The 72089-nt window shown below is 39.2% G+C and overlaps 1 protein-coding gene across 3 annotated transcripts; it reads left to right on the top strand.

The window, feature by feature from the left end:
- The first annotated feature begins 15783 nt into the window (after positions 1 to 15783).
- On the top strand, positions 15784 to 57011 carry TMX3 (thioredoxin related transmembrane protein 3). 3 transcript variants are annotated; one of them, XM_019729345.3, is made up of 16 exons: positions 15784 to 15999; positions 17041 to 17095; positions 23399 to 23438; positions 24659 to 24782; positions 32613 to 32658; positions 33997 to 34077; positions 36756 to 36855; positions 37500 to 37577; positions 41505 to 41571; positions 42574 to 42672; positions 45412 to 45469; positions 45654 to 45707; positions 46478 to 46534; positions 50358 to 50487; positions 51831 to 51899; positions 53368 to 57011. In XM_019729345.3, exons 1-16 carry the CDS (start codon positions 15954 to 15956, stop codon positions 53626 to 53628), a joined length of 1365 nt encoding a protein of 454 aa, XP_019584904.3. In that variant the 5' UTR covers positions 15784 to 15953; the 3' UTR covers positions 53629 to 57011. The 3 variants fall into 3 exon arrangements, with proteins under 3 accessions (XP_019584904.3, XP_074195963.2, XP_088654161.1); XM_074339862.2 differs by lacking the exon at positions 46478 to 46534 and having other exon boundaries at positions 15787 to 15999; XM_088798035.1 differs by lacking the exons at positions 15784 to 15999; positions 17041 to 17095; positions 23399 to 23438; positions 32613 to 32658.
- Positions 57012 to 72089: the final 15078 nt, after the last annotated feature.

The following is a 72089-nucleotide window of genomic DNA, read 5'->3' as shown; positions in this document are numbered from 1 at the left end:
TCTGAGGGACCAGCCTGAATCTAGTCTCCAGATGAGACCACATTCTTGCTGGGCTGGAAGCCCTTGTCTCGTCCTGATTCCCCCAGAGCTCTTCTACGGAGAACACAACTCACGGAATCTCCGAAACAGAACTGCACCTCAGAACCAAACCTAAACACCTGATGTTCTGTATAAGTTAGGTCGTCAGGGCTCTGTCAATAAGTACATACAATATGAATCATCAAGTTAAAAGTATATGAAGAAAACCTCGTGCGTATATAAGAACTAGCAGTATGGTGTCACAAACAGATTCCATCAGAACGACGTGTTTCATTCACAGGAGAAGTGACACACCTGCACAGTGACCTAAATAATGACTTGGGTCAGAATGCTAGAAAACCACAATTTAAAGCACATAGGTCTTATGCTGGCTCCTACTCAGTCAACGTAATTCACTCTCTAGTCAGGAAGAGATCTCGTGTTTTACAGATGCCACCCGTGGGCGCAATATTTAAGACGATCACCGCTGCTTTTGACATGCAAGTAAAAACCCACACATCATTCAGACTGTGGGAACCCACAGGATGTGATTAGGATTCAAATTTTAAATGACCTTAAATCTGACCTTCTCAAAAGCGACATCCACTGGGAGTGCTGTTCTTTTGATCTAGGGCAAAACTGTTACACCAAATCCTTATTTCAAAAACATGTGTTTTTAAAATTCTGAAAATTCTTGTCCAATTTAAGTTCAGCATACAGTGATAAAATATTGTTTTGGTATAAAAGGTATAGTATATGGTTTAAAAGTGCTACTGAAAAAAAAGTGTATCCGGTCACTGAAGAAAAGTAATTAAAAGGAATATTGCTAACAAGCCAGTCTGCATAACCTCACACTACCACACGATGTCACTGTAACCCAAGGTTTAAGGATGGAGTATATCTTGGGAAGAGATTGTCAAAAGGAATATAGCCAATAACATTGTGATAACTTTGTACGTTGACAGATGATTACAGACTTAGTGTGGTGATCACATCACAAGGTATGTAAATATTGAATCACTATAGTGTATACCTGAAACTAATACACTATGGTATACCAACTGTACTTAAATAAACCAATAATTAAATAAATACTTTGCAGATAAAAATGTTCAGCTAGAACTATTGTGAGCAGCACGAATCTTACGTTTGATGTTTCTAATGGGTGGGTTTATATTGAATCTCATGTCTCAATTATCAAAAAACAAAGCAAACGAACAAACTTCCTGTTAGAAAGTTCTAGACATAGAACTGCAGCGTGGTGAGGACACCTAGCAAGGAGTTTCAGTGGTTCAGGAAAAATGGGGGGCTGTACTTGAGTTTCCTCACCAGATCTGCCTTCCTGCCAAACAGCATGCATAAAAACCATACACCTGGAAATGTTAGAGTAAAATTTAAAAACATCAAAGTCACAGGTTATAAAATTCATAGATTATAATATAATCTCTCTATATACTATACAGTATAGTATATGTATGTGATATATAATACACAGTATATATACTACTCCCCATATTATACAGTATATATAGAGATTATAATATATTATATTACATATTGTGTTACATTATCTTGTTATTATATTGTATATTATATTGTTATCATTTCTATATAACAGATATTATAATCATATATCATTCATCTATGACATAGATCATACGTTTATAAAGCTTAACGTGAGTTAGAGCAGGTCAGCTGCAAAGATACAAGGGTCAGGATATCAGGAAGCACAGGAAAAACAGATACAAGAAAACGAGGACTAGTATGATTTTAAGTATTTAAGGAAATAATTTAAGATATGAAATTATATACCCAAGCAAACGTCCTTTTAAATACATTGTTATAACACAAGTGTATGTCAACAGTATAAAGCGTCAGACATTTTTCTACACAAACAAGTCCTGCAGAAACGTTCGTGAAGGCAATACTGGCAAGAGTTGCTGCAAGAGACAAGGTCACATGTCATCAAGTGTCATGTGGTGTAAATAACCAAATTCCACAGAGATTCAAAAGAAGAGCTGTCCACGCAGACTCAGTTCTACATCCTATTACACAAAGAATCAATGGGTGGAGGAGGAAGAAGATACAGTAGCCACATGGACCTTTCACATACTGTCTTTGTCCCGCTGAGTTGTGGGAAGTAAGATGGAAAATGTCTAGAGAATGGTAACTAAAATGACCAAGTATTTCTTTCAGGAAATGCAATTAAATGGTTATGATCTCTAGCTTGAAAAAATGTCTGACAGTGCTGACATTTATAAAAGTCTGAGAAGAAATGAGTGTGGGGGACTCATTTTCAGAAAACTGAATTAGGAGGCATTGCTTTAAGTCTGAAATAGACTTAAAACTATGATACACAAAAAACCCTTGGCATGTATGGATTCCCATTCATGGTTTAAATATGTGTGACGCATAACATTTCTCCCTAAGGCAGGTGATCTCTTGCTACTGTCATCCAGTGGCATTCAAAACACACCACCATGCTGACTGTAAAATGCAGCTTGGACCTTAAAACAATGTGACACATACCGGTACCCTGCTGTTTAGGTTAACCTCTACAGCCCTGATGCAGCTGCCTCCGGTAACAAATGCACTCCCAGACACTTCTCTATAATGTTTTCAGAGCTGTGCATCTCCTATCACCCTGGGACTCTGAATGAGCCCTGAAACCAATACCTTGGGGGCAGCTAACTATTCTTTTCTAGTCTCCCCAGAGGACAGGTTTCCTTTCGCTACTATAGCAACCACTGCAAACTGCTTCCTGACTTTTTAAGCTTCTTTAGTAGCATGGGTTTCTTCGCCAAGATATTCTAGACGTTTTCAGCTCTTTGAAACTCTTGCCTCAAAGAGCTGGGCTTTGTTCATAGTAAACCTTTATTATAAATAAAGTGTGGGCTTTGTTATTTCTCCATTTGCATGTGTATCTGTAACCTCTCCTGGGAAAGCCAGGCAGGATGTGGGTCAAATCTGTCAGCTACTGTTTGATGCTGAAACACATGGTTCCAGCAGAGGTCACCATTCTTATAACTAACAAAAATTCAAACCTAAAGGTCCTTCCAGGCTGATAGAAAGGATCTTAGCTCTTACGAGGAAAATATCCTCACAAAATGGAAGGAGTAAATACATGCAATCCGGTATCAATTTCCTTTTTAATAACTGAATTTACAGAGGATGTCAGTTGGGAGGACTCTTAGGTAAGATCTCATTTTAGGCCAAGTTATTGGTAGCTTATTTCCTAAATCTCGGTGTCCTCATCGATAAAGGTTATCAACTCCTAACAGTTGAAGTTGTTATAAATGAGTTATATGCTAATATAAGTGCTGTGCCTGGCATGCCATATGCCTTCAATGAATGCAAACTGACTTTGCTTTGAGAGTATAAAGTTTGATTTGGCAAAGCCAAATTCTGAAGGACTTGGCCCCTAGGTGGTCAGCAGTGTGAGCAAGACAGTGTCAACAAAATGACAGACTCTTAATATTTGATTGGAAAAGCAGGACAGTCTCATTGGAATCTGTATGTCAGGGCCTCTTCAGGTTTCCTGCCTCAGGACGGAAGGTCAGCCTCCCTCTCCCTTGGACAGTTAGCATCACAAGGCCTTCTCTTCCTGCCAGGTTGGTGACCACAGGGACTGTGATTCTCAGAGGTACTTAACCAGATTTGTAATTGTGATGTATTAAGGAACCAATATGTGACGTGTATTTCTCTCCTCTCCTTATTATTTTCCCATGTGTTTCTTAATGAATAACACATTTTAAACTCTGAGTCTGTGGTTTTATCTTCTAGGACAGACAGACTATATGAGAGGTCTGTCACGGATGTCTTACTTTCGGACCCATATTAGTATCTCCCTTCACTGTCTGAGGCTGGCCTGGCTGGCTTTGGCTCCACATCTGAGCTGAGTTCAGAAGGCTTGTGAATTCACGTAATGATCACAAACTAAGTCTGTTCAGCCCCTGCATAACCTTTTCCCCCGCTCTTACATCTCTACAGAGTTCTCATAAATTGGATGTCTTCCTTTTGTCCCTAGGCTAGATCATTCTATGGGAAGTTCTTGGTCCAAAAATCGGGAGGGGGGCGGGGTGTCCTGCCCTTGTTCCACTGCTGTTAAACCATCACGGTGCCTGGTCTGGAAACTTGTAATAGGCATAGCAGGAGTGACTCAAAATTACAGTCTTCTATTGAAGGGGTTCAGCATAGGGTTCCCCAAGATGCGCTACCCTGGCACGTGGATTATTTTGAGCTGAAAGCAATTGAGACCCTGTGGTCTCACGAGAAACTTTTACCTCTCCCTTAAAGATTTTAAATTGGGGTGTTGTCCATAAGAGTTATTACCAGAAATAACTTTTTATGACCTATCTATACGGCAGGACAAACATCTAATTACTAAACATCTGCTCTTCTTATTGCCCTGCAAATGAACCTCTTCCCCCTCTGAAGCCCCAATGCCGTATACACCCCATTTCAACTTTCTGTCTTTGACTCTCCTGTATGTGGGGTTCCCATATGTACATATGTAATTAAATTTGGTCATTTTCTCTTGTTAATCTATCTCATGCTAATTTAATTATTAGGCCAGCCAGAAAAAAAAAACCTAGAAGGGTAGAGGAAAATTTATTCCTCCCCGAAACTATCCATAGTTCTGTGAGCCAAAACATCCTGATATATTTATGACAAGGCTGGAAAACTTTAACCCTGAATAGATGAAATCATGTTATCTGTGGTCAGGTGGGAGTTACAAAAGAAAGATAACCGGGAGACATTTCTATGAAAAGCCCTCAAGAAATGTCAAACACTGACTTAGAGGAATGAGACCTCTAGGTATGATTACTATTTCATAAGCCCTTTGTGGGGTCTATCCTAGAAATACTAGAAGTACTTAAACGACAAAGGGTACTTACACAAAAGCCTTGTATGCCAATAAACTCTGGCCCCATAAAAGAGGTTCAAGATTCCTTCCCCAAAGCAGAATTTTACTGATATTAACTCTTCTATTCTCTGAACTTTAACATTTGAGTACCTGAACAGTTACCAAAATAGAGAAAGTTCCTCAGAGTGATCTTAGAATGCTTAAGTCAGAGGACTGATAAGTTATTTTTATTTCAAAGAAAAATAGGAAGTATTTGATAGATTCTAAAACTTAAATCTGGAAAAGTGTAAACTATTCTTCTTTGACCTGAGAAGTAATCATAGTTTTATTAAAAAAAAAAAAAAAAAAAAAATTGTTTCCTTCAAAAGTAGCTTGAAAAAAAAGAGCTCAGACAACACTGACTCATATAGTTTTCTAAACTTTTATTAAAGGAGAAATGGTGCTCAGAGATTTCAGAGTCTTAAGAATAACTGCCTCTTTGAAGAGCTTCCCTCCAAATGAATTTGACAAATGACATATATGTGAATGAACATTAATGTGTAGCAAATAATGTAACAGGTATGTATTTCCATATATATAATATATATGCCATTATTAATAAAATTAATTGTCCCTCCCTCTGTCCCCTGAAATGGCCCAGAGGCAATGGCATCTCTAATAATGTAAATGTAAAGCCCACTTTCTAAAATCAATTTTCTGTGAAAAGAAACCAGGGTTTTTTGGAAGGATACTTGATTCCACGTCCAGGGAGAAGATACAAGAGAATATAGATCTTTATCAGAAGCCAAGGTTTAGTGAAATCAGATCAAAAGGATCCAGGAACCAAATTCTAGAGGTTTGATTGTGACCATATTAGCATCAAAAATGGAATAATGTTTGTGGTTTATTAAAATACAATAAATCTACCAAAGGCTTGAGTCTATGATACACAAAAAGATAAACATGGATTTAAATATACCAAAGAAGGTCAAGAGATCAGAATATATTCCCACTGGACCTTATTTCCCAGTCCTTTGGCATTGCTGGCATACTCATAATATTCATTGACACATTCATCATCGTGATGAATGATACAGAATCTAGTGGGTATTAAATATATCATTTTAAAAATATTTTCTGACTCAGGGGAATAGCCTCCTAAGTGTAGCATCCAGTCAGCTGAAGATATGTGACATCCAAATTCAATCTGCTATCATTAAAATCAGAAAGATTTGCATGGTTTTAAGTATATGAATGAGTACAATATTGTATTAATGTTTAAAAGTCTTTAAAGTTCAGGCGAAAGACATTTACGGATCTAAGTGTTCTAACCAGCTTATCCTCGGGGGAGCTGCAGACTTCTACAAGCAGACAGAATTATCACGAGTGAGTCACTCCTCTGTTGAAATTATGAACAAACTGGCATAATAACTAAGAGGAAGGTTCAAAGTGTTTCTTCAGGGTCACAGACAAGAATCTAAGTTACTCTCCTGGTCTAACTCTCTGGAAGTGAATAACCTAATTAACTAGAATATTAACTGACTTCCATAACTGGTTTTGCACCTTTCAACCTTAGGGAGACTTAGAAGTAAATACATTTTTATGAAAAGGAAAATAGAGCATTAACATTTTTATATTGTTATGTTTGTAATGGGTAAGAGAATCTGACCTGTTATAATGACAGCCATGCATCTCATGTGAAATACATAATTAAGGAATTTTCTAAGATGAAATCTTAGGTTTTATATTTAGTATTAAAACATCTGAGAGAAACTTAGGTGAACTGTATTCATACACATAAATTTTACTCATATCAACAGTGAGAATTGCAATGTTTCACAACCATGTACAAAATGAAAGGAGAATGGTACGTCAGTGAGGTCTTCCCGGTTTGCAGACAACTCCTTCTGGCTGTATTCTTACATGGGGGAGGAAAGAGAGCTATCCTGTCTCTTCCCCTTCTAATAAGGACACTAATCTCATTGTGGGGGTCCCCACTCCACCGCATGACCTCTAAGCCTAATTACTTTCCCAAAGGCCTCACCTCCAAATACCATCACATTAGGAGTTAGGTCTTCGAATATGGATTTGGAGGGGCCCAATTCAGTCCGTAACTGCAACATATCATCCAAATGGGATAGCTTGGGCTACAGCCTCTGAGTTCCAAGAAGGCTCGTTCAGGCTTCCATTCAAGTATGACCTTTTCCAGGTTGTTTGAATGGATTGGGCCCAATAGTATCCTTAAACAGAGGATATGATTTCTCCAAAGGCCAAACAGGCCTATTACTCATTAGGACTCTTTCGTCTGAGGGGTAGGGAGCAAGAACATTTTATTCCTGGTGGTCTGCAGTGTATCACAAGACACACCAGCCCACACAACCCTCCCAAATGTTATAGTCAATGCAAGGTCCTGGATTTTTTCAGGGTTCATTAACCATCCTCAATCAGTCATATGATTTATGATCACAGTACACTCATTTTTAGCTTGATTCTCAGCTTCAGAAATAATCACAATGCCATCAATACAATGCACTAGAATGCTGTACAGCTGCTTTACACTGGTTCTGCCTCAGTAACTTGTGACAACACCCAGGCAAGTTCAAATATCCTTGAGGCAAATGTACATCAGGAGCCATTCCACATGAATGCACATTGCTGTTGACTCTCCCTAGCAACACTTATTGAAAAAAAAGGCACTAGTTAGGTCAGCTAAAGAAAACCAGTCAGCTTTAGCTCGTGGAAGTAATCTATTCAGCAGCTGAAAAATCTGGACAAGCATTAGGGTTACTGTTTAATGGCGCCCACTGCACCCCAGGGTCAGCCCCCATCATCCATCAGCCTGCTCACTGGCTTTGGGTTATTGATGAGCATATGGGCACTCACACATCTGCATCCAACACATCCTTAATTAGGGCAGTAGTTTTGTGTGGCCCTAAGCAAGCGATAGTGCTTCATATTAACTCTTCCAGTAGGCTTGGGTAACTCCCGTTATTCATATCCAATTAGTACTGGCTTTTGGACAGACCTACAAGTAATTTTTCTCATTTTACTCAGTAGAGGGGGAAATTTTTAACCAATCATTACATCCACTCCAATTATACATTCAGGTAAAGGAGACATCCCCACAGTATCCTTTTTTAAATCATATATTTCAACTTTTAAGGAGAAGTCCATTTTTATTTCTTTAACAGTAGTATCTCTTAGTTCCCCTAAACTAATTCTATCACCCCTAAGGGGCCCATTAGCAATGCTCTTGTATTGAGGTGACTAAAATTTGCAGGCCGTTACACCTGCACATTTGTAAAAGGCCTTGGTTCTCCTACAGGGATTTGGTCAGGAGACCCTGTCCTTCACATAACACTCTTCCTCCATGACCACGTGTGGTCAGTGGAAGTCTAAAGATGTAAAATAATAGATTTCTGTTGTTTGAAGCTACAGTAAGTAGAAAACTGGTATCGTTCTCCAGTATTAAAAGTGGCAGTTTGGAACTCTATGCGGTGGGCTCCTAAGAGACTTTCTCTATCTGAAATTCCTCTAATCTCAGACAAGACAACCATATCTGCTTTGATATTTTAATATCTTGGAAAGTCTAAGGAGAGGCAGTATATTTCCTTAGCCTTCCATAACATTCTATCAAGGTTTCTGCCAATTTCCCCTTTTTAATGCCATTTTAAATTGGTCATTTAAAGGCTTCCACACAGGTAGGTCCTGTTGTTTTCTTGTTTTGATTTCCTTTCTTTTGTAAAACCCTCATCTTTGTATTATCTTGAAGTCTCACAGGAGGAAGCTGGGATAAAAGATCCCAAACTGCCTCTTTTTACATCCTTTGAGGTCCTGTGAGCAAAATCACAGTGGTGTCCATGGTGGTGGGGCTCCTTTTATCATAACCGGGGTGAGGGCCATCCCATCCCATCCCATCCCATAGGAGCTCACTTCATGGTCATCTAAGCCAGTCCAGTCCTGTCAGCATCAGCAGTATTTCTGCAGCTTCAGGAGATACCGACATTTAAATGACAAGGGAGGAGCAGACCAATCACCCTTCCCTAGTATGAATGTCCATCTTAATCCATTCCAGTGAGCAAGGATTTTTCCTTGAACTATCCCCACAAAAATGGCAGCCAACAGAGTATCCGGTCTGAGTGCAAACATCTCCCTTAATTCAATGGTGTTCAAACCCAGAGATCCTGCTACTTGATCTAAAATTCTCAGGAGCCTTTTTAACAGGCGTCATCAGGAAATGACTGTGACAATCTGCAAAATGGCTATTTCATCGCTGAGTGATCCCTTGCTGATTCCAGCCCTTTATCATCGAGCTGTCCCACTTGAATTTCTTCTTTGTTAGAGTGGGGCTCAGAGGCTAGGCTGACCCATCAAAAGTTATGAGTGCCCATGTTCCTTTGGTTGGAGCTCCGTTTGCCAGCCAGAAAGGATGAAGTTCCAAAGCACATTCTGAATTTTCACTTTTGCTAACGCTGAAAGCAGCAATTAAGAAACTGATTTAGCCAACCGGCCATGAGTTTGCACTTGTTTTCTAATGTTGCTAGTTCCTGGTGTTCAGGTTCTATCATTTCTAGATTGCAATAGAAAGTCTTATTAGTAACTGCTTTCAAAGCCTATGTTACTTCAAATCAAGTGTAGCTTAACAATTGTGTCTGCATCAACAGTTCATTTTCATCCCCTTTATCAGAATCATCCTTTTTCTTTCTCAATAAATAATGCCTAAGCTGTATTTTTAGCAAAACATGAGTCAGAAAGTCTTCTTAGCAATCTCATCTCTAATGCCAACCTACTAAAACAGGGTTCAACTGCTAAGGAAAGAAGGCTGTTGGGACCCCAAATAACAATACAGATCTCCAGCTTATTGGGGAAAAAGGAAACCATATGACAACAGTGATAAAGTAGGATTTGGATCGCTGTCAATAGATGGCTCACAGCAAGGGGCCTAGGGGAGACCTGGTACGAGCTCCTACCTGTACCTTCTATGCAGGTCACGGGTCATGCGTGCACGCACTGTCTCTTTTGGATCAGGAACCACGTACATGTGCATAGAACACCTTAGAGCTAGGTAGTTCAAGAATCTCGCTGGGTTTTTTAATATTTTGCTAGTCACATATGCATATTACTGCTACAAAATCAGTAAAAGCTACCCCAAATCTTCCCGGATCCATGGTTGTTACAAAAGTAATGTTATTAACCAGCATGTTTCAGGTGTTGGGACCAGAGCTTAGTGAAATGCAGAAGCTTTAGCAAAACAGCTCAGGCTAATTCCAGAACTTCTGGAAATTAACCTGCTCAGCACACCATGAGGAATTGTCCTTCCATTCCTAGTTTACTGTTATGATTGATAGGGAGTTGACATGGATCAAATTCTTTTATCACGTTTATCTAAATGATTACATATTTTTCATCTCTTATCCTTTGCTGTGGAAAATTTACATCAATTTTCTTCTTCCTAATGTTAAACCATTCTTGCTTTTCTGGAAAAAAACCAATTTTATCTTTTTTTGGTGCATTGCTACGGTATATCTGATTTGGTATTTGGAATTGTTCCTACTTTTGTTCATGAATGAACTGACCTGTATAATTTCTTTCTCACACGTGCCTCCTCTGGTTTTGTTCCCAGGTTTACACTAGCCTTATTGAACAAATTGGAGAGTGTTTCCTGTTTTTATATTCTCTGAAGACTGTAACATTTTTTTCAATAAAAGATAGATAGCACAATTTCTTTATGAAACAATGTCAATCTTCTGATTCAACTTTTTTAATGACTATCCAATTATCTTTCTAGTCCTTGAACCAATCTTGGTAAGCTATGTTTTTTTAACTTGTTGGTTTTAATTTTTCATGTATGTTGTGATAATGTTATTTATTTATTTTTTTAACCTCTGTTGTCTATACCTGTGTCCTTCTTTTGGTCCTAGCATTATTAATGTGACTAATATACTGAATAGGTAATAATGTCAACATAATCAAAATATAACCAATTGTCCTCCCATCATTCATTAAATTTTATTTTTCAGAGTGGATTTTTTTTCCCCCAACCCAATATGAAATTCTAATAAGCCCAATTTGAGTGATAGATAGTTCTAACTAACTTCAAGTTGTAAACACAGTCTAATTAATAATTGGCACATCTGGTCCTAGCATTAATCAAAACTCTGAACTAGATTTACCATCGAAAAATTTTCTCCTTCCCCTCCTAGAGACTGTTTTAGGCTGGAATCCCGCAGTGGGGTAGGGGTGTTGATTTACCTTCTCTCTTTTTGGCCTTCCCAGCTAGCTAACCGGGGCTGGCCTCGTCAAGGGTTGGTGTTTGGTAGAGAGGGAGAATGGGGGAGGTGCGGGAGCTGTCTTACCTGAACTGGCCCAACAATAAACTGGCTTCCGCACCACCGGTGCTGAAAGGTGATTCAGCCTGCATCTCAGAAGGTGTCCTGGTGATTTCTGGATGCTTCAGATGTTTCCTTGCTTCTTCATTATCTCTCACATGCTCTCACTCTATTTCTGAATTCACTATAACAAAAAATTTGTCCATTTTATTAGTGGGTTCAAAAAACACACTTTGAGACTTGTTTGAATCTCTCTATTTTATCTTCTTTTACTCTCTCTCTCTCTCTCTCAATGAGTTCATGTATGTAAAGCATTTAGAACACGGCCTGACTATACATATGCCACATACGTGATAACTCTAATAAACCACTAGGGTCAATTTTGTCCAATGTTATCTTCTCAATGCATAGAACAGTTTCTGGCACAATAAAATAAAATGAATGTCCCTGTTAACCTTTTATGCCTTCCTTTCTTCTTTGTTGTTTCTCTTCTTAAGGATAAAATTTAGCTCTATTATTTATTCTAAAATAAAAAAGCATTTATGTCTATAAATTTCTCTGAATGAACAGATTTTGCTGCATGCTACAATTTTAATGGGCATATTTTCTTTCTCGTTTAGTTCTATGTATATTTTAGTTTCAATTATTATTTTTATACAAAGATGTAATTTATAAGTGTTTTTAAATTTCCTGATTTGGGTCATATTTTTATCTTTTGTTATAGATTTATTGTGTTGTGGTCAGAGAATATATTGATAATACTACATTTTTTCAATCTGTTGAGATTTACTTTATGATATCCTATGTATATGATATTCTTTTACCTTTTCCACGAGTGCTAGAGAAGATATACATTCCCTGCTTGTTGAGTTCTGTAAGTGTCCACTTTGTTTACAAACTTTTTGTCTCTGGACCGCTGTACATTCTCAAAAATATATTGAGGACTTCAGTGACCTTTCTTTTTTCTTTTTTTTCTTTTTTTTTGATGTGGGTTATACCTAACAATATTGAGCATGTTACAAATTGAAACTGAGACATTTAAAAATGTGTATTGTCATTTAAAATTAACAATAAAACCATTACATATCATTAAGAAATAACTGTAAAAACTTGAGTCTTTTTTCTAGATTTTTTTTTTAACCTCATGTATTTTATGCATAGCAATCTAAAAATGACTGGTATTTTCTGGATTTATTTTCCCTCAGCACCACTAAATGAGGCCTGCAGGCCAGAAGTAGCAGCATCGCCTGGGCACTTCTGAGAAATGCAAAATCAGACCTACTGGCTCAGATTCTGCAAGGAGTGGTCAGAAACTGTTCTACCAGGTTCTCCAGGTAACTGATGCTTAGTACAATTTGAGAAGCACTGCTTAACACTGTATAATGATCATCCTTCCTTAAAGAAAAAAACAAAAACAAAAAACAAAAACGTACATTGCTTTAGTCCTACTTTTAAAGTTTTGTTAGAATCTATACACAGAAAAATACACAAAGTGTAAGGGCAGAGCTCAGTGCATTTTCACAAATGTGTAACTAACACTTAGCTCAAAAAATAAACATTACCAGTATCCTTGACTTTATACTATTAATTAATTAGCCTGTTTTTGAGCATAGAACATACAGTGAGTGACTTTCTTTGGTTTCTCACTTCTTTTGCTCAACATTTTGTTCCTGATATGCATCCATGTAGTTCCCTATATGGAAGTTCATTCATTCTCGCTGCCATATAATATTCTGCTATATACTATGCAGTATACAGTATTCTGTAGGAATGCAGCACAACTTATCCATTTTACTATTACACATTTGAGTTGTTTAGCTTTTCACAATTACAAACACACATGCTCATACATATCTTTTGGTAAGTATGTGTATTATATATAAGGCATATATATATATATATATATATATATATTTAATATGTAGCTAATTGAAAGGTTTTTTTTTTTAAAAAAAATGCTTGTCACATTTAATACAGAACATTATAAATCTCAAGGAAATTCATCACTGCTGTAGACAAATGAGCAGGAAAAACACAAATGTTTCATCAGTTAAAAATATTCTATATTGTAATATGAACTTACTAAATACACATTTTAGCATACACAAATTTAGCCTGTTTTCTGTACAAAACCTTTGAAAAGCTTGTTTTGTTTGATCATTTTCCGACTGCCTAGGTCAGTAGCGTGCAATGGAAATATAATGCAAGCCATATAGTATTTAAGTTTTCTAGTAGTCCCATTGAAAAAAAAAGTTGAAATTAATGTTAATATATTTTATGAACTCATAGCTAAAATACTATAGTTTCTACATAATCAATATAAAATATTGAGTAATTTTACATTCTTTTTTATACTGTCTTCAAAATCCAATATATATTTTACATTTATAGTACATATCATTTCATACTCTAAAATTTTTTATTATTCGGTATTTAGATTTCATAAAATTTACAGTTGAAAAAGTAGATTCACATAACCAGGTTTTTCCAGCCATACTTAAAAGTTTTCCAATAACTGAATCAAGTATCAGTTTTAAACTTATTAAAATTAAGCACTAAATGTAGATATTGAGTTACTCCATCACACTTGCCACGTTTCAAGAGTGCAACAGCCATGAGTGGCTTAGTGGTTACACTATTCAAAAGCACAGATCCAGATCAAGAGTAGTTTCTGTTTTCCTCCACAGGCTACTTGAAGCTGCGATGCAAATGCTAAACATATATATATAATTTTAAATGTGGAAGACAGAGAATTTTCAAATTAGATGAGAATGAATATTTTTTTAGTCTACTTCTTTTTCGGGGGATATCTTTGTACTTTCCTTTCAATTTTGCTGTGAACCTAAAACAGCAAAGTAAAGCCTTTTTAAAAGAAAGTGCAACATAGAAGTTTTTGCTAACAAGATTCAATTTAACTTATGATGAAGATTATGTTACACAAGGTACGTGGGATGAAAACTGCATGGCTGCTTCAGCAGGGAACTGTCACTCGTGTGCATAGTTTGGGGAAGGTGGGACTAATGGGAGAGAAGTTGGAGAAAACAGAGTATGAAAGTACTTGCACATAGTACAAATCTATGATTTTATTCTGTATTCCAGGGAGCACTGTTAATGTTTGAAGCCATCATCTATTTGGATACAAAAATACAAATACCTATCTAGCAATCAATGCACAGGATGACTGGGAGGAAGGTGAAAGTAGAGGCTAGGGGCCCAAATTAGGAGGTTAGTTCAATTATCGAAGCAAGAAAAAACTAGAACCTGACCTTGGGATAATGGAGATGGAGAAACGAGGGAAGATGCAAGAGATATTTAAGTGACAAAAGTAGCAAGATGTGGTGACCAGTTGGATACGGGAAATATTAAGTTGGGAAGTACCCAGCATAACTCCCAGGAAAGTGACTGGTCAAACCTTTGCACCATTAGCCAAAATAGGATGACTGACAAAGACAGGTTAGAGGGATGGAGATCATTCTAGGGCAGAAAGAAATCCTGAGAGGCAGTGTAGTCTGAGACTTTGTTTCAAATAGCAACTCCATCATGTTTAGTTATTAAGCAAATTATCTTCTCTGAGCTCCTGGATCCTCATTTATAATATTTCCTACTTTGAGAACTTTTAAGAGGACCAACTATTAATATTTATGAATGTCAAACTCAGAATAAACTAGATACTCGATTTGAAATATATATTTGAATCTGAAGGTCTGCATTGGATACTATGCCGTATATGCATGAAAGGGATGAACCCTAGGGCTTACCCTCAATCAGGTAATTTAATCTTACAGTCTTTGGAAATAGCAGTGTTTATGAGATTTTTGCCTGTTGGAATTTTGAACCTAAGGTGACTGAGGCTGACATCACAATCTATTTCTGTTCTCATAACACACATTCAATGACTGACTTAACTGGCATTTTATGTTCTATAAAAATGTGATATAAATTAAATGTAGTGACTGCTGCAGGAACCATCAAATTAAACTACATTACTTTTATAAATCATCTTTGTTATGTAGAAAAAGATAGCAATATAAATATCTTATAGTATTTTATCTCAAAAAGAAAAGAGGAACAAATCATCAAAAAGTATATCCTATGATCAAATTCATTTTCTTCAGGTTTTAAAGATAATTTTTAAAAAGGGACTCCTTTAGTTGCCAATAACGTATTAACAGAGCTTTCTACTATGAGATAGGTCTCCCATTTTGCAAACTAATTCAAAGAAGATTCCACAGTCATTTTTGAAATACATGGAGGGTCACACAGCACAGCCGTTGTATTCTTTCTAACCACGGCTAACTTCCACCTGTACAGGAATTTCATTGCACACTGGACGTGAGCAAGGGAAATATCCGGCAGAATTCAACCCCCAACTGTGCTGTCGGAGTGGACTTCATTTTTCAAGTTTAGCGGGTATTTAACTTCCTGGAAACGCCCCCAAGCCACACACGCCGTTCCGCTCTCACGTGACAGCGACCTCACGCTAGATTTCCCACGCTCCCGGAGGCCGCCGAGAAAGCAAATGCTTTGTTTTAGAAGGCGACTGAGCATGCGCTGCAGTTCTGCGCACGCGCTGTAGTTCCGCGCATGCTCAGAGGCTGAGGCCGGCGGGCGCTGGGAGCGTAGAGGAGCCCGGCCTGCCCCGCCCCCGCCCTCAGCGCCAGGCTTCCTAGGCGCCCCGGCTTCCCTTTCCGTGAGTGGAGCGGCGGCCGTTGGTGTGTTTCTGCCCCGCAGAGTCCGCTTGCAGCTCGCCTGCGGCGACCATGGCACCTCGGAAACGCGGGGCCGCCCTGCGGCTCTGCGCCACAGGTAAAGCCCGCGCGGGGCCGGTGTGGGTGGGCGCGGGAGCCTTCCCCCGGGTGGGGTCGGGCCTGGTTTCGGGTCTCCGGCCGAAAGTGGAGGGAGGCTGCGGGGTCGCGGAGATACATCCTCGCGGTCAGGGCCCCTCTTGACTGAGCCGATGGCTTGGGGTCCTTCCCCCGACGCGTCTTTGCCAGAGACCGTTGCCAGGGGCGGAAAAGATGCGGCTGCCTTCTGTGTGAGTCTAATTCTCAGGGTTGCAGGAAGTTTCAGTAGCACTGACTTCACTGATGGGCGTGCAAGATGCCATCTTTCAGTTCAACTTGTAGCCAAACCATGCTTTGGCTTTGGGTTCCCAGCCTTGTCACGTCTGAAGGACTGTTACCCACCCAGGGGCTCAGGGAGGGATGGCCAAGGACAGAAGGTGGTTAGGGCGTCGGGACTATGCAGCGTGAAAAGTGGCCTGTGGGTGTGTGGGCCTTTCTCGGCCTCCCCACGCCGGACCAGGGGCTCTGGTCCTCACTGTGGTGTGTTTACTTCCTCGGTGACCGTTTAGTTCCCACTGGGTGCCAGACACTGTTCCGCAATGAGCATTACAGGTGTGGCTTCTGTACATTTTGGGGCAAAAAACTAATAGTATTTTCAGTGGCATTTGGAGTTTATACCGAAGAGGTAATTGCTGCTAGAGGAAAGGGAGAAATACAGAAGAATGAGTTCTATCTATGCTCCAAAAATAAAAATGGAATGGTAAAAAGGAAAAATACCATGAGAATAAAAGTGTATTTTAAAACAACCTCTGTGCTTAGATTGACTAGCTTCACTTGCTTGTCACACACAGTATGGCTGCATGAAGAGTACGTATTTGTTAAACACATGATCTGTCTGTTTTTGTATCACTTTGCCCTGGGATGGCTCAATGCTGAATTTTTTCGTAGGTTGTAAAAACAAAACAAAAAAACACAAAAATAAAAGCATTTTATAGGTGACTAAGCATATAGTATAAGTCAAATGGTAACTCAGCATTTATCATACGCATTTTGTCTTTTTCAGTTTTTTTACTTGATGTGGCTTTCTGTAAAGGATTTGTGGAAGATTTAGATGAATCGTGAGTATATACATTTGTAAATAGTATCCTGTTCCAACTCTGAGTATTTGCGTGATTCTAAGCTTTTAACACAGATCGTAATGACCAGTGCTTATACAGCACCAATTTTGTCCTAGGAGTCGTCCTAAGTGCTGTATATGTACAGAATGGGGTTGTGCTCAAAATAATTTTACTAAGTTATGAGATCAAAAAAACTGCTAAACTTTTCTATATTCTATTGTTTTACCTTGTGTTTGTTGCTTTTTTTTTTTTCCCCTGCATTAATCACCACTAAGTGGATGCTGGACTTTGGGAACTATGCTAGAAACTTCTTTCATAGCATCACAGCGTTAATCACAAGGTGTTCTTATAGCATGCGAGGACTCCTGTTCCAGCCCCAGACCCTGTATGTGATCTTTTAGGCAGTTACAAGGCTTTTCCTGGCAGCCCTCACGGGGCAAGCTAGCCTCCCACACCAGGCTCGGTACACAGGGAGTTGTAGTCATAGACTCCGGCCTCCTGGGCCGGCCATGCTCATACACGTGTCTGTATCCCTAGCCCAGTTGCCTTGTGGGGTTTTGGGGGACTCACCCAAGGCATTTCCCAGGCACCTCTGCTGAGACCTCCTTGCTGAGGGTCTTGGCTGAAACACTTTACTCCACTTGGACTCCATGCCTTTCCACTCCTGTCCTTTTGTCCTGGGCAGATACAGTGTCTCTGCCCACGGGTCCACAGAGAGGCCGAGGCAGAAGCCTTTGGCCTAGAGCTCCTCAGCAGTGAGATGAGCTCCTCTGTGCTGACCCGCCTCTTGCTTGCTGCTGTTCCACTTGGAAAAATGGACGCTGAGGAGCTGGCACCTGTTTTGCGTCTTGGCGTGGCTTGGCGCAGTAAGTGAATAAAGCCTGGGTCATCACTTTTAGTTTGGCTTGTGGTCCTAGGTAGTTGACCACGTCTCCACCACAGGACTGGGGTAGCAGCCGGGTGGTTGGTGGAAAACAGCATGGCTGTGGAGAGCAGAAAGCCTCGGGGCCCATGGGCCTTTCACCAGCCATGCTGTGGGGGTTACGGAGTACTGGCAGGTTGTTTCCAGCAATGTTCCGGTTCCCAGAGGAGCCGTTGTTACCAGGGCAGTAATCTCCTTAAACTGCATCACTGTAGACCGCCTCCATGAGAATGCCCTATGAGCAGTGAGTTTGGGGAGGAGGGAGGAGAGATGAGCAGGTGCGGACACCAAAGACCCTCCCCCTTGTCAGCTTGGGGCTCTGGAGACGGACAGATTTGGCTCCCCACCATGTGTCTCCCATCACCGAAAAGCAGGCCTGGCCCGCGTTCCCAGAGGCTGTAGAGAGAGGCCCTGCAAACCATCCTAGTGATCCCTTGGGTCTGCAGTGAGGGATTAAGAACAGTGGATAATGAGATTGGTAACCAGACTCCAATTTCTAGGTGTGTCCTTGCTCTGCTTTTACCAGACCCAGTTAAGTTCTCTGGAAATCGGTTCAGTTGGTCTGTGACACAGCCCAAGTCTTAACAGACAAATTTCCAGTCCTGGAAAAAGCAGCCACCACAAGGTAGCAAAGATGGAGCAGCACAAAGAGTGACAGAAGAGTTGGAACCGGCACCCTCTTCTGGGTGACCCAGGTGAAAGCCTTTCAGAAAAGATCTCCAGGTCTGGTTCCTCAGTAACAGAGTCTCAAAGGAGGAGATTGGGAGCCTCCTCACTGCGGATCTCACGGCCAGATTCCAGGCCATGAGGGGAGTGATGGCTGGTCCCACAAGGGTCAGCATGATGACAGCACCTGTGACTATTACAGGTAGTGTCCCACCATCCTGCCCAGTGAGTCTGGAGATGAGTCAAAGAGCCCTGCAATAATTGCCCAGACCTTGGCAGTTGTTAGGGTGAGGCCCCTCTGTCCCGGTGGGGCTAGAGAGCCTCCGCCAAGGTCAGAGTTCACTGGGGCGGTGGAGAGAATTGCACTTCTTGAGCCTTGTGGCCATCAGTGCACAGATGAGTGTGATTCCTACAACCGGTGCTACCGGGAAGAGGCGGATACACAAAATGCTCTTCGGGTCGTGAGTCTGTGGTGACCATTCCCAGCACCCTTGCCCCTGCCTGGTCCTGGGTGAGTACTTTCAGGCCCCCCCTGCTGAATGTATTATTGGGGTACATGCATTATCTGTGTGCACTCCCACTTATCTCTGTCCCCAAGCCCCAGTGGGAAGTGCTGCACTGAGGGCCATCTTAGTGGAGCGTATGGAAGACTGAACGTACCCAACTGCCAGCCCTTCTGACATTGTCTCCCAAAAATAATACTGGCTGCCTGGCGAGTAAAGAAATAACTCCTGATCGCTGAGCTGGAGGAAGCCAGAGAGCTCTGGAGACTCTCCATTCATCAGCCCCGGGCTCGTGCATAAACCTTAGGTGCTGGGAGACCCGCTGTTGATGATAAGTGCCTCAGTACCGTGGTGCTGCCCTTGACTCTGGTTGCACCTGACGTCAGGAAGAGGCTTGTAGAGGGAGCTTGGTCTTTAGGTGTTGACATCACAAGTGCCGTTTTCCAGCATCGCTCTCCACTAGGCTGATCAGAATTAATTGCCTTCATGTGTAATGGATTCCAGCACGCTTTTAATGTCCGTCTGCAAGGCTGCCCTAAAATTCCCCACCTGTCTGCTGTCGATGGGTAGCTCGTGATCTGGAAAAAGTCCTGCTCCTGGAAGGAGCACTGGCCTTCCACTGTGTTAATGACAACCTCCTAGAGGGCCGAGATGAGGGCAATGCAAAACAAAGACTGCACGCCATGGCAACACACAAGTGGCAACATGGCTGGGTCATTACCACAAACGAGGTACAAGGACCTGGTACACTACTGAAATTCCTGGGCATGATCTGAGAAGCAGTACAGCATCTCATCCCGAAGAGATCATTACCGAACTTTTGGCCCTTTCTGATCCCAAAACAGAAAAGAGGGCCAGGGATTAATGGGCCTGTTCAGCTGTCACTGATGCTGTCACATTGGAGATCTTGATGGTACCCATCTACCAGGTTATCAGAAAGGCCACTGCCTTTGAGTGGGACCTCAATGAACAGGATACTCCAGAAGCCCACCAGCAGGCCTCCCTTTTCTGGATCCCATGGACCCACATTTGCCATTTGAGTTACACGTTGCAGCAACCTCTCAGTTCACTGATGGGAGCCTGTGGCAAAAGGACAGTACTACAGGCCAGCATGAGCTCCCCAAATGGGCTGAAACATAAACACCCTTTGAGAGGTACTTACTGGTCTCTCATTGGACCTTGCTGGACAAGTGCAGTAGTAAATTCATGAGCAGAAATTCCAGTCGTGTTGCTGAATAGGGTCAGCTCTGGAATCTTTAGTGAAGTGGAAATGGCACATATGGTACCTAGCTGGAGTCTTACAACCCCATGAGAAGATCTCATGGGTGCCCTTCCATCTCCAAGGAATAACACCCCAGGAGCCTCCTCTGGCCCTATGGGGACCCAGAAATAGAGACTATCTGGATCACCCCTGGTGGGTCCTCCTGGTGAACTTGTACTGGAATGGAGTTAGGTGTGGTCCCCATGCAACCTGACAGAGACCTGTCCTCCAAAAGGGTAGAGGACCTTCGCACAGCAGGCAGCTTCATGCGTGGTGGGAGGCTGTGCGATTGTCTGCCCGGCCGTGCTCCCACCTCACTCCAGCCCCAGCACATAAGCACTGCTAGATTTTCACTGACTCATGGCGCTGTGGCTAATGGCTTGGCCATTTGGTTGTGTGACATATAAATAGGACCCCCAATGCAGATGAGACATTTGGATAGAGATTGTTTCTGCTCCTAATAGTTTTGTTACCTACGTGATGCTCACCAGAAAGGCCCCTATTCTGACAGAGAAACAACCAAAGAGCGCACCGTGCTTGGCAGCTGAACGTGGAAGCTGAATTGTTCTTCAGAGCAGGCAGATGTGCAGTTAACTGCCTCCCAGATCCATGAGAAGATGGCCCACGGACATTCAGACACCATCCCAGATGGGGCTGGAATACATGGGCTGACACTGTTGTGAGAAGACACCAAACTAGCATGCAAAGCTGTTCCGCTCGTCAGACCCTGGATAAGGCTGAACATCCTCCCCAGGGACAGATTGTTCAAGTGAATGGGCCAGGGCTTTCACAGCAGTCCAACACCGTGAGCCCCTCTTCCCGTCCACAGTGTTCTGGATCCTGATTGCGGTCGACACTTTATCCGGGTTTGGCCTGGCCACCCGCATGCAGTCCGCTGACTCAGGCCACACTGCCCAGGCCCTACAGGAACACTTCGTTTCCTGTCAGGTCCCCTGAGAACACTGCATCTGCTAAAACCTTGGATTTGCAGCTCAAGCAACACATCAGTGGGCCTACTCATGGGGCACACAGTGGATTCTCCATGCCCCATATCATCCCTAACCTGCCGGGGTGGTCGAGCATTTCAATGAACAAGTAAAGGGCAGGTTTAGTCAGCAGATGGGAGGGGACACGATTACCCCAGCCTGGATTGCACACCTCAGGACAGCAGTCTGGGGTCTCAAAGCAGCAGTTCCCCAGTGGGGTACTTTTCATTAGTGCTGCATGTTTGACCAAGGTGTCTGCCTGCTTCTTCGAATTCTGTGCCCTTTTACTATTATTGACACTTGGCGTCTCCGTGGGGAACCCAGTAAGGGACTTCCTTACCCGTCACCTCCTTCCCAGAGACTCCAATTAATAGGAGAAGAGGATGGCTGCCGAACATCAGGGAGTGGGAAACAGCAACGTCCTCTGTTTATCTCTGGGTGCAGAGCTTGGGTTTCCGCATACAAGGTCCTCAAGAATAAAGACCATCAGTTAGAGAACCCCGGGACACCAGTTTGCTTAAGGTAACCATGCGGCTGTCTTGGGTCGCTCCACAGGGTGGATATCAGCATATAAAACAGAACTTTTTCCTAAACCACAAAAGGATTCGGATTCATCGACCTGGGGGATTAAGTGCTGTTCTGGCCCGTGGTACAGAACAGGCTTTCGCGGATGGATGATGAGAGCTCCTTTGGACCTAAGAGCTCAGATATGGGGGATGTGCTCTCTCAAACTGTAGGTTTAAGAACCTCATTAAAATACCACCTTAGAGAACGTTTGTCATACAAGACACTAGGAGATGGAACAAATACACTTCTTTCCTCAATTAGCATATTTATGTTTGGATAATATGTGAATAAAGACAACCTGTGGAAGCTGATAAGAATCGAATAGAACAAAGATGAGTGGAGAGATTGTTTCTAGCTGTGAGGAATTTAGGAAGGCGTTCTGGAGTAAGGGATGCTTTTCGCTGTATAGGATTTAACATGACGAAAATAGAAAGTCAGATAAACATTGTGAACTTAGCTGTCATGGATACCAGAGTGTGATTAGAAGTCACAGGTGCTTACATTTGAGTGAAAAGATAAGTTGGAACCAGATAAGTATAGTGATTGGTGCTTTTTTTGTTTGTGGTGGGAGAAGGCCTACCAGGTGTCAAATAAGAGTCACATGATTAGAACCGTGCTGTAGGAAACTGCTGGTTATGGTGTCGGGGTCCCCAAAAGTACCCCCAGGTTCCGAGATTGACTCGGAGCACTCACAGGACTCAGCCTAAGGTCGGGGTCACAGCGATGATTTATTACAGCGAAAGAACACAGCACAGTCAACAAAGGGAAGGAAGCCGTAGGGTGAATTACAGGCTGTGCTTCATTCCTCCCTCAGGAGTCGGGACCACGTGCGAACCAAAGAAGCTCATCAGAGACTCAGTGCCCAGGGGTTTTTATTGGGGATTGGTCACATAAGCACCCCTCTGCCTACCAGTACCAAAAGTTCAGGCCCCCAGAAGGAAAGCAGCTGTTCTCACAAAACCACATGGTTTGCACAGTGTAAGACCAACGAGCCACCACTATCAGGAACTGAAATTCAAGTTCCCAGATGCCAACAAGGGCAACCAAACACATGCAGAGCTTTGTGAGGAAAGCAGCCCCAGGTGTCCTGTGTGAGCTGTGATACACACACGTGTAAATGGAGGAGAGGACCCAGGCGCTGAGGCACCATCCGTCTGGGTCCTCCAGTGCAGTCCGCTTTGTTGCTTTATCAGTTCTCTTCTGCTATTAATGAGATGTTCAATAGATGAGATACATAGAGGTCATTGGGTAACATTTTTACATAAAAATTGGTTGAATGAGTTTGTTCCATGCTCCTATGTTTACCACGTGATTATCTGCACCAGTGCTATACTGGTGTACTATACAGTTGTAAAGTGGAGATGTACAAAGATTCGTTTCCTTGTTTTTGTTTTTTAGGTTTAAAGACAATCGAAAAGATGACATTTGGCTTGTAGATGTGAGTATGTAAATTTTTTGTACTAGTTAAGCACCCCTACCATTTTAAGTGTTATTTTCTGTTCTCCACCCATGTACACACAGTTAGTACTTACGTATATTACTCAGTGTGTTTTCTTGGGTAGTACTGTTTGGGTTTTTATATTAAAAATGAACCTCAGAGCCTTATGGTTCCTGGAAAGAAATCTGTTTTTGATGAAATTCTAATGAGGTTGACTAGTAGATTATATCTCAGGGAAATTATGATATGATTTTATTACAGAATTCACCCTCTTTTTTTCATATTGTCCAGGAGATTGTGTATAGTGATATTACTTGGCAGTCAAAATCATATTTCATCTTAATGGTGAACAAAGTCAAATTTTTAGCTTCCTTTCCTCACTTTCAAGTTTGGGATGTATTTAAACCTTAAAATATTTTGGATTCATTTTAACATGCCTCAGTAAAAAAAAAAAAAAAAAAAAAAAAAAAGTGGCAGCAAAAGGGATGAAATACAATGCCACATTGACGATTATTGAAGCCAGGCAATGGGGCAAGAGGGCCCATTGTTTAATTCTTTCTTTGTGTATATGTTTGAATATTTCCATAGTGTAATGTTAAAAAAAATATAGGTAAATCTTATTTCACGAAAATACAACAAGCAGCTTGTTACACCATTTAACTGGAGGTACCTAATTGCCACCCCAGCCATCTGGTGATTCCGAAGAAGGAAGAATTGTGGTTTTAGTTTAATCAGCCTGACTCGTCCCTCTGCCAGAACAGTCATCTTAATGATCTTCCATGTCTTAACCAGTGGAGACACTTAAAGCAGCGAAGTTACCTGCTGAAATTGTTGAAATTTTTGTAGTAGAAATAGGTTGATGTTTATCGTTAACACTTAAGGGGTGTGTATGTGTGTTTAGTGTTCTCATTTTATATATAATATGAACACACTCACTAGGAAGCAAAGATGTTTTTATTGTAAGTCATGTATCTGTTTTTAATAGATAGCAGTAGTCATTTAAAATGAACTGAGAGTAGTGTCAATACTAAGAGTTAACCTGTCTAGGCTGACACGTGTGTGTTTTATTATGTAACCACTTTGAAAATTATATTTGGATTTTTTTTGTCTAAAACAGGTTATTATCAAATCATTTAGTCAGAGATTCTTTAAAAATTAAGATTAATATCCACAGTAGCACAATGGTTTAGTGGTTGTCTTTTTTTTTTTTTTTAAACAAGTTTTATGCACCGTGGTGTGGTCATTGTAAAAAACTGGAACCGATTTGGAATGAAGTTGGTCTTGAGATGAAAAGCATCGGTTCTCCAGTTAAAGTTGGAAAGATGGACGCTACTTCCTATTCTAGTAAGCATTTACTCAGTTGATTATTTCACTGTTCTCATAATGAAAATGTTTTAATTATGCGAAACAGCATTCAAGGTAGGAGGAAGAAATATGTTCTTTGCTCACGTAACATTAAAGTTATCTTAATTTAAGACTGCATGTTTTATGAGTTAAATGAATTTAACCACTGAATGTGTAATGTCCAGTATATGCTAATCTGATGTCGAACAGAGATGGACAAGCCATTGTTCCTGCTTGGAGCCCACTTTTGATAATCAGTGACCTGAGACAACTACACAAACTTCAGTATTAAGCCATTGATGTTGTGTGTGAATTAAGAATGAGCGTCCGTCGTCTGTCTGAGTAGTCGGAAGTGGCGTGGTAGAGGAGGAAGTGGGAATTTGAAGGATGCGTTGAGTTTAGGATAAATAGAAGTGAAGGTCAGGAAAGTATATGCACTAGAGAGGATATGAAAGCAAAATCAGAGTTGGTAATTAGCTTAATAAATATGTACCAGAGAACAGAATGTCTTAAAGCAGAGGTTGGCAAACTGCAGCCATGGAGGAAATTGGCCCGCTTCCCGTTTCTGTAAACAGCTGTTTTGGAAGACAGCGATGCTCATCTGTCCGCTATTGTCTGTGGCTGTTTTTATGTCCCCGTGACAGAGTCGAGTAGTGTAACATATGCTGTATGCCCCACAAAGCCTCAAGTATTTATTTTATGACCCTTTACAGAAAAAGATTATGAACACCTGTGTTAAAGGATTTGGGAAAAGACAAAATTAAGTTTAGAGAAGTATGAGGTACCACAGAAATTTGGAAAGAGCATGGCTTCAGAAAGCAAGCCTGGATTCAGATCCTGGCTCTGTCCGCTACTTTTGCTGTATAGCACCTGGAAAGCGTCTTAACATCTCTAAGCTTTAGTCTGCATGCTGATAAATATTTATTGTAATGCCTCTTTTATTGGTTGTTCTGAGATTTTAATGACAGTGTATGTAAAGTCCCTTGTAGTGTTCAATAAACGTAGATTCCGTTTAACGAAGTAAGTGGAAGTATGCCATGTGTGTTTCATTTTAGGAAATCAGTGTTGTGCTCTGGGTACAACTTTGGAACGAGACAGACCTATGTTTTAATCCCAACTCTGCCGTGTCCTATTTTTGTGGCTTTGAAGAAGTGCTTAACCAATCGTAATTTCAGTTTCCTTGTCTGAAAATAGAAGGGTGATAATCCTCTAAGTTGTGGGGATTGCGTTATTTCCAAAATCCCTGGCACAACACAATGGTTTATACATACCAGGAGGAAAGAGATAGTGCCATATTTTAACGGCTTCTGAGGTCGGACAAAGTGTTTTAGTTGTTTATTTGTTTTACTTTTATTAGCATTTATTTGATGCTGAGTTTACTCCTGGGCCACAAGTTTCTGTTTCTTCAGTTCCTTCTGGGAGAAGAGATGTTTTTCTGTGCAGCCTCCTCTTCTGGTTTAGGCCCATCCTGCTGTTTGTCAGTGAGGACCCTCTCAGTGTGGCAGGGGGAGCTCAGGCGTGGGTTAACCTGCCCTCAGCTCTGTAAGTGCTGCAAAGCATGCTGGAGCTGTGTTCACCTGGCTGTGCTCAGTGACCAGAGAGTCTACACCTAGACCTATAGGTTCAGCATCACTCTGCATTTTTAAGCGTGTGCATTAAAAATTCCGCACTCTTTTTGGGCCACCGACCCTGCATCCAACCCCACTGTTCGGCTGGGCACACCTCCCAACTCCACCACGGTAACGAAGGAATGACACACCTGTAACGTGACATCCTTTAGACACTTGGTGGCTTTTCGGATATGCATACCCTTGATGGCCAGGGCAGTTTCACGAGTGTTCTTAAACATGTAGATTTGAACCTCTCGATTTACATGATTTCGTGGGGTTCTCTGGGTTAAGCATATAGCGAACCATTTGCAGAGGTCACCTCAGGCTGCTTACGGGAAGAGCTGTTTTAGTTTTTATCAGTTATCGATTGAGAAGTAATATACTTGACAAGGCACATGATTTGCAGAAATGTTTTTGGCAGCAATATGTAGGATGGAAAGAAGAACAGTTAGAGACGAGAAGATTTTTAAGTTGACCTTTATGTACATCTGGGTGGGGGATGCTGGAAGCCCAGACGAGGGTGGTTGGCGGTGGAGCCACGAGGAAACAGTAAAGCAAACAGACTTTTCAAGGGTGAAATCATGGATATGATAGATTAGCTCTGTGATATAAAAACGAACAATTGAAAATAATAGTACAAGATTCTTAGTGTAGTTACTGAACTACACTACCACTGGTTTATATGGAAAAGAATAATTAATTTTGTGTGCATTTTCATGTTAGCAGCTGTTTTGAATTGGTGGTATTTTGCTTTATTGATGTTTGGGAATAGGAAACTAGAGTGTAAGTAAGATGTTAGAGCTGGAATTACTGAGTCGCAGAAGTGAATTGTTGAAACTTGGAGAGGAGAAGCGATCAATGGCAGGAAGTTATTGAAGAGAAAGAGAATAATATGCTTGAATTGATGATTCTTGAAATAGGATTTTAACGATGTTTAAGAAATTCTTTTCAACTGTTGCTCATGAAAGTAAATTATTGTGTCTAGGCATATATGCTGACAAGTGTATACTATATATTCATTTATATCGTCATTCGTTCATAGTCACTCAGTATTTACTTGCTAACTATAGTGTGTCAAGCCCTGTACTAGTCTCTACAGATTACAGAAGAACCAAAACAAATCCTTTTTGTCCTGGAAATGCTTCCAGTCTGTTTGAGGGAGAACGATGAACAAACCGACAAGTACGTTACAGTCTTAGCCGTGGAGCAGTTTTGCGATCACTTGAATCATTCACTGGAGTAATACTGCACAAGGGAATGTGGGAGTATAAAAAGCAGTAAGAAAAAGAGTAGCTGGAAATCAGTAAAAATCTTACTGTGACGCTACAGTGATAATTAACAGTTTACATTAAGTCAAAATTTTTATAGTACCTAATTCGTTTGCTTATCCTTCACTGTTTATTAAGTGCTACTATGATTAGGGAGAAAAAGAGCAAGAGTTTTCCTGACTAGCTTGAAGAAGAAAGTATTTTAAATGCTGTGACTGAAAAGTGATATTGTTACTAGGTCTTAAGACTTCATATAGCTTTTTACATACTTTATGATGGAACCTTTTTTTCATTTCATTTTCATAAACCATTAAGAGGTTTAAATTTTGCCTGTGATGTCATGATAGTGATTTTGTGTCTTGTTTACTTAGCATTGTGTTGAATTAATAGGAAAAGAAAACCTCTATAGAGGTTGCAGTGTATGAAATGCATAAATGTAACACATGTCAAGCAAACCATCTGGCATTAGGTAACGGGAAAGTGGAACTGCTGTCTGCGAGACCACCTTCTGCCAAGCAGGTGCGACACACTTCCCACCCTTGACTCCGTGGATGTAGAACAGGAATGCTCCTCTCCCCCTCTGCCAGCCTGCTTGTAAATCCTGTGACTACTTGAGTCGTACATAGTTGATTGAAAACCCACTTATTTATTCACCAGGTATTCAGTGAGTGCTTCCCTTGTGCTGTGATATGCCAGGCACCTCGCGGCATTGGTGAGGCATTGGTTTCTCCTCTCGTGGAATGGGTGTTCCAGTGGGGACAGTACCCAGTGACCATAAGTACATTGTCTGGTGGTATTGGGTGTTTGATGTCAGTGATAGATGCATTTCCCACTTTGTTATATAATCAAGGAGGTCTTTTATGTGCTGCGGAGAAAGCGGTATTTGTCGTCTTAGCCTTTACTGCAAGTTGATAAGTATACAGAAACTACTGTCTAAGACGACCGATAGATTTTTGACATGTAATTCTTAAAGGTTCCTTAGATACTTTAAGACAGCTTCAGTACAGGTATTTGAGTAGAACTTGGAATCAAACAGGTAAAGAGACTGAATTTCTTTTTCAAGCTCACTGCCAACATTGTTCTATGTCTGACTTTAGAATACTGAAGGCTTGGCTGTTCCATAGATATTGCTTCCGTCCCCATAGGTCACTTTTCAGGCAGTCACAGAATCAGTATTTCTCAGACTTTAGTCTGCATACCTGCTGCTTTAGAATTACTTGGGTGCTCATATAAATTCAGATTCCAAAGGCCCACACCAGACCTACCAAATGAAAATTTCTGAGATTGGGTCATATGGGGAGAATCTATATTTTCACATGGACTTCACTTGATTCTGCTGTGTGCTTAAGTTAGAGAATCACAAAGTAATGTATTATTTTGATGAATAATTATTTATAGGACTTTGGTTTGGGATGGGATAGGATTATTCAGTGATCAAGTGTAGAACATCTCTTAGAGAGTATTTGAGGGTACCTTATTTCACAATCCTATAATTGCAGTGATAGGAAGCAAATGCCATCACACTCAGTCCAACAAATCTCTGTGCACAGAATTCTTAACTAGAAAAACAGGAACTATTGTGATTATCCTGCCCTGTGGGTTTGGAATTGTACCAGAAATTTCTTGATGCATGAGTTTAATAATACTATAACCAAATAACATTAAAGAAGTGTATAATGTCCAGTTTAAATTCAGCTATATATTTTAGCTTTTTGTACATACCCCTTCAAAAATGAGTGCTAAAATGGTTTCATTCAGAAGTTAAAATATGATGTTAGCTGTAATGATGTATTGATTTGTATTATGAAACCACTGCAATTCTGTTTATTCCTCAACCTAAGCGTGACATGGTTTTATGTAAAGATCGTATTTTATCTCTCTCTCCTTGATGTATTAACTTGCAACGGCATTTGCGCAATAACATTGTTATTCTGATTCCTTGTTCACAGATTATATTTGCACGTTAGTTTTGGTCAGTGACTATACTTGAGGGTTGCTCAGACTTGGCACTGCTGACATTTGGGGCCAGATAATTCTTCCTTTGCGGGGAGAAGGGATTCCTATGCACTGTGGGACGTTTAACAGCACCCCTGGCATCTGCCCACTAGATGCCAGTAGCAGGCTTCTCCTGGGGGACACAACCAAAACTGACCCCAGACATTGCCCAGTGGCTCCTGGAGGGCAAACTCTTCCTCAGTTGAGAACCACTGCTATAGCTTTTCTCTTTTCATGTCAGACACATAGTGACACTAAATGCTAAGAAAAATCGTATTCTTGTGCTGAAAAGCACTTCGGATTGAGTTCGCCGCCTTACTCCTTCCACCCTCCCAGTGTATAGAGGAAATGGCAGAAGGTAATTAGTGGTGAAATGACTTGGAGTAATTTCAGAAACCGCAGTTAGAGGCAGAAGCAGAACTAGGCCCAGAGTCCAAGGTCACCGTGGTTCACCTGCAAGCCTGTCTCTACCGTCATGTTGTCATTTCAGGGAGAAAACAAATGAGATGGGGGCTTCGTGTTTAACCTCAGCTTACGAACATTTAAAATTACAAAACTTCAGAGGTTATTTATTTTACAAAATGAATTTCCATTTGTAAAGAAATGATTCCCAGCTTTCTATACAAACCATTCTCTAATATGAAAAAAGAAAGAAAAACGTTAAACTCAGGCTTGAGTTTCAGTCTCAGCCTTGCTACCTAATGAATGCTTGCCCCCAAGTTACCACATCTTCCTAAGTATTCCATCATTATCTGAAACATGACGTTAGCACCTTTTCCCTCTCACAAAATTGTTTTCAGGTGTAGTTGAAGGTGTATCAAAGACAGTATAAGCTATCCTACATGTGCTGATTCTTATTAACATCACCTGCACGTTGAGGCATCGGCAGGTAATTACTCAGCACTGAGATCAGGATCAAGAATAGGCAGGAAATGGACCTTGCACTTGAGCAGATTCTCTGCTAGATTCTTTTTCACAGGTTTTCTTATTTTACAACCCCAGCCATCGCCCTACAGGATGAGAGGCGTCCTCCGAAGGGGAAGCACGATCAGAAGTGAAGAACCTTAAGCAGACTGACTGCACAGGTGATAAGTGGAGAAGTTAGGGTCCTAACGCGGATCCACAACTCACGCTTTGCTTCTCTGCTTTTTTTAATTATACAGCCATTTTCCTCTAGGGAACCCTAAGTTTGAAGTTTTAGGAGTCACTGTCGATTGAAATTCTGTCAGAAATGAAGGGTAATGCTGAAGGAGCCAAGGGACTCCAGAGTTGGTGGTGGTGTCCATCTCATCGTATAGGTACTTGCGAAACTGAGGAAATTAAGTGACAGGGTCAAAGTGTGCTTTTAAGTGATGTGGTTAAGTTTCTCTCTGAAACCTCTTGTGAGAAATACAACATCAAGCTGTAAAACACCACCACTGTATTGTCTCATCGATTGCCTATTTCATTTGTTTAATTTTATTTGTGTATCAGAAAATTTTATGCTGAATTGTATAAGGAATTACTAGTGGATATACCTTCCTCTCCAGTCAATTGTTAGTGTTTATGTTTTAGCAGTTTCCAGAGAGTTTTAGTTGAAAGTAATGAGGACTTGTATTTATTTACCTGCCTCCTTAATTTGGGATGGAAAGCATTAATAACATACTTTATTCACATAGTCTCCCCCGAATAATTTCTTTGAAGGCAATCTCAATAACAGCAGCCTTCAGTTAGAATATACCTGACAATTCAGTTCTAAATTAGAAATGGGCACAAATTAGGCAATTGGTCTCTGAAGAGTCAGGACTTACGTCTTTAGAACCTGAGTTCTCATTTTTGTTAACCTCTCATCAAATCCAGCATTGATCACTTTCCAGTCCCCTCTCTCCATATGTTTAAGGAGAAGCTCTGGAGTTGACAAAGGAAGGCAGAGAGATTTGGGGATATTATTTTGCCACAAATTCACTTATTTCTTATGTATTGGTGGGGAGTGATTTGAACCCAAAGATTAATGACTATTAAAGCGATTGATAAACCAGGACCCATATATATAGAAGTAGTTTTCTTATACCATAGTGTGGTAAGAAAATATCCTCGAAATGAAGAAAATTACCACAGGGAGAGCTCATGTGAGTAAATACAGTATACTTTACATATGCAAGTATAATTGTGTAAATATATTGTATATTGTCTATTAACTGAGAACATTTTATTTTTTCTTTCCTGTTCTAATTGCCTTGAATCTGTAAAGTGACACAGTATTAATTTGCTATTGTGATGTCTATAATTCATAAAGTCCTGATTCTCTATCATTTGCTTGTTTTTGTTACTGTTTCTTTCCCTCAAAAAGATGCCATTGTAGCAACTGTTGTCTCATTTTAACTAAGGATTTCAGAATAAACTTTGGGACAGTTGGAATTATTCTAGGTTATCACAAAAGCAGAAACTTCTAAAACAAGTAAAGTTGCTTTTAGATCATATATTGACTATAGGAATTAAATAAATTTGCAGATATGGTTTATGTTTTTAAAATTAAAATACAATGCAGTTCTTTTAAGACTCAAAACATTAAAAGGAGAGATGGGCCTTTTAAAGAAATATTTGTCCTGGAAATGAAGTCAAATGAGAAGTGAGACTTTATATATGTGTATATATTTTTTAACAAGAATATCTTATAAAATAAGTACTTTAGAGATAAAATTTTAACTACTCTTTTGGCACTTTTTACTTATTTTGTCATAGTATTTTGTGCGGGCCATAAGTTAGGCTATTAAGTAATACTATATTTTGTATGAGAATGTCATGTGTTTTTTTTTTTTCTTTTTTGTGTGTAAGTTTATATTCTTTTTAGACTTAAAAACAAAATATATGAGTTTGTATAAATATATCCATATATTTTCTAAGTAAAAGGCTCATTTATTACTTAGTTTCTCGTTTTTTAAAAAAATTTAGAATTATTTATTCTTTTTCTTATCAAGGCATTGCTTCAGAGTTTGGAGTTCGAGGTTATCCAACAATTAAGCTGTAAGTTGAGTGTTGTATGTTTATATGTATATTTTTATTAGTTCACTCTACTTACGTTTTATTACATTAATTTCTAGTAGCTTCCTTGGAGGATTGAAGATTTGAGTTCAGCAGTTCTTTCTAGGTGCAGTATGTGATCAAAAGACAGGGACTGCATCTTTTTTTATGCTTTTCTTTGTATTTAGGTAAATGTGTTGTTCACGGCTAATTCACTGAACGTGTCTGAGTACTAACTGTGCAGGACAAGGGATACAGTCGCAAGTGATAAAACGCTTTTTACCCATGAGCTCAAGAGTGTGTTCTGCTTTGCCACGTGAATCCTGTCTCCTAACAAGTTGTGCTTTTCTGTAATTACAATAGACATTGCATTTGAGATGAAAGCAACAAAGAGAATCAGATTTGTGAATGTTAATTCTAATCTGGAGGTGTTGATCAAGTCTAATACAGAGTGTCTAAGTGGGAAGAAATGGTGTGGTAATTCTACAGGGCTTATTTTATAGTGGCTTTACTGAATTTTCTCAGGAGTTTCATCCGTGTCCTTATTTTGATAATGTGGGGAGTTAAATTATTTTGAAACTTATTTTTATATGAAGTAAGTTTCTCAGTATTTTAAAATCTCAAATTTCAAAATTTGAGTAATTTTGATTTTTTATTTCTTGGGTTTTGTGTTGACCTCCCTCCCACCTTCCCCCACTTTTTAAAAATGTTTCCTAAACCTTTTACTTTCTTGTGTTATAAGTATATTATCCTGTCCATTCTTGCTGTTTAATTGTAGATGTTCTATTGTGCTTTTACATTTTTTTTTTTTTTTTTTATCTCAGTTGGACACAATTCATTGGTAGACTTTTGGAAAATTATCTAATTTTCCAGAAGGGGTGTTTTTACGCTTTGTTTTACTCTGTAATCTTCGAGCATCTATCAAGTTACTACTTGTTGTATTGCTTAAAATTGGTTTTACCTCTACCAAAATAATTTTAATTCCCTGTCCTTTTACTTACTTTTTAAAAGAGAAGATAGTGAGAATTATAATGCTTTACCAAGCTCTTGACCATGCATGTGTAGATTATTCATTATTTAGAAGACACAGATACAACTATTGAATACAGAGTAAAATAGTATCATGTGATTTTAATAAAATACAGCCATTTTCTTTATATTTTGGGTTTCTGGTCTCCTGAAGCCAGTTGTCTATTTTATGTGGTTATGCTGCTTCTGAAACACCTCTGCATTAACTGTTTTATATATTGTAACTTTATGTAATAAGAGAGAGTGATTAGCATTAACTATTAACACAGTTGAAATAATCCAAGCTTTTTTCTTTTTCCTTTTCTTTTTAAGATTAAAGGGGGACTTGGCTTATAATTATAGAGGACCACGAACTAAAGATGATATTATTGAGTTTGCTCACAGGGTATCTGGGTAAGTTTTTACTAGAAAAGGCCTCTACTATATGATATTAATATTTGGAAATTAAATGTTTTTTAGTAAACCATTATTGAACACATATTTTTAGGGACTTAACCTAAATAAAATGTGTCTATTTATGAGAAAAGAGGGTTATGTAGCATATGTAAAGAGATCCTTTAAAAAAACAAAAGGGTCTGTCATTTTTATTATATACTCATTAACCTCATATTTAAATTTTTTCAGTGTATAGAAGAATTTTTCCCCCAATTTTTAATACATTTTCAAAATTTGATTACTTCTAACAACTTTGTGAATCTTAATTTTTATTCTTTTTTATAGTTCTGCTTTTGTACTCCCTGGTTTATCTCTATTTATTTATTTATTTATTTTTTAAGATTTTATTGGGGAAGGGGAACAGGACTTTATTGGGGAACAGTGTGTACTTCCAGGACTTTTTTCCAAGTCAAGTTGTTGTCCTTTCAATCTCAGTTGTGGAGGGTGCTGTTCAGCTTCAAGTTGTTGTTCTTTCAGTTTTAATTGTGGAGGGCGCAGCTCAGCTCCAGGTCCAGTTGCCGTTGCTAGTTGCAGGGGGCACAGCCCACCATCCCTTGCAGGAGTCGAACCGGCAACCTTGTGGTTGAGAGCCCACGCTCCAACAACTGAGCCATCTGGGAGGCAGCTCAGCTCAAGGTGCCGTGTTCAACCTTAGTTGCAGGGGCAGAGCCCACCATCCCTTGGGGGACTCGAGAAGTTGAACTGGCAACCTCGTGGTTGAGAGCCCACTGGCCCATGTGGGAATTGAACTGGCAGCCTTTGGAGTTAGGAGCATGGAGCTCTAACCGCCTGAGCCACCGGGCCGGCCCCGTCAATTTATTTTTATTGTTACCTAATTTCAGAGTTTTAAGAGAAACCCCACAAGATTATTATTCTGAATAGATTTGGGCTTCTAATCCGTAACCTGTGATACTAGATGCAGCTAAAACACTCTCCCTGATCTGCATCATGCTGCTTCATGCCAATTGTGAGGTATTATTGCACATTTTGCTTATAATGTGACATAATTAGAACCCAGAGATCTATTTGAGTTATAGATCTCTGAAGTTTTACTGACAAGGAACTGAAATTCTTCCATAAACATTTCCTGTTGGTTTGTTTTGAATGCAGTAATTTTGCCTTTTAAGCTGCCTGTTGCTCTGGTATAAAGAAAGTTGGTGTTTATAATTATTAAAGTGATTATGTGCAACTTTTTGAAGACAACATTCATTCAAGATAGGTTAACCTGTATTGACTTTGAAAGTATAAGCACTTTCTTATGAGTGTGACAGGATATATTCTATTGATAGCTTTCAGTAGTTTTAAGGTAAATTGAAATAGTGGGATGGATTTCTTGGGTGGCATGACACCATCTGACTTAAATTTTTCAGAAAAGGCACAGAATTAGGAATGATCTTTATATATGTTAAAGTTTGCGAAGCTTATAATTTTTACTGTATTTTCTCATTGGTTGTATATTTCATTTTCTCTGTTTGCTTTGTGAATAAATAAATTTAGAGATAATATATTTTGGGATTGCTGGTAGCATGTATTTTATTCCTCCACGATTTACCTTTTGGCAATTTGTAATGAGGTTTAGATTAAGCTTAGACGTGCTTCTCCTGATATAATTAGGGTTGACTCTTTTGCAAATGAAATTTCAAGAGTCAGTTCTGGAGTTGCATCAGTTAATTACTAAAGTAAAAATAGGACCTAGAGTAGAGTGATGCAATGCATCTGAAGAATTATGCATTTTGAAAATATGTTTGCCTTTGCAAAATAAGTTTTGTTCCTTTTGCAAATTTGGTGGAGTAAAAATCTTATAACACTGCCTCTTAGTTTTTTTAACAATGTTTTGTAAATGATATGTTTTGTAATAACCTTTGGTGTTAATTCATTTCTGAGTCTATTTGGCTTTGAAATATGTGTATATAATAAAATATTTGCACTGTTTTCTTTTTATGAGTTTCTTAGGTACTATTATGACTACCATTTTCCGTTTTATTTTTCCTGAAAGGACTAACATACTTAGGAAACATTTTAGATTTTAACCTCTATAGGGTATTTTAAAACTATGTAACATTTAAGTGGACAGAGTAAGACATAAATATTCATAACATAGTATAATCTCCTGGGATAGTATTTCATAGTGTTTGTGTGAATGATCTTTTGAAAAGAAGAAAGAATAATTCTCATGTGGATTGTTTTGTTTTTGCTGAGGACTCTAAATAAATGTTTTTGCCTATCAAAATATTGGCTATGATCATACTCTTTAAAGGGATGTTTTTAAAACTTATTTTTTAAACTGATATTAAATGATAGGTGCTATATTTGTATTATGTGGATACAATAGTGGTCATGGGCTACAGTTTTATTAGATTTATGTGAATTGGGTGATATACTTAAAATGCAGTTAATATAACATTTAAACTTTATAGCTTTAGACATGATAGGCTATCATGTAAATAGGAGTAAATTGTGCACTATCCTTAGTTCAAATGCAAGTTTGTTTTTTGTTTGTGTTGCTTTCTTTTTGGGGGTTTGGTTTGGTTTTAATTGTGGTAAAATACACATAACACACAATTCACCACTTTACGTGAATCGTTCCATAGTGTTACGTACATTCACATCGTTACGTTTGTGTTGCTTTCAAACAGAGCTCTAATTCGGCCACTTCCAAGTCAGCAAATGTTTGAACATGTGCAGAAAAGACATCGTGTGTTTTTCGTTTATGTAGGTGGAGAGTCACCTTTGAAGGTATGAAGTGATTTTATGTTTTTAATCTGAAAACACAGACATATTGTAATTTAATGTTCTGTATAGTCCGAACTTCACCAGAGACTCAAAATACTTCACTTATTGGAAACACTTCATTTCAATCTGAGTATTTTTATAACAACAGTACTTTATATTTTATCCTCTATGGTGTTTGCCTTCATGAAACCGAAGTGAGTAAAAAGTGGGTAGATGTCACCTGCCTTAGTATTTCTCCTATTATTGACTTGGTTGTTTAAATTTTATATTGCTTTTTAGCATTTTGAGTCTTTGAGACTGCACAGTGTTTTTGAGTGTAAAATTTTTAAAGGCAAAAGATGGTTGTATTAAATTATTTTATATATGTGTGTATACATACACATGTCTCTTCCTATAATCAGCAAATCAAATCACTAACTATAAATTCAGCTTATGTTATGTTTAAATAACTTTAGAGGATGAAAGTACTTAGTTACAATGGTTTTGTACATTAGAAACAATTTATTTCATTTGCTTATATCCCATCTTCTTACATTAGAGGACTTAAGGAGGAAAATTGTGACAATACTACTTACTCTGAATGTTTAAAGAGGAATGAATTTTGATCTTAATATTTAAGTTGCCTTTTTTTGTTTGTATTTTCACAGGAGAAATACATAGATGCGGCTTCAGAACTAATTGTGTATACATACTTTTTTTCTGCCTCAGAAGAAGTGGTTCCTGAGGTAATATTTACAATTGGATTTGCATCGCTTAATTTCATAACACTGCTTTTTATCCTCTAATCCTGTGCCATGCGCTGTGTATTAAGTCCCCAGTGACGGTGAGGTGGGCACAGGATCTGATAGATGGAGCTTACATTCTCATGGGTGGAGGGGGCGACTAAATGCTGGTGTTGGAGGTGAGGTCTTCTGTTCTTCTGTTGGGTCTTCAGACTGAGATAGTGGTCCTCGGTAACCAAATTATAAAGGGGATCGTTACTGCAATGAGAAAAATAAAGGAACCCTGTGACAGGAGGGGACATTGAGAGGTGGAATGGCTGCTCTAGATTCGTGATCAGGAAATGTGTGTCTGAGAAGAAAATGTTTGAACTGGGACTTACGTGACGTGAAGGAGCCACACACAGGCCAGAGTCCATGAGAAACGGAACCAGTGCTGCTGGTGCCCAAGATGAGGGCACGCCTGGCATGTCGGGCAGAGCAGTAGCCCTGGGTGGCTGCAGTGCGGGGAGAAGGGACACGGGAGGCAGCAGGGGCCCCTGGAGGCCCCGCAGGTCTGCCTGTTCCGGGAAGTCGTGAGCAGGTGCACAAAGAATTGAATAGGGATGAAAAGAGATCCCCAGAAGTCCTTTAAACTTGTAAAATAATATAGGAAATCTGGGCTTGGAGATTAGTAAGAGAACTGGGGAAAAGAGAAAGACTTGTTGTGTTTTGGAAATAGAATTATTTGAGCTTGCTTATCGGGAGGAAAAGGAAGGAATCAGGGATGACGCTTAGGTGGTTGCTTTGAACAACGGTAGATGGTGTTTTTATGATCTTGGGGATATTGCAGAAGGAGCAGGTTGGGGGGTGGGGACGTGATCAAGAGTTTTGCATTGTTCGTTTTAATTTGATTCGGTGTATCAGACAGCCAGGTACACGTGTGAGATGCACAGTCGGATTTAGGGGTCTGGCGTTAAGGCTGTATAAATAAACTTCTTAGTCATGGGATGCAAAGTGTTAAGGAAATAAGAGAGCCCAGGACCTAAAGACAACAAAGGAAAAGGAGAAACAAGAGCCATTAAGTGGGAAAACACGATGAGTGACGAGCCAAGATAAAAGCAGTTTAAAATCGGAGTGGCCAGTGAGTGAGGCTTGTGCAGAATGACTGTGAAAAGGACAGGAAAGCAGCCATGATATCTGTCCACGTGGATGACAGCGGTTTTAAGAGAAACGGTTTCAGGCAAGGGGACAGGAGCTTCATCGGTGGCCTTTGAGAATAGGTGGATAGAGGCATGCAGGTAGGGAGGTGAACGCCACAAGTACAGGCTTCTCTTCAGAAAGGTGTTTCAGAGATGGGGACCTGAGAAATTTGGCAGTAGCTGAAACATGAAATGAATCAGAGTCCTTTTTCTTTTTAATCAGTATAAGTTCTAAAAAAATCAAAATAGTTTTTTTCAGAAAGGTATACCATATTACACATTTACTTTTTTGGTTAATATTTTTTAACATTTGAAAAGATTGCCATGTTTCCCTGAAAATAAGACCTAGCCGGACCGTTAGCTCTAATGCATCCTTTGGAGCAAAAATTAATATGACACAGTCTTATATTATATTATATTATATTATATTATATTATATTATATTATATTTATTATATTTATTATATTATATTATATTATATTATATTATATTATATTATATTATATTATATTACATTATATTATTATATTATATTATATTATATTATATTATATTATATTATATTATAGTAAAATAAGACTAGGTCTTGTATTAATTTTTTCTCCAAAAGACGCATTAGAGCTGATGGTCCAGCTAGGTCTTATTTTCGGGAAAACATGGCACATTACCTAGAGTATGTGTTTAATGCTTCCTATAACGTGTACATAGATGTTTATCTTATAAATATATATATTCTAAAATGGTTTTCAACTCCTTGGGGAACACCAGACAATTTCTGGCCACTTTCAACTCATTTGGGTTTACATAATTTGGTCTCAGAAGTTATTTTGCAGTGTTTTATGTATATGCTTTTATTTGAAGGGGGTGGGGGGAAGATAGGCTGGAAAATTAGCCATACTTACCATCAGATTCTAAAACAAATGCCTCAAAAGTTGAAGAAGCAGTATTTTGGGATGTCTTAGGATATCTTAATGTGATGTAGAGGCCTAGAATGGACTAGAACTTTCAATATACTTTTGTCCCATAAGTGCAATGGACCACGTTTTAGTATTAGAAATGAGAATTCCTACTGGACGCTCATCCGTGAAGCTCTCCAGGCAGTTTCACCTGGCATGCCTCAGAGGGCCCTGACTCCATCTCAGTCCTCACGTGAGGCCGGGATGTCTGAGATGCAAACCCCTGGGAACTGTCACGTCTGGGTGGGTACAGACAGTGTCGCTACATGGGCACACTTCTGGACTATCAGGTTGTTTTTTTTTATTTTTTATTAATAGCCTTCTTACCTAGTTTATTTAACATTCTTTAATTATTCCTGCAAATATCAATATTTGTCATTTCTTTCTTAGTTCTGAGTATGTGGTTGCAAAAGTCTTCTGTGCAAAAGTATTCTGAATAGTTATTTCAGAATAATGTGAGAGTTTTTACTCCCTTAGAGAATTCTGAAATAAGGACAAAAGCCGTGATTTTATATTATCCCCAGGTTTTGAATTTCAATGTGTGGTCATGCAAAGCTTCCTTAGCTTTCCAACTAGTATTTATAAAAAGCTCAATAAATGGAATAAGGGAATATGAAGATGAAGTAAGACAGTTTCTGACTTCAGGATACTGAATGATGAATGGAGAAGTTTGTCATGTAGACAAATAACTGTAATATAAGAGAGTGAGTTTAAAGGACCACAAGGAAAGAGGAGGAGGGATTCAAATACGTGGAAACGGATGGCAGCAAAGTTTCAGCTCTTTAGTAATGTGATGGTGTGGCCCACTCGGATATCCTTGAGGAGAGCGAGGCTGAATATAAGAAATACTTGCAAAGCGCCTTTGGGGTCGAGTTCCTAAGAGAAGGTGGATAGAGGCATGCTTGATGACACAGCCTTACCTAAACTTGACCACTGCCTTTAAAACAGTTATTTTCATGGCGCTGTACCATTTTTTACTAGTCACGTACCAGCTCTTTCTACATTACCTGACATATGCCTCCTCCCCTTTATAATCTTTCCAGGACAGCTGTTTTTATTCTTATTGTTATTTTATGAGTTAGCTACTGAACTGCTTATTTATTTGTTGTTACTTTCCATATTGCCACACTCATGTGATAACTCTCTGTGGCTTACCCAAATTATATCTCTTTTGCTCTAAATACTGATTTCATTATCATAATTTTACTATTCTGATAAAATTACAATACAGGTATAGGAAGCAACTACCTTCTGACTGAATCCCTTATTATCAAATAGCATTGTAAGTTTACATTTATGAAGCAGTTCCCGGTTTAGGCCTCCTCTCACGTCTGTTAGCAGATCTAACTCCTGAGTCCCTGGTGAGGTGGGGGCTCAGTGTCCTTGATATTCAGAGGAGGAAGCTGACGCCCCAGGTGAAGTGATGGACTCGTGACGTAGCCCTGGAGTGGGGGGAAGGACTCGAACCCACTGTGCTGGCTGGTACCTCACGCGCTGCTCTTCCGCCTCCTCCGAGTGCCTCTCGTCCTTTACTTCCCAGGATGTCTTTAGGTTTTAGCAACTCGAAGGCTGTTCCATGGTTTTCTCCATAGAAAACAGGGCGCTGTGCCAGGGGATGAAAAAGTGAGATCAAACCCCGTCCTTGGATGAATTTGGGATTGACTGTGCTCTTTTTAACTGTAACAGCTTTGTTATTCTTGTTTGTTTTTTTCTTGCGTCCTTTATTGTATTTGAAATCATAGCTACCAATGGAAATTTTTTTAAATAAAGTTATTTACACGTCTGATTTTCGCAGTATGTGACACTGAAAGAAATGCCCGCTGTGCTTGTTTTCAAAGATGAAACTTACTTTGTTTATGATGGTAAGTGCCAAAGTTTCAGCTCCTATAAAACATTTTAAAATTAAAATGCTGTGTCTATTATAGGACTTAAATGTGGATGAAAGATTTAGTAAATGCAGCTGCTGCCTATAGTTCTCATTAGTTGAATGACTGGTGCATTTTTCTTACCTTTCACCTTTTTCCACTTAGCGTTCTTTGTTCTGGGTTGTGTTTTTTTGTTTTGTTTTGTTTTTTGGTCACGTCATCTCCTTTTTTGAGAAGTGAATCCTATGCAGTTTCTATACATTACTTTAAAATATTCAAAATTAATGTTTAAAAAAGATGAAACATTTCAGACTCACAAAAAGGTGAAGAAATAAAACATCTTCAATAATGGAGGCGCCCAGGTGTATTCTGCCCTTAGCTCCTTCTCTCCCTGCTGGACAGAAGTAACCACACACCTGCTGTCCAGCATTTCTTCATCAAAGCAAATACTTGGTCTGTTTGTAAAATATATTTCTTACATGTAATATACATCATAGTAAAGAGGATGCTTGAATAATAAGTCCCTACCTACATACCCACTCACCCAGCTTAGAACATTACTGAGATCTTTACCCCTTTTGCTTCCAGAAGTTTTTTTCTATGTTGAATTATTTTAAAGCAAATCCCGGTGGCATTTCATCACCGTGTGCTTCATTGTGTGCCTCTTAGCAATGTGGACTTGTTTTTTATAGCCAACCACATGCTGTTATAACACTTAACAAAATTAACAGTCATTCCTTGGCATTGTCAAATACCTACCCCACAATTCCCACATGGTGCTCTGAGGTCCCTCAGGGCCGTCAGCAAACACACAGTGAAGAATGGCTCTGTGCAGTGATGCTTTTGTACATCCGAGGGTTGAGAATAGTCCTATAAATGAAATTTATGAACTTAAGATTTTGAGCCTGTGTCCAGCATTTTATGCATACCGCTAGAACAGAACATTAGAAACATTGTAATCACATGTTTACACCGTAATTTACCAACTTTGTTTTTAAGAGTATGAAGACGGTGATCTGTCATCTTGGATCAACAGGGAGAGGTTTCAGAATTATCTGACTGTGGATGGCTTCCTCCTGTATGAACTTGGAGACACCGGTAACAAACATACACAACTCTCCATCACTCGACGGAATTTTTCCTTCATTGATTACTTAAATCTGATTCTGTAGGAAATGGATTTTAAGCTCTGTTCTATAATTTCATTTCTTCCTTAGACCTGAATGCCAGTTGTGTTTTATGAGAATATGGATTAATTTTACTAAAGAACGTAGCTCTGTATGTGAATCAAAGATGAGCCAGAGAGGGCTTGCTAATAGAAGTGAGAGTGACGAGAAAATAGAGCCTGGAGAACAAGGAAACGCGGGACTAAGACAACCAGGAAGCTATACTCAGGAAGCTGATTTTGTGTAATAAGAGTTGAATAGAACTCTCAACCTTCCAACCTGCTTTTCCTTGTGAGGAAAATATGGGCATCAAATTGGCATGGGTACTTAAAGCTACAGGGTTGAAATTGACAGGCAAAGCAAATATAAATACAAATGCAAAAATGAAAGCTACAAGAAGATAACCTGTGGTCTCAAATATGTGAAAACTACAAAACCTATAGGAAGCGAACCATGTAGGTTTTAGGAGGATGTGTTTCATACATTTATAGTGGATTACAAATAAGAAATCATGGTTATTGTTACCACATTCGTCTCTGTTCACATCTTTGTGATAAGTAGGATGGAAGCATAGTTTTAGATTAAAAGAATGGGAAAACTTGACTCAAGGCTCAATTTTTTTTGTTTGAGAGGTAATGGTCATTGGTTTTCACTTCCTGATTTTCTGCACTCCAATCTGATTAAGAATACAAATTAGAAATGTTCGAATGGTTCTCCTGTTATTTTGTAACTCTCCGGGTAATATAGTTGTTCTAGTTCTTGAGCCTGCATGTTTAGCGTTCTGTGGTGGGTGGTGTTTCTGTCTTTGCTTATCCTTACAGAGGGAGGCAGGTATTAGCTCAGGTTGGGGGCTGACTTGTGTGTGTACCTCCTGATGCTTTCAGGCCTGTGAAGGGCAGGGGGGAGATGTGGGAGTAGTCATTTTGCTTTCAGTTATTGTGATCATAGGAGAAGCATGGCCGCAAGGTAATTAAAATGGGCTCTGTTCGTGTAGGTTCTTCTCCCAGGTTGATTTGGAAAGAAGTTGGCTGTGGCAGTCAGTGTTCCTTTGCATGTGCGCCATAATCATCCTTGTTAGGTATCGCGCTGCTCCTCATTTCACGTGGCCATGTACACAAGCACCGCAACTGACTCCTGGCTCTCGGCGGCTTCAGACACTCAGTGTCTCCCCAGAAATTCTGGTCCCTGCCCCTTGCGACTCCTGCCCAAATCTGCAGTCTCGTTTCACTCTAGTCTTTCCCACCCTCTCCCTTCTCCAGTCACACTGACTCTTCAGTTCTTAAAGAGGCTTTGCATCTTGCACCAGAGCACCTTCATGCATCCTGTTCTTTGCCTGCAATTGTGTAGTTAATCTGTTCATGCATCAGAGTCAGACCAAATATTGCTTCCTTAGGAAGGTCTTTCATGGACCCCCTCAAGCTACGTTAGTTTCCTCTGTAATACTCCTGTAAAAACACCATGTTCCTTTCCTTCAGAACTCTTCCAGTCGTTTACCTTGCACCTGTTAGCGTGATTGTCTTTCCTCTGGGCTGTGCTGTCCGGTCCAGGGCTGTGTCTGTGAGTGCTTGTCACCGTGTCCTTTGTGACCGGTCTAGGGTTGGGCATGATGCTTGGTGCACAGAAGTCGTGAAATTGACGTGTGAGAAACAGCCTGCGCTGGCCTGTGAGAAGACGCTCTGTGTATGGTGGGCAGTTTGATAAAAAACTCAAGACGCTCTTGAGAAGTAAAGAAGCATAGCAAAAACCAAGCACTGAATAGTAAATGAGATCACATTTCAAGAGGGGAAATGATCATTGTGAATTAGTGTTTTCAGCTGAGGGTTAAAAAGAGTCAAGATTGTATGGAATTTAAAGGCACGTGAGCAGTACGCAACTAGGGAAGAAGCGTTCAGATGTGGGTGTAGCGCACTGATTTAATCCTACGTTCAAATACCTACTCTGAGCCAGAAACCATTCCAATATTTTCGTGCATATAATCTCATTCAACTCTCCCGTTAACTTTGAAGTAGATACTAGTTTCCAGGGTTAAGTTGAAGTTTAGTGAAGTTAAGTCACACAGCTAACAAATGCCGATGCTTCACCCCTCTTCTCTCTGGCTGAGGACGTAATGGGCACCGCTGGATCGCAGGGTCTGTTTGTCTGACTGCAGTGCTCTCATGCTGCCTTCCTAGAGCATATCAGAGACAAATGCGATTTACGTTCTGTACAGGGATAAATAAACCGGAATCCATTGTTTCTGGGTTACTACTGGCAAGTTAGTGACCCCCGGTCCCGGAGGGAGCGGTAGGTAGCGTGAAAGTCCTTCTCGTTTCATACCATTCTTTCAGAGCTGCAGTACTTAAGAGTGAACTTCTTTTATCAACTTATTTTTTACAGTTTTAAGCCTTTGACAAATACTTACTTTAATCATTTTGTGGGTTATGTTGAAAAATACAACTTGTGTATATGAATTGTTAAACATTTACTATTAGTTGCATTTTGAGGACGAGGTTGTGGGGAACTTACCATTTGGGGCCGACCAAGTCACTGATTCCCTGAGTATAATGTATAGTGTAATTGGAATTAAATTCTGGAAACATTGTTTACTAATTCCCAATTCACAGCTTCAGTAATAGCTGAAAAGTTTGCATATGAGGGTTATTGAACTTAGATTTGTCATTCTTCATTTCAGGAAAGCTTGTGGCTATTGCAGTTATTGATGAGAAAAATACTTCAGTCGAACATACCAGGTATAGTACCTTGAAATTGTTTTAAGCTTCAAGTGTCACCCAGTTCAGCCTTTACATGGCTTCAGATAAACTTAGCATAGTATCTTTTCCTGTGGTATTAGATAAGGCAGCAGACATTATCATTGAATTATTATAGATTTTTCAAGTGAAGAAATGAAACAGTCCTATATTTGTTCTTCTACAGATTAAAGTCAGTTATTCAGGAAGTTGCTCGGGATTACAGAGACCAGTTCCACAGGTAGGTGCTTGCATTCGGTGTGACTCCTTTATCTTGAGCTCCGTTTTATAATATAGGAAACCAAAAGTAGCATTTCATACTTCCCGAGATGAATACAGAAATATGAATTGTCTGGACTTGAAATTTGTTGCTACAAGTAAAAAAAAAACACACACACACAAAAAAAACGCTTTATAATTTGTATTGTACCTGCTTCTTGATAGGATTTGGGATAAGTTTGTGGTAAGAAAATATGCACATATACTTTGAGAGGTTAAACGAGCAATCACGAGTCAGACAAATGGTGATTGTAACAGGAATTAAAACATTAACAGATATAAAAAGAAGTGACATTTTTGTTGTGTGCTAAATCATTCTGTTTGTTGCTGCCATAACACACAGTTACAAATTTGTTATATTATTTAATTATTCCCTTTTTGTTCTGAGTCTTCTAATGATGGATCAGTGTATTTCTCCTATTGCACAGTAGGGGCTTCTTCTGAGCAGTCCTGTTTTAGAGCAAGTGGGCAGTTTTTCTTAAACGTATTTTAGTTAGAAAAGCTTATGTTGCCCTGCATTTTAAACGTAGTACAAATGTCTTAAAATTTGTTTAATTTTACTTGTGTATATTTGTGTCTCGAAAGCCTATAGAATTCAACGCCTTTCTACATTAATTATACGTGATTTATATGTTTACAAGCTTACCAAGTTAATTTCTTCTTTTTTGTATTTAATATTGCCCTCTCTCTTTTTTGTTTTTTGTTTTGGTTTGTTTTGTTGTTGTTGGTTAGGGATTTTCAGTTTGGACATATGGATGGAAATGACTATATAAATACCTTGCTGATGGAGTAAGTAAAGTGCTAAATGATGAAATAATTTTTGCTATCAATTCTATCAATTTTTAAATTTCTGTTTCTGAGAGAGAAACAGAAGGACTAATAGCTGAAAAGGGCAAACTTTTGATGTATGTTGATACAGATGTTCTCCCATTAAATATTTTACTTCACTTTTTACATGTATATTTGAAAAAATGAAATTTTCATATTGTTCTGTACTAAAAAAATGTGTCTCCCAATCCAATGTTAATAATTTATAGCATTTTGAAAAGAAGACATCATTCAAAAACTTGAAAATTTTATAGTTTCTGTTTAGTATACACCTTACTTTAAGATCACTTTTAATGAACAAATGTAACTGAAGTAGACAGTTTTTAGTATTCAAGTATTACTTGTTATTCTAGAATAAATTTATTTTAACAGATTAAAATAACTTTATGGGGAAAATACACAATTTTACAATAATTTCATCGGTTCTGCTTATAATGTAAAGATCTGATTTGTCACTTCTGAAAGTTTAAGATACTGGAAAACATTTGCTATACCTATATTGAATTAATAAATTTCAAATAAGAGCTCACTCTATTTAGTGTGTATTTACTGTACAGGTTGGACTATTAGGTTTGTGAACTTGCCACCATGTAAGTGCATGGTGGAAAATCGCGAACTTAACTGTCCGGCCGTGTATGTTACACACTACGTGTGACACTGTTGATGCAAAAACTGAGGAAATTAGAGTCCCTGTCTTCAGAAGCTTACAGTCCGCTTGGTAAGACGTGATCATCACAAAACTGTGTGAAAAAGTCTGTGTAGTAGAGGATTCTAGAAAGACTTTTTAGAGAGACTTTCACCCCCCACCCCAATGCACACTAGGGTGGAAGGGCTCAGAAATGCTTGCTTGAGGAGGCAGCGATTAAGAGAAGTTCGAAAGGATGAGACGTTAGCTGAATGGAGGATGGAGAGAGGCTATTTCAGGCAGCGCGTAAGCGCAAACACAGGAGGTGGGAGCAAAGCGGGGTTAGGAGAGTGCTGGAGCTTTCATGTAGCCCTGGTGCAAAGATGGGGTACGTTCACGAGAGACGGATGTGCTTATCCAGCGGCATCCATCCAGGGCCGCTACGTCAGCACCACTGCGCTGTGTCCGGTCCTGCTAGCGTTGCTCTGTAACGTCGGGGTAGCAGATGCCGTCGTTCGTTGTTGCAGTGTGTGCGGTTAGAGCCTTCCATTTTCCAAGTCAGAACAGTGGGGCAATGAAACCAAACTTAAAAACTCAAAGTGACAGCATTTTCAGTTAAAAGCCTGAAGTTATAAAGTGGCGTTACCTTTCTTCATTTATATTCCATTTTTTAATCTCTATTATTCTGATTTGATGTACCAGAGATATAAAGTACCAGACATAAAATATATGATAAAGAAATCAAGACAAAGGAAAACGTAATGAAGGATCTGTACAATTATTAAAGGTACTTGAAAAATTTGGCCCTGACTTTTTAATACTCAAAACCAAGTGGAAAACCATGATTTAAACAGAGTTTGCAAGAGACCAAAGCAATTTGGGTCCAATAAACAACTGCTTGACCCAGGATGTTGTTCAGAATATCTAGAAATGAATAGACCTTCCCACACGAGTATTATTTCTAATGTGAATTGTGAGATAGAAGTTTTGAGTCAGAGAACAACAGTAATCACCACCAACCCCTTATCATTTGGGTGGGTTTATTGTGGTAGTGGTGTTCATATTGTGTGTTTTGGTTTGTTTTGTTTTTGAGAGAAGAGGGAAGGCATTTTTACGTAGTGATGGTTCCAGAATAATTGAAAGTCCTCATTGAGCACTTACCTTGTGACCAGCACTGGACTAAGTGGTCCTTGTTTCTAACTTTTACAGCAGCTCAGTGAGGTGTAAGCACTATTACTGCGTACATTTTATGTAGACGAGGACATTCAGATTTCTTAGAAGACACTCAAGGGAGTTACAGTAGATGCCAAAGGATGCCCAGCAAGTAAGTTAGAGACCCAGTCCTCAAACCCAGGTCTGTCTTGCTCCAAAAGCTGTTAGTGGCAGTAGCATTTAGAGTGACAGATGTTAGTGGAATTTAGTAGGTATTGATGCCTAAAATATTTTTAATTTAGGGCAAATGTCTGATATTACATAAAACAAGTACATTGCGGCATTGACTATATTTTTTTGTTTTTTCTCAACATAGGGTGCTATCAGACCTTTGGTCTGTTAAAGTATTTTTTTTTTTTTTTGTATTGGGTTTAGTGAGTATAATTAAGAGGGAATAGAATCAGATGTTATTTTCCATCGTTATTCAAATTGAATTATTTCAAAACAAATAGTTTCTAGTTTAATTGTGTATTTAACTTTTTCAAAGAAGTATTTTCACAGGAAGGCCCGATTCTAATCCATTCCATAAAAACGGGGGTTTTTTTGCTACTCAGGCATTGTGATAACAAAACTGCTTTCAGTCAAAAGATTGCCTGTTAGTTTCTTATGAACAAAAATGAAGCTAAGTTTTTTTTTGTTTTTTTTTTAATTACACAGGTAACCATTGCCTAATAGTAATAATACTGGGTGGTAAAGCACCCTGATACCCAGTGGCTTCAAACAGCAGCCACTCATTCTGTCACTTGTGTGGGCGTGGCCGACCTTGGCAGGCCACAGCTAGATGCGGCTCCGTCCTGCTGGTTCCCTTCAGGTCTGCTCCCCAGGTCTTTGTGTCCTTGACCCTGAAAAGGTATTTTCCTGGAAAAATAGCAATTGCGAAACCCAAGATGGGAAGCCCAGCCATGCAAGTACATTTCAAGCCTCTGCCTCCTTACTTCTGTTGACCAAGTCTCATGGCTTGATCCAACGTGGGGTCAGATGAGCACATTTTGGGGAGGAGAGAGAATTACGAGCAACCAAGCAGTTCACTGGACTGTTACTTGCATGGTGTTAATTAGTGGTGTGAACTGTTTCTACTGCGGAGTTTTATACTTTTGCATAATACTTTCATATACGTAGACATGCAGATAACCATAAGCTGATGTGCACATGACATACAGAATTAAGCGCCATCCTTTTTTATGATTACGCAAAAACCTGTCTTGGAAAGAAGTGAAATTATTTCAATGAAATGAGACGTACTGGTTATGCTAGTTTTCCGTCTGCAGGCTGGATTGCTGTCTGGTGTGTCGCTGCAGTACTTCCCCAGGACGGAGTGGGGCGCAGCAGTGGGATAGAGGGAGGTAGAGAAGCTAGCGTGGTCTTCACTGAACGTGTTGGGTACAAAGTGCTGTGCTGAATGTGGAACTTGAATTTTCTCCTGTGATTTTTATAACAAGATAGGTTCCTCCCCCGAAACTCACCTTTATTCATTTGCAAATGAAAAACATTAAGCTTAAGAAACTAAATGATGGGAAAGCCCCAGATTTGCAAACACGCAGTGTGACTCCAGAGACCTGCTGGTTACCTGAGTGACATTTCACTGCGATGGCTGGTGTCTGGGTTGTGTCTGATTAACAGTGAGGGTATTTAAATTAAATGTGTGGCAAGGAATAATAGTGCCCAGAGATTGATACTCCGTACATATTAATTTTTATCCTTAAGTTTAATCGTGAACACTCAGTTGTCTGGTATATTGTGTATTAGAATGTTTTTCACATAATCTTATTTCAACTATTGCTCAGTGGATGCACAATTTGAAATTTTCTTCAATGTAGGCAAAGGGAGGCAAAGCTATTAATATAGCTCCTTCCTTTTGTAATGATAGTTACTTAAATATAAATATATATCAGAATATTTGTTATCTCTGTGTTTAACGTGTGTTTTGATTTCTTTGTCTATTTCCAGTGAATTGAAAGTCCCAACTGTAGTTGTACTTAATACTTCCAACCAACAGTACTTTTTACTAGACAGACAGATTAAGACTGCCGAAGACATGGTCCAGTTCATTAGTAACATTCTGGATGGCACTGTGGAAGTAAGTCATTCGCTTCCATTGGGAAGGGATGTTGGGAGGAGATGCAGGACAAAGGCGTTTTAGTCTTTTCTTCTGATTCTGGAGGGGGGCGTCAGCCATCACCAGCGGAGGGGCCAGGCCTCCCCTCCGCAGCTTCTCTCACATTGTCCAGAGAGTCCCATTCTGCCCGACATAGGAGGTTCTTTTGTGGGAGACGCCGCTAATGGGTGGAAATGTCCCCCCAAATAGGGGGTCTTTGGGGGTGTGTGTGTTGTCGCAGGGATCGGGATGTGCTGCCGGCAGCAGAGTCGGGGCGTAGGGGTGCCAGGGTCTGCGCTGCGCAGAGCTATCCCGACGACAGTGAGCTTCTCTGGCTCTCAGGACCTTCCTGGATTCCAGGGCACAGTTGGGTTAGGTTATGCAGATTGGTTTTCTAAGAAAACCTGTGAATAAGACCACAGTTTCTTAAGAAACAAGGAAATATATTGAGAATCAGAGCCCCAGTGGAGAGTCCCAGAGCCTATCAAATATTTCTCAGAAAGTATGAACAGGTGGTCTTAACTTTTATTTTTTATTTTTCTGTAAATCTTACTGCAATGTTTTCAGACTGGGTTACAACCCACGTTAGAGGGTCACGGAATCACTTCAACAGGTCGTGGGCAGCCTACATCTTAACTCGGTAGAGTAGAATAACATAGAAAGGAAAATACGAGTCTTCTGTGCTTTCATGAAGTTTAATTATTTGTGAGAGTTTCGTTTCAGCTTCACACGGACTTTATATGAAAGTAGGCTCAGAGTGACAAGTATTTCTGCTCTGAAACTCTGTTAATCACATAGTAGGAATTTCGTAGTTGTCAAAATAATACCTGTGTGAGTGAGAACCTGCCTATTTGTAAGTTAGTGAAGCCCATCTCAAACCGTTTAGCCACTATGAGGTCTTCCCGGGTCATATGGCTTAGAAATTCAAGCAATGAGGCCGACTTCAGGGGTGGCTGGATGCCAGGAACTTGGCCGCCTTCCATCAGGAATCTTTCTGTCTCAGCGCTCTCTGTCTCTAGCTGAGTTTCATCCTCAGGGAAACTCTCCCTACACAGTAGCCAAGATCCTGCAGCAGGTCTCAGCTAAACGCAAAAGGTGGGCAGGCCTGGCCTCGGGTGGTGGTTTCGGCCTTGGTGGGAGGGAGGGAGGAGGCTTTCTTCAGAGGAGAGCCCGCGTTCACACAGGGCAGCGGGGAGGTGGGACGCAGGAAATGCGACATACTTCCCACGTGGCTCTCTCGGGTGCTTTAGTAAGATGCTGTAACAGAAAAATGGAGTAATAATACTCGAATAGCAATTTAATTGTCTTTTCCTGTTAAATTGAAGGCTCAAGGAGGTGATAGCATTTTGCAGAGATTGAAAAGAATAGTTTTTGATGCCAAATCTACTATTGTGGTAAGTTGTGACAGTTTGTTTAATGTCATTGACCATTGAGATTGTATAGGTACATAGGTCCTTTATGTCTAATTTAAGGTAAAATGTGGAATTTCAAAAGATTAAGTAAAAATTCATCTTTTTTAATTTGCAAGGTAAGAACTAGTGTGTATTTACATTAAGAAATTACATTCAGATAGGAAATGTTTCTCTAGTTATTCACTTCTTTGTGATTGGTTACTTAACTGGGATTCAGTCACTTAATTTGACAGCATGACTTACAGTGTTTTCAGTCTCTTTCCTTGTCCTGCCCTTTTCAGTGCTTGGCGCTGACCCATTCTTGCTTAGAGCTCGCAGAATCTTGCTCACTACCCCACCTCCAGCTCTCAGTCCCCTCGACACAGAAGCATTCCTGAGTTTGTTCGAGCCATAGGCTTGGTTCTCCTGGTCTATCTGCAGCCTCCCCTGCATATTTTCATTCCCTCTGACTAACAGCAGTAATCAGGTGACAGCTGTGTGGCTCCTCTTGGTTCAAAATGAATTCTCAAAGCGCCCGGCTTATCCCATGTGTCATTCGGTGCATCGATGACCTTCCTTTATTTTCCTTCTGCCGCCGTCATTGGCTGGTCCCAGCACATGTGTCCAGCGCTGCTGCAGCTTCCTCTTGCCCTGTGTCCGCTCCATCCATCAGCAGCCACGCAGTTTGTGTCACTAGCCCCGTGGCTCCTGGTCACTTCCCCTCCCTTTGTGGTGACGCTCACCAGAAGGCTCTGTTTGAATGCCGCGTACGCCTGCTATGCTCTCGCCGCACTGGGACCGGCCTGACTCCTACTCTTGTTAAACTTCCGCCTGAAAGCGCCTTTATTTTGTGCGCGTTCTTCTGTATCTCAGTCCACAGTCACCTAGCTCTCCTGTGAATTTGTCTCTGTGGTTCTCAAGAGTTAGGGTCACAGCCCACAGAATGTATTATAGTTGAAAGACCTATTCAGTAAAGTTGCTTTTATTTTTCTAGGAGCTGAGGAGACAGTATATAAATTGAGGGAAATTAATTTAATGTGGCTTTTCTACTAAGCAGATAAATAAAAACTATTTGAAATGTCTGTGAAGATAAGGGTGTGTACCTTCTCCAGGTAAATAAGCAGCCTTCTCAGTGATCAGACTCCTGCTGCCCAGGACACAGCTCCAGGGCTTCAGGGCACGTCGCAGCCATCTCAGAGACCTTTGTGGTTCATGTGAGACAAAGAAACGCATGGAAAAGGTGACAGAGTGCCTTTTTCTGCTGCCGACAGCTGGTTACACGCACATCCATAAAATCTCTCTCCTGCAGTATCTGTAACGTGGTAACTGCAGAGACACTGACATCGATTCATTAAAACTAAAAGCAAGTGGGATGGCAGCCAAAGGAGGACATGTTAGTGGTTTTGGATTCAGGCATGCGTTTTCCGTGCGGTACCTTGAGGGGAACTGAGCTGTGATTCTCTCTCCACAGTCCATATTCAAGAGCTCCCCGCTGATGGGCTGCTTTCTCTTTGGTCTACCACTGGGTGTCATCAGTATCATGTGCTACGGCATCTACACAGCGGACGCAGATGGAGGTTACATAGAGGAACGATACGAAATGTCCAGAAGTGAAATCGAAAGCCAGGAAGGCCCGGAAGGCAGCAGAGAACAGCAGGAGCCAAGGACTGGAGACTCGCTCGTGCCTGAGGCGCAAGACCCCAAAGACGTGTTAGAGAAGAAGACCGACTGAGACTTGACCAGGGCAGGACATTTGATAGGACGTCAGATTATTACAGAGTCTATTTATTGACATTTAATCATGGTCCTTACAGAAGAGAACGTGCTGTTTGTATTTTGCTAATATAAACTGCATGGATTAAAGTAGTCTTTCTGTAAGTGGGGAGATGTTCGGAGCAAAGAGAGGAAATGTTTAACTAAAACAAACATATCACTCCCTCAAAGTTTGCCTCGTACGTTAGATGTTGTTACAGCAGACCGATTCTATTGCATGTTTCTCTATCTGAATAGTCTGTTGCAGAGCTGTGATTTGTGGGCAGGGTATTTAAATTGGTCAGTCAGGTAGAAGATTCATGTTTGATAGAGAAAAATAATACCTCCACCTCCTACCATCCGTTCTCCTCTTATATGTTGGATAAGATTTATGTGGACAAAATTAAGTCTTTAAAATTTAGGCACTTTAAAGAAAACTAATAACTTTTTCCACAGGTCAATTTAAGATTATGAGATTAAAAATAGTTTGGTTTTATATAGCATAGCAATTTTATTTTATTATTTTTAAAGGAGAGGAAATGTTGTTACCTTTCAACTTTATACTTAGTTGCATTATAAAATTTTCATATTAGCCTGTAGAATGTCAAAAAAATAGTGTTGTGTTTAATCTTTGCAACATAAACCGTGTTTACTTGGAGCAGTGATTCCAAAGCAGGCCTGGGAACGCTCTCAGCAGGTGTCTCAGCTGTCACTGAGGAAAGGATCTCTGTCACTCCTACCCTGTTCTAGCCTGAACAGCCTACTTTTTTTCTCTCTGTTTCTGTTTTGGGATTTCTTCTCAAAATTTCCTTTGTTAAGAAGCTCTTGCTGCTTTGTAAAGAGTAATAGAGATCATATGTTTATGTCACGGTAACTTATCCAGTATGTATCTGTGTATGTATATACACAGATACATACATACATATAAAATATATTGACATGTCTGTTTCATGATTTATGGGCATGGCTGTGTTCCTGATAAGTAATGAGTGACATAATCAGCCTGTCAACAAAATTCATGTCTGTTGATTTAAGAGGTCAGCCAGTTACCTTCTCCATCCTCTCATTCTGTCTGCCATGTAAGCCGGTGACCTCTCATCTTCTCTCCATAATGAAATAATATAGGCATTCTATCGCAAATAATGTAAAAACATTGTGTGGTTTTTTTTAAAGTAACGGTTTAATATGTTTATTGTAGATTATTTTCGAGGCCTTTGTTTTAGCTAAGTTTAGGATTTTTATTAAGTGACTATTTGGGTGATTATTCACGGAGTGATTGAGTTGTCCAATATTAAACATATTTTTAAACATTTAAAAATGTTTGTAATCACTTTAAAACTGTGTAATTCATGGTCCTGATACTGAAGTTGTTTAGGGTTTGGGTCCCCAAGGGCAGTGTTTGGTCGTTTCTGATGTCATGCTGATCACAACTAACCTGAAACTCTGTATCTTAAGAACTAAGGACTTAGTGATGAGTGTTTAATTGTATCCGTGTGCTTTATTACTACATAATAATTGTTCTTGATGTTTGGCACCTCGTTATTATTTTAAATAATGAAGCTCACAGGGAATTTCAGGAAATACTAGAATGGAATGCTCTTAAGTGGAAATTGGAGATAAGTGGTGTTGACTTAAAAATGGATTCCTCCCAAAGAGTAGTAAGGGATTCTTTTGGAAGATTACGGTCCCTGTTCCCAGTGGTGAAGCCGTGAAAAGCTGAGGTAAGGACAGATGGCGTACTTGTGTCTCGATCTGGTACGGAGGTCAAAGCTTAGCCATTCCCAGTGACAGGAGGAAATTGTAGAAAGTGGCATTGCTCTTTTCTTCATGTTTATCACTCTCAGATGACTGTCATCTGCATATTTTTTATCTTTCCTCAAGTATCACCTACAAATGAAAGACCTCAACATGGAACAATCAAAAAAGAGTAAGAGCTCAGTATGTATTAACAAACACAAGTCCAACAATCTTCAGAGACTTTTTTTTGTCTATAAGCCAATGCCTTAGTCTCTGTTACTTTTTTCACAACTCTATACTGTAGCCCCGTATTCCATTTATGTTTTCAAAGTGTATCTAGCGGAAAAACAAAATGTGTAAATGGCTTATAAGTGAATAATTTGATCTCTTCCTTTTCGTATTAAAATTTTCCTTTTTGCTTGTGTCTAGGATAGTATCAGTCTTCACACAACAAATTAAAATTTTTTTGCTCATTGTGTGTTTTTCCCTTTAGTGTGATATATATACCCTGTTTCCCTGAAAATAAGACCTAGCTGGACAATCAGCTCTAATGCATCTTTTGGAGCAAAAACTAATATAGGACCCGGTCTTATATAAGACCGGTTCTTAAAGTAAAATAAGACTGGGTCTTACATTAATTTTTGCTCCAAAAGATGCATTACACCTGATTGTCCAGCTAGATCTTATTTTCAGGGAAACATCGTATCAGAGATTACTAGGAATGCTACTTTCATTTCCAGAAAAGTAATAATTCAAAATAAATGTAGATTTCTGAACAAATCTCGTGGAAGAACAGAGACCGTCCTAATTCAGTGATAAATCTTACTGTGATTACCTATCAAAAGAGGAAGTATCCTTCAGTCTGTTAGAGCTTTTTGCCTTCACTTTTAGTTGCAATAAAGTTCAACTTCTAAATCTAAAATTCAAAATCCCAGGTGCTTGCTGCTGCTGAAGCTGGTGTGCAGACAATGTTCCAAGATGTTTCAGAAAGAGAAAGTGTGCCCCATTGTAACTTGCAGTCCTCTTTTCATTGTATACTTTAGTATTTCTCTAGCTGCTGCCTTCTGAGACATATTTGAGGAGGATTAGACCTGGACTTTTCATTTTCTTCTTCACACATAGTTCCCTGGGGTCTGATTTAGAAGTAACATTAAAAGCCAGATATCTAGAGGTTGAAGGAAGGGTCTGTATGAGTAGCTAACTGATGAGCTATGTTGTTTTGTTTAGTGGATTTTTGTTGTTTCTTGTGTTCTGTTTCAGGGCTTGTTTTGGTTTGGGTTTTAAAAATGATTTAAATATTTTCTTTATTGCTTCAATATAGTAGGGAAATAGGGCAGGAAAAAAATCACTCAGCTATTCTTATTACGCAGAAATTGTTCATATAAAACGGGGATGTTAAGGTTGTCAGTTAATTGATGGGGTTAGGTTTGCCATTTTATTTTTATAAATATCTATTTTTTTTTTTCTGATTGTATCAGAGTCCAAGAGTGGGCAAACAATAATTTTCTACTTTGGACTAATCTATGAAGGTTTTTTGAAAGTCTGTATTAGTAGTTGAAACCTGATACCTGCCTTAAGGCACCAATTGTAAACCTTTGTTTTTCTACAATAAATTAATTGAAAACATGTAATTGTTTATTTTTACTATTTATCCTTTGGGTTTTCACAACATGAATAATTCTCTACAAGCAAAGAGGACAGCTAAGACTGTCCACAATTTTATTTGGACTGACCGTACAAACAATTTTATTGTTCATAATTATAGAATCAGAATTTTAGAGTTTAAATAGACTTGAAACATTCTAATCTTCTCCCCGTATATTACATATAAAGAACCTAAGATTTATAGGTTTGATATATTTTGCATTTGTAAAACCTGATCATTTTAAAAACTGAATTACAGCGTTTAAAGTTAGAACAATTGGATTTGAGTCCTTGAGCAACTGCTAAATTGTGAACTTGGACACAACACAGCCACTCTACACTTTCACTGTCCCACTGTAAAATGGGACTCTCAAGCCTCAAAACTGTCCCTTTTAAAAATAGCATCAAAGGGTGAGAGTAGATGATAAAAAAGCACGACGACATAAATGTTCATTTTTAAATTTATGTTGCATATTTTTGTACTGTGGGCATCTCTCTTATTGAGAATGGCTCTGGCACAAGAGTAACAGCCCAAACGTTGGTCCCACGCAACTTGTGGACGTGTCCAGACTGGCTGGTTAGAATCGCCTATTCTGATAAGAGAAAGCACAGTCAGCTGTGTTTGAATTCCCTGGGAGTTTGCCAGAGGCCCCGTCCCGGCTGAGAGGCTGCCTCGCGTTGCGCGTGTGGACCCTAGTCCTTGCTCCGTCACTTACCTGTGTGAAATTGGGACGATTCACTCCTCTGCTCCGGTGTTTGTAATTAGGACGATGGCACCCATTTCATTGAATTAGGAAGATTAAATGAGTTGCAAATTATGTATATTTTGAGCATGACTGTCATTTCGTAACAGCTCCAAAATTAACTGATACTTAATTTATCCAATTCTTTCTCCTCACTTCATTTGGAATTTATGTCATTGTTTAGCACAAAGAAAAGTCAAGGCATTCAGAATGTAAAATCCTATGTTTACATTTGCTTGGCCTCTTTCTGTCATTTTAGTTCTAACGTTTTGGCTAGAAGTGAAAAAGTTATTTCTTTAACATTACAATTACGCTTACAAATATTTAGTTTCATTAACATCTCTGAAAATCGTTTGCATTTTGTACTTTTATTGAAAATGAATAAGCTTAAGGGGATATACGTCATAAGTATCCAGTAGGATTATTGGTGTTGTGTGTGAATAGATAGATATAAATGTGATTGAGACGCAGATTTAAAATATTAGTGGATATTGAATATACATAGGAAAATTATTTGATTTTTCCAAGGTGCCTTCCTGATTATAAGTCCTCAACTTTTCTCTAAACCCATTCATGTAAACTGAAAGGTGTTTTAAACAACTAGTGGAAAAGCGGCAATTACTTTCTTGCTATTTATTTTTACAACAAATATATATTAAATGTCTTCTTTGTACCTCAGAGGGTACAGCCGTAAAAGGCAGTCATAGCCTCGGTCCTCATGGACTTTTTGAGCTACTATAACAGACACTCAGTTTTTACTTAAAATACTCAATTGCAAGTCTTCTACTTTTCTGTTTTTCATCTTTTCCTTTCTCATAGAATCTGTTGTTCAACATAAAATGGTTTCTATTACTTCTTTGGGACTCAGGGTAAGAGACCAGGGCAACAGAGAAGAACAAATCAGCTTCAAATATTAGGGTGGTGTGACAGTAATTGCAGTTTTTGCAATTATTTTTAACCTTTTAAACCGAAATTACTTTTGCACCAACCTAATATATGGAGGAGTCAGATTTACTCAGCATGTCTGCACCTGTGCCAGTAGTGTGAGTGGATAACGGAAATGCGACACATTTCAAGGTAAGAGAATCTCCAGAGATAGCATGGGTGTCCGGGGAGGTTCAGAGGTCCCGCATTGGAACTGGTTAAATGGAAGCCGGACAGCCCATTGGTATTAAATTTCCTTCAGAGACCAAAATTCTGTGAGGCGGTGCATGGAAGCCTAAAGCTACTCGCTGCCCGTGTTTATGACAGTCCCTCCCCTTTCCAACAAAAAATCCAAACGACTCTTTCGCCAGCTTTGACATGTTAAATTTTAGTCGGGTGGAGAAAGCAGTTAAGTGAAATTGAAAAATATGTAGTAGATACAGAATATTTTTTCCACTCTTCCCAATTTTTCACATAAAAGCGTCACTGTCTTCATCACTATGGTTACTTATGGATTTATGTAACAATGGTTTTCTTCCATCCAAGTCCCTTTGATACACTCTCGTTTCTGAACGTATGTGTGATGCTATCACTAGATATTCTATACCAAATCGTAAGAACCCAGTCAAAACTACAATAAATGATTAGATTTTAATGGGTTACCCAGTGACAGTTCATATTTTGAGGCTACACACACAAAAGCAATCTGTAATCTGTTGAATTCCTGTATTTCCTTTTTGCAGTCAGCGCCATTTAACGATGGGGAGCTGTTCTGACAAATGGCGTCTTCAGGCGAACATCCTAGGGTGCACTTCCTGAGACTGAGGGGGGCGGGAGGGGGGGGAGAAGAGGGAAGCGGGGAAAGGGGGGTGTCTCACCTGCTCCTGGAATTGTCCGGCTGTACTTTTATAGGCCTGCCAGCGCAGTGTTTGCGCCATCATCACCATAAACAAGTGAGCAATTGTAGTGCGAGCCCTGACTGTTGGCTTTGATTTTCGTAATGCAAAGTGTCTGACTTAAGCTTTGATTGCTGAGGAATACACTTCAAAGATGCATCCATTTCAAAAAGGCATCCACTTCAAGGAAGGCTATCCCAAGTAAACGCAGTGCCAGCCACAGGGCTAGGTGAGGAGCTAGGACTCTTCCCCCCACAGAGGGTCCTTCGTTTTAGGGAGCTTGGTTGATTTCAATAACTGACCATTTGGGCCGCTTGTGTCTTTAGCTTCCCGTGCTTTAAATTCCTGCTCTTGTGTTCTCAATGCACCAATCAAGAGTGAGCCCGTGAAACCCTAGGCCCCCTCGCTGGATCCCATTAAAAGCAGAACCTCAGGCCCACCCAAGCTCTCTCTACCCACTAACTTGCTATGTGCCCCTGGCATGCCTTGTAGGTTCCAAGGCCTATAAGTAATAAACTTTTTCTTCAAAATTTCCTATGTCCCTGAAGGGCATCTGGGAACTGCATCGATAAGGTAGGTTCAGTTGTAATACGAATTTAGAAAGGAGAATGTGTGTGGAAATGTGTGTGGAAAGCCCACTCTCTCCATAGATGAGGTCGCCTCCTCACCCACACCTTTATTAATCATTCTATATAAATTACACCTCACCTCCTGCTCTCCCGAACCCCTTTACTCGGGTGCTTTATTTTTATAAGCACTTTTTTATAACATCATGTATTGTTTACTGTCTGCTTCCCCCTTCAAATACACACTAAATGTAAGCTCTGAGTGGTCGGAGACTATTTTTTCAAGGCTGTATTCCCAGTTCCTAAAACATCCTTGGCATGAAGCATGCATTCAATAAACGTAGAATAAATGAATGAGTAACTGGATATATCATATTTATACAATGACATGTTTATCACTACTGTGTTAAGAGGTGAAGTTTTCTGACTGTTAAAAATTCAAAAGCATACATTTTAATTAAAGATTTTAAATGCATGCTCTAAAGGTAAATGCTTAATAATTAAGCAATAAGAAAGGTAAGTAACAAAAGAGTCAAAAACTTTGGAAATATTTTGTTGTAATATGGAATCTTCTTATCTTGTTTAGCATAGGATCTAAAAATCTTAAAATCCATACAGTCATTGAAAATAAGACTAGAGGTCAAGAACTCTGGAAACTTTTAGGTAAACAAGTATTCTCCATCCCTCAAATTCTACGGAAAAATAAATTACTAGCTCTTCGGCAAATACCAGTCTAAACTTGTCAGCCTTTCTTGTGAAAATTATTATATTTAAAGTCATGGATTCTTAAGCAGTGGTGCTCATCAGAATATACAAGTGCCTCGATCACCTTAGATGATTTATAAAAATATACATAAACCCTAGAAAATCTGGTTGATGTTGGTTGAAATTCTGCTTGAAGCCAAAACAGAGAAAACAACCTTCCCCAGTTGACTCTGATGTGGACTCCAGCTTGTGAAGTGATGGTTTAAATGATGACTAGGAGGAGTAAAAGTGCGTTGCCTTTGAGAGAAGTTGGATTTGTTGTGATTCCCTTGTGAGTATTCAGAGGTCAAATATGGTACAAGAACATGATACGCTTCAATAGCCCCATCCTGACCCCTTGGCCTCAGCTTCAAAAAAGTGGTTTTTATTCTTGTAAACAAGAAAGTAGGTTATGTCCAGCTGGGATGATTTGCCTCTCTTCTCGTTCTGCCATCCTTCCTCCAGAGATGATCAGTGGCTTGGGGATGGAAATCAGCCTTTGCTGTTGGGACAGGCGTGATGGGGGAGCTTGAGGGAGGCGGGAGCCGCCAAGTTTCCAGCTTCCGGCTTCATCCTCAGGAGTTATTTGTGTAGAAAATGAAACGTAAAATACAAAAGTACATCCCCAGTTTTGCTTCTTTCTTCTACACTATCTCATGTAAAACACGATTTTATGGGACCAGTAACTGGTCCCAAGTATAAAATGTATACCAAGATAATGGAAGATAAAAAGCCCAGGAAAATCCAAAGTTCTGCAGGAGGATGTTTGTACAACTCCATCTTGTAGTAAATCAGGGGGAGTTTGTTTCTAGATCATTGGACGTTTGTGATCAAAAGCAGTTTCTTCCCTAGGAAACTGGATTGTATAACTTCAGATTGTAGAATAATAAGAAGAAAATGAGGAGAGCTGAAATTCCCAGTCTCCAGGGGGGTGATGCCCATTAGAAGGGGAAAGGCAGGGTACCACGGGTTTGTCCCGATCGTCCTGCTTTTAATCAGTTTTATGTGTTCCAGTGTGTTTTTTTGTTTGTTTGTTTGTTTTAAACATACTATAAAGACTTCGTATTGTATAGATTTAGAGGGTCAAATAGGTAAAGTAAATATGGCTGAGTGTTTACAACTGGAAATTCTAAGTAGAGGACACGTGGGCATCACGTACCCTTCACTAGAATCACCAATTGTACTAGTCTTGCAACTTTTATGTAGGTTTGAAAAGTTTCAGAATAAGTGTTGGTGGAAAAAATAGAGTAATCGTTATACTAAATTCTTGTTTCAGTATGGTACTCTTGAAACCCACAGCTTTGTTTAATACCAGATATGCTATAAATATGCATTTGTGGCTTTAGATAAAATGTACTACAACAGCAATATACATGGACTTTTGGAAGTATTATATCTCAAATAACATAGATGCAGAATGTCTTTATATGCAGTGAAAAGCTTCATATCATAGATGCACATGAAAGGTTTGAACAAAACTGGCTCAGGGAAACATTAAAAAGGCTCCTGCTATTAATAATGAACAAACATGTTTAAAAGTCATGAGTACAGATTGAAGTTTCGTCTTTTTCATTCAACTTGGTAAATAATTACACGTGATTATAGTTTTTCTCAGTAAAGTATTTAAATATTGTCTGACTTACTGTCACTTAATATATATCAGAGTATGACTAATTAAAATGAAAAAAATCCAGCCTGGTTCATAAATCATCTCCTCTTTCAGATAATCATGAAGAAAAATCAAGACCCTGAGTATCTGATAATTGTACTAATTACCTGCTCAGATTTGGTCATTCTAGAAAACTAATGTGTTGGAGGAAATTCACCAAAGTTAGGGAACCTATAAGACAGCTTGCTTTTTGGTAAAATGAACAGTTGCTGAAAGCAATACCCTACTCTTATGAAGCAGGTGTTGTTATGCCCCATTTTATAGATTAAGAAACGTGTAATCAGAGTTTAACCCAGTTGTGTAAGATCGCAAAACCAGAATGTGATGGTCACCAAAACTCATAGCTGTCCCACAGTTTCCCAGTTGGTCTCAGTGTAGCAAGGACTTGGAGTTGTCCTAGGCAGACCATTGTGAAATTCCTCCGTTCCCTTTCTTCCGCTGACTCCTAGTTTTGTTTTTTACTCAGTGTATGCAATCTTCTCTTCAACAATGTTATCACTGCTTTATCCTACAGCAGGATTTCATTCCCATCACAAAAGAGTATGCCTGTTTTGTTTATTTACTCCTCCAATCTATTGTTCCAGAAAGAAACTCTTAACAAATGCCTTAATCACTTTGGAAGAAAGGAGGTAATGAAATGTCAAGTGAGATCCATCAAGTTAAATTCATCTGTTAATCTATGTAGTCATCTAGTGGAATGAATAAGAGAGGGAAGCCAGCCATCTATATGCAGATTTTACTGGGGCGGATGTATGACCATGCTGTGCAGAACACAGTGAAACTACTGTGCGTATTGTTCAGCTTCCCAAAGCTTGTATCAATTCCGGGAGGTAAGACAAATAGGAAACTGTGTGCTATTCAACAGCTAGATGATATGCGTAGACCAAGTGTAATAGTAACCTGTGGAAATTTGAAAACAATGTGCACATTATAGTTTTGACAATTATTTTAATTCCTTTATCTTAAAATAATTGTATACTTGAGAAATAGGTATACTGACCATCCACTTTTACAAACGAGGCATGTAGGCTAAGTGAAAGGATGTGACTAGTGTCACAGGAGTGGAAACCCTTGCACCAGGACTCACAGTCCTTTTTCATTGCGTACTCCTGAAGAAATCTGTGCATTACAATAGTCGGGGTAGGTTCTTGAAGTGAAGGTTATGAAATGATTGTTGAGCTGTACATGAGCATTGGTGAAAGGGAAAGAAATCCGAGATCATAGAATTAAGGCAGGTGACGAATGGATGTGTTGCAGGTAGTACGTGGGTTAGTGTGCACAGTCTGAGGGGTTTATGTTGAGAGTAATGGCGACTAATGCTGTATTGTACAAACAGCAGTCGATACTGCTTGTTGGTTTGTAGTTTAGACATGTAATATTGTGCCTTTTACTCTTTTGAATTCCTGAGATATATAGATATATAATCTGGGTATATGTAAGCAAATGATGCTGAAAAATGCTAAAGGTAACATGATTCATAACTGATGTATTTCTGAAACAGTATACTGTATTTAAAGCCCAGAAAAATCTAAATATACACTCACTATACCCAGGTTTTTATCCTTTCTTTAGCTGAAGTTGAAATATGATTATCTCAAGGGACCCAGAGTCCATGATGTGATACAAAAGACAAAAATGTCATAGAACCTGAAAAATTATCAGCAGGTCGGTGATTTACTGACCATTCTGTTTCAGCAGAAAGTTGGCTTTAGAAAGTTGGGTGCCCTGGAGAAGGCACAGCAGTTTCACGTGAATAATAATAAGTGTAAATTATAGGAAAGGAATGGTGGTTTACTTCACATTAGACTATTTATTCCAAAGTTTTCCACTTGGTTGAAAAATTAATACTCGGAATAAAACTCTCAAATAATATTGTACAAGGACACCCCACCCCATCCCTTCTCTCTCCTCCTTAGTGATGTATAGAAGCAAACAAGAGATAATCAAGTCCATTTAAATACGGTTCCTCATCAAAAGTATGATAATGACATTGCAGAGAATAAAGATTGTAAAGCACTTAGCAAATCCACAGTGCTTTAGGAATGCTAAATTATTGGGCTGGGCAGGTGGGTGAGTGTAACCTGTGAATCCATTCAAAATGGATTTCATTCTATAAAAGAGAACAAACTGCTCTAGATAGTTAAATTCAGACTGCTATAAAGAGTGGATGTAGGTGTGTTTTCTGGCTATGGCTATGATAATGCACAGAAAAAAAAAATAGATAATTCCAGTTATTTAAAAACTATACTATGAATAAGTGAGTTGTTTGAATAGAATTCAATTCAACTACTCAGTATTCCTGTCCACTATACACCAAATGCTATGTCTGGAAACTAGAATAAAAAAAAATGTAGACATTAGGGGTCCCTCTCATTCTTGAGCTGGGAGACACATAGGTGGGAAAATTACAGGGGGAGGTACCTAAGACTGTAAAGTGCTTCTTCAGCTGTGGAAGTACAGACTCCAGTACCACCTACACCTCGGCCCACGCTCCGGGAGCAGGGACGGGGCCTGAAGAACGCCTTTGGGGTTGCTGTTGTTGGGGTCCTGTTTCAGCGCTCTGCTTTAACCCACCTGTAGTTGACATTGCTGAAATCGTACCTTATGGATAATTTTGAGGGTAAGAAAATACTTGTCACAAAGATTTAAGTAAATTGTGAGATGCTTACATTTATGAACTGTGGGCCCAGCTCCAAGAAAATCTGGACTTATAAAGTGTTAATATTCTGTTGCTTGTTTGACTTAGAGTAAAACAGCTTATTAAAACTAATTTTTTTTTTTTTTTAAAGTAGGAAGGGTCCCCAGTACTCCTTTTGTATAGAGCACAGAGGATCTTTTTTGCTGTGTGACATAATAGTGTTATTTTCCCCGTAAACCTCTGCAGATTGCTCTGCTGGCATGTTGCATAGCTTGTGATTAACCTGCCTATTCAAATAGGATAAACAGAATTTCCTCACCCTTCTGAAGAGGAAAAGAAAACTCTTCAAGGTAACACCTTAATCTTTAAGTATAATCTCCTAATTGCTAACAAATGATAAGTAATTTTTATAGCTTGCTATTTCATATCTCTATATATCCATGAGCCTGATTTTATTATAAAACAGATTGTTGTTATCTTATAGTCCAATTAATAAATATATTATTTAATTTTACTTTTTGTCAATGAAAATAATCAATATTTGATTACTTTGGCATTGATCTTCAATCTTAAAGAAATTCAGTCTAATAACTTTTCCCCTTGCTCTGCGTAATTATTTCAGTCTTACTATTTACGACTCGTTTTGATCCTACTTGAAATTTTAGGATCAGCTCTTGGCATCTGATTAATTAAAAACCAGAGTTGTAGCTTATGTTGTTTTCAAGAGGAAAGGAACTCTCTGGTGTGCTAAAAATTCCCTCCTGTTGTTTACACTTATTTTTAAAAGTGTAATCATGGCAGCAAATAATACCACAATCTGTAAGTAATAACCTGTGGGGATGGCTGGAGGGGCTGCAAAATGATGATCACGATTATAATCAATAGTGTGGGAGTCAGTGCTGTGACATGAATTATTTAGTTTTATATTCCTTCCGTAAGAAAAAAAAAAAAAGTCCAGTGGTTGAGTACACACACGTTCTCATTACATCCTGTCAGTCAATTCTAACCACATATTATCGGGTGGTTATTTAAAGAAAGATTTTATCTGAAGGAAAAAGTACCAACTCTGTGACTCTCCATTTTAAAACATGGCAAGACTTTGAAAGAGCAGGCTTCCAGGGACAAACCAACCCCCGTGGCTCCCCAGTGAAGTTTATTATCTCTAAGCCATGCTGAGAAACATTTCTTAAATAAAATGGTAGGTAAGCTCAGATCCTCTGGAAAGAGTAGGCAGAATCAATGGGAGGATATTAGCGCCTAGCGTGCTGACCTATGGATGACAAGCTCTGTTTAAGGTTATGAATTCATTATGCACGAGCAAACCAGAGGTGGCCTTCCTTCACCGTTCTTCCTGCTCTCCAACCAGCTCAGGGCTTTCTACTGAGAACCAAAGGGATAACATAAAAAGCAGTTAAGGAAGACAATTTCTAATATTACTTACATATGCGATCTGAAAAATCTGAACATATAAAAACAGAGAATAGAACGGTGGTTACCACGGATTGGAAGGTGGGAGAATTGGGGAGCTAGTCATGGGTATGAACTTGGAACTAGTAGAGAAATGTGCTCTGGACAGTTAATGCACAACACAGTGATTATAGACGATAATACGGTATTAAGAACTTGAGAGTTGCTAACAGACGAGATCTAAATTGTTCCGACTACAAAAAAAAGAAGTAACTGTGCGATGTGTTAGTGGTGTCTGCTAGCGCTATGGAGGTATTCGTATTCCACATACAAACATATCAAGTCAACAAGTTGTCGGCCTTAAACTTACAGTGTTATATGTCCATTATACCTCATTGTCTTTTAAAGACAATTCCTCTCTTCCGTTTGACAAGACTGCACTCTCACCTACTCCGTGCAGGCATTAAAAGCAATACAAACAAACAAAGGGGGAAGGATGACAGTATCTTCGGGGTTTGACAGATGAACGTTTTTATATTGTTCACTGCATTTTTGGAAAAGAAGCAAAAGAAAACACAATGAGAGAGGGTGTTGAGAACCCAAGAAGCAGGAGATTTATAGCTGGATCTGGTTCTCAGCTTCATCTACAGATCTGCACAATGACCACAGAGTCCGGATAAACGCCTGAGCTGCCCCAGCTGCCCGCCCCATCCTTCCCGACCAGAAACGGCCCCTCACCCCCTCCACAATGAAAACTGGGGAACCACTGCTGCTTCAAATTGAGTATCATGCTTAAAACTGAAAAGATTCGGGGTAGCACTGGGAGTAGAGAACAGTGAGTCATGTGGATCGTATTTTAGAACTATCGCATCGCCCAAATGACTTAAATTGAAAGTGCAAAAAAAATGGGGCCATCTCTGGAGGGGCAGATTCGGGCACAAACCCCACGCTGTGCTACCTTCTCCTTACCCCATGGTCAGCTAAGTGAAAACTGCTAAAATGAAAATCAAGGGGTACTGTCAGAGAAAAAGGTCACCAGGAAGCAGCCTGGAGGATGTCCATGACAGGGGGATGGGCAGCCTCTGTGACCTATTGTGGGGGTGAGGATGGTGCAGCGAGTGGGCGGGGGGTGGCCAACAGACTGCAGGCTTTTGGTTCTGATGTAGTAGCATAGCCTCTCTCTCTGTGCCCCAGTTCTTTGCTCCCCCATTGTATTGCCACCTGTCAGTCCTTTTCAGCTGCTAGGCCAAAATCCCAGACTGAGTGGTTTATAGACAGAAGTTTCTAGCTCTCAGGTCTGGAGGCTGGAAGTTCGAGCCCAGAGTGTCAGCATGATTGGGTGTCCCCCTCTCTGTCCTCACAACGTTGACGCTCTTGAGGAAACTGGCTATGGCTGGGCATCTTTCCGGAGCCTCTTTTATAAGGACACTAATCCCGTGTTTCCCTGAAAATAAGACCTAGGCAGACCATCAGCTCTAATACATCTTTTGGAGCAAAAATTAATATAAAAATTAATATAATTATAAAAATTAATGTAAATAATAATTAATTATTTTAATATAAGACCAGGTATAATATAAGATAAGACCGGTCTTATATTAATTTTTGCTCCAAAAAACGCATTAGAGCTGATGGTCCGGCTAGGCCTTATTTTTCCGGGAAACACGGTCCCATTTACAGTGTCTCCACCCTCATGACTTAACCACCTCCCAAAGGCCCCACATCCTAATACCGTTACATGGAGCATTAGGATTTCAACATATGGAGTTGAGGGGCCATGTGCAGACTATAGAGCCAGCCTCCAGAGGAGGGTAAATGACCACTGGCCCTTAGTCATTGTCATTGGTCTGAGGGATGGAAGCTCACTGATAAGGTAAATAGGGAAAGAGACCAGGTATAGGAGCAAGGTTTCAGCATTTACATGAGGTCAGCTCTCTGCAACAGTCACATTTGTATATTGACACATTTCTGCAGATTTGATGAAAAGGACATTAGGCACGAATGGCCTTTTCCAACTCCCCTCCTGCTGACATACCTTGTATACACACAGCATGTTTATTCTGTGATCAAACTAGTAAATGATCCTAAGTTTGTTTCCCCTAAAAATGAATCTCTGCTATTGTACACAAATTATTAGTTAAAACTCAGGGTTTTTTATTTTTCAGTACATCAATAATTATGTCCCGATTTGATGCATCACTTGTAAAGGGAATGCAAGTGAATATTTTAACCCTGTTTGATAATCTATGTTACTTGATATGCTAATTTGATACTTTTACGTTTATTAGATTAGTGATGATCACCATTAGTCTTGTTGATATTTACTTGATATTGTCTATTTGTTACATTTTCTTGTTTAATATTTTTCCTTTCATTGCAGATTTTTGCTCAATTGTTCTTTTTGATTCTTCTAGTGATCTTGGAAAGAAATATATTAAATATATGGCTATTTGAAAAAAATAGAGAATTGTATCTTGAATATTATACTGATATATTTGGAATTTCCTATATTTAGATCAAATGGATAATTTCTGAGAAAATACAAAGTATCAAAAATAGGATAAAGTATGTCAAGTTTAGGGAGTCAAAAATGATAGAAGCTATTTAAGAAGTATTCTAGTTTGATCTGTAATTGTGGATATTGGCTCAGTTAACTTAAAGGGAAAGTTCTACCAAACGTTTCAAGTAAGGTTAATTTCCAATGTTAGTTAGTTTTCCAGATGATAGAAAAAGGTAGAGATTTTCTCAGTCTTCTATGTGATGCCAGCATATTGCTAATCCCCAAACTGAACCAAAAAATAAAATTAATAATGAAAAATACAGTCCACAATTATAAACAAAGACGTAAATGCACTCATGGATTTAAAGACTTACATAGTCGCTAAATAAAGTTTATCCCATTAACCTTTTCCTTCTTAGTCCTTGAAATTATCTAACCCTTTGTAACTAATTTGTTTAAACACTTTGTCCAGTTTCTATGCCACCTACTCAGTGATTCCTTCTCACTCTTGTTTTCTAATCCATATACCTGCTTGCTTTCATATCATTTTGTTTTACCTCTTAACGGTAAGTGGAGGGACTTAACATTATTTACTATATTTCAGATTAACTATATATATAATAGTTGCCTTAACTATATAACTTATAGTTGCCTTCCTGCAAACTTGTGTTCTACTTGAGGATAAAAATACATTTTGATATGCTTTTGAATCACTTACAATACCTAGCGTTTGTCTTGTATATATAATAGTTTAGGTGCTTAAGTGGTGCTTGTTGAGTTTAACTGAGTTGAAAGTTAGCAAAGGAAAATATGTAATAAAAAAAGTGACAGCAAAGGAGAAGAGAAGAGGGGATAGAGTTCATCATGATAAGTCTCCTAAGAATATGAGACATAGGTGTGAACCTCAGTGCCTGAAACTTCATTAACTTCCAAGTGGATAAATGAATATTGTGAAGAATGAAAATAAAATTATTTCCTTCTCCCATCATTGCTCATGAAGCACTAATCACAACTAAAAATATTGTTTCTTTGTGTACATATTTTATTAGAAGATTTTCCCATTGTTTTCCAACAATATGGAAATGAAGAAGCTAGAACATGTGAAAATGTCTGGAAAACAAGATACATCCCTTTATTTCTGAATGTCATTATGGCTGAGGCCCACAAAATAAAAATGGGTAGGAACCTAGGCAAAAACCCGCTTGGCATTACACGTTTTATTTTCCACAAAGAATATGATCCATGCTTTCAGTCCCTACCTTTAGAAGTATTACTTTCAATGTGCTATGATCCTGTGTAGTTTTTTTAAATTTCAATATACTTTTGCAGTTTTAGATTTACAGAAAAGTTGAACAGAAGTGACGAGTCTGTATATAACACTTCTCTACCACCACCCCAATCAACGTTTCCCCATTATTAACATCTTGTGTGAGTGTAGCATGCTTATGACAATTAATAAGCCAATATTGATACATTATTATGTCCACCATTTACCTTCACATGCACTGTGTTGTGCATTGTATGGGTTTTGACTAATGTATAATAATATGTAACCACCATTGCTGAACCATGCAGAGTAGTTTCACGGCCCCAAAAATCCCTTGATCAACCTATTCATTCCTCCCTCTTTCCCTGAAGCCTTGGCAACCATTGATATTTTTTATTTTTTATTTTTTTTTACAATCTCTGTAGATTTACCTTTCCCAGAATGTCATATAGTTGGAATTATACAGTATGTAGTAGTCTTTTCATATTGGCTTCTTTCACTTAGCAATTTAGGGACCCTCCATGTTCTTTTCATTTCTTTTTATTGCTGAATAATATCCAATTGTCTAGATGACAACGACTTGTTTATCCATTCACTTGTTGAAGTTGCTTTCAAATTGTGGCAATTTGAAATATGAATAAAGTTGCTGTAAAAATAAAGTTGCTGCAGTTTTTGTGTGGACATAAGTTTTGAACCAATTTGGGTAAATATCAAGAAGCACAAGTGCTAGATCATATGATAAGAACATATTTAGTTCTGTAAGAAACTATCAAACTCTTCCAAAGTGCCTGCACCATGTTGCGTTCCCACCATCAATGAGTGAGACTTCCTGGTGCTCCACGTCCTCACCAGCATTTGGTGGTGTCAGTGTTTTGGATTGTAGCCATTCTAAAAGATGTGTTGTGGCATTTCGTGATTGTTTTATTTTATAATTTCCTAATGACATATGATATCAAACATCTTTTAATATGCTTATTTGCCATCTGCATATCTTCTTTGGTGAGGTATCTGTTCAAATATGTTGTTCATTTTAAAATTGGGTTGCTTGTTTTCTTATTCTTGAATTAAAAAATGTTTTTGTGTGTATTTTAGATACCAGTCCTTTGTGATATATGTGTTTTGCAAATATTTTCTCCCAGCCTATGGCATTTATTTTCACTCTTAACAGTGTCTCTTGTAAAGTTGAACTGCGTATTTAAAAATAAAATTTATTAAGACAATTTTTTACAGCAATTTTAGGTTCACAGCAAAATGAGGGGCAGGTAGAGGGATTTCTCAAATACCCGCTAGAACTGTGCATTTTTAACTAATGTAACTTATAGATTAGTATGGTCTAGACCCAAGGTCCTATCTCAGGATGTCATGAGGTCCCTCAGGTTATCAGGTGCTGGTCTCCAGAAGCAGTAGAACTATGCGTGCCTGTCCGTTTTCCCTTGTCAGCAAAATGAACTAATTAGGATATTACTCTAAAACTGGCTTCAAGCCCAAATTTGTTAGAGATTATTGCTTGCAGTTTTACTGTTCCCACTTTTTTCCTTTTTGGATCAATTCCGAGTGAACTTTTTATGTTCATTAACTCTAGATGTGACTGGAAGTAGGGGAGGAAAAAAAAAACGTGGGAAAAGACCCATTCACTTTCTTACTATTTTGCCATCAGCAGAAAATGTCATGAGGCAAACTTGAAAACTCACGTTAACTTAAGGGAG

This window comes from Rhinolophus sinicus, chromosome 4 (genome assembly GCF_057876585.1).
Source record: "Rhinolophus sinicus isolate RSI-liver-muscle chromosome 4, RSI-T2T, whole genome shotgun sequence".
NCBI classification, from domain to species: Eukaryota; Metazoa; Chordata; class Mammalia; order Chiroptera; family Rhinolophidae; genus Rhinolophus; species Rhinolophus sinicus.
This window is presented reverse-complemented; position numbering and strand designations above follow the sequence as displayed.

Bases quoted from the DNA above. Each gene is read 5' to 3' on its own strand.
- TMX3 (XM_019729345.3), top strand. From the start codon at position 15,954: ATGGCACCTCGGAAACGCGGGGCCGCCCTGCGGCTCTGCGCCACAG. The intron at 37,578-41,504 runs GTAATATTTACA...TGATTTTCGCAG, and splicing joins CAGAAGAAGTGGTTCCTGAG to TATGTGACACTGAAAGAAAT. The intron at 41,572-42,573 runs GTAAGTGCCAAA...TTTGTTTTTAAG, and splicing joins AACTTACTTTGTTTATGATG to AGTATGAAGACGGTGATCTG.